The following is a 72,089-nucleotide window of genomic DNA, read 5'->3' as shown; positions in this document are numbered from 1 at the left end:
AATCTCTCATAGAATCAGTCTTCTGACACCAACAATTAGTTCCAAAATAACCAAACTTGACGATTTGATTGGCCAAAACTATGCACATTATTTTAGATATAATCTGACCAAAATACTGCCCAATTTAACCAAATCAGCCCATGCATGTGGTCGTTTATACAGATTTCCTTATCAATATCAAAACATGCAAAAGTGCCTCTTTCTGCTACTGCAAATCTTTCCAGATATCCTACTCTGTGCATTGTTCATTCTTCCACGTTAACAAAAGTATGTTATGTGTTTCCTATCCCTCTGCATTACTGTTGAGGCAGGGTCTTCACTTTTGTTTTCTGGAATTCTTGGGCAAATTATTCCAATTTTTAACAGACTCCTCTTCAAAGTCTGCCTATCTCATTGACTACCAATCCTAACATATTTCCCCTTCATCTTGAAGCTGCAGAAATTATTGTTGCTCAATTTCTCCTTTTGCATCCTGTCAGACATTCCAATGAATTATTAAGAATTTAATGATTATTACGTATCTTTGCTCGCATTCAAACCTCAAAGGTATTTTCAGATGATACAGTTTCTGATGTTTTGATGCTTTGACAGTGTACTAAGTCTAGAGGGCACTGCATTTCTTAGTTAAGCAAATGCAATGTGAATCCCTGAAAATAAGAAAGGGAATTTTAAAATGGCAGTTCAATGTCTATACAGTCATAGAGTCACACAACAAAGAAACAGACTTGTCCGTCCAACCAGACCATGCTGAACATAATCCCAAACTAATCTTGTCCCACCAACCTGCTCCTGGTCCATATCCCTCAAGACCTTTAATATCCATGTACTTATCCAAAAATCTTTTAAACATTATAATTGTATCCACATCCACCACTTCCTCAAGATGGTCAGTTCACATGTGAACCATCCTGTGTGTAAAAAACTTGTCCCTCATGTCTTTCTTAAACCGTGCAGAAAATAAAAGTGCCGATCTTGAGATCCGAAAAATTGCTTCCAGAAATAAATTGCACCCTTTCGAATTGAGATTACTGTTCTGATCAACCCATTTTCCCTTCCTGTACCACAAACAGAATTTGGGATTGAACAGGATGTTAGTTAATGTACTGACCTCCAAAAACCCAAGGCTTTTTGTCTGGAAGAATTAACATTACATGAAGTCTAAAATACGCCCAGCCAGTGGCCTAGCAAAACCTATTAGCTGCCTAAAGGTCAAAAGGTCAGATAAAAGCCAGATGCAGTAAAAGCGAGATTCACACTGATACTGCAGTGACACGTGGCCTATCAAGAGTTTTGTTGAACCAAACATTCCATCAGATTTACTGCAGAGTGAGAATATAAAAAATGCAGCACTTGTAGGCTTAGAAATTACTGAATGTCAGCAGGAGTGAGTGTACCTGTTGTATTTGCTGCAGCTGAAATATTTTGCATCAGAATTAACAATGGAAAAGGATATGGAAGATATAGACTGTAGGGAAATAGATGGTGACATCTTGCAAAATGTCCATATTACAGAGAAGGAAGTGCTGGATGTCTTGAAATGCATTAAAGTGGATAAATCCCCAGGACATGACCAACTGTACCCTAGAACTCTGTGGGAAGCTAGGGAAGTGATTGCTGGGCCTCTTGCTGAGATATTTATATCATCGATAGCCACAGGTGAGGTGTCGAAAGACTGGAGGTTGGCTAACGTGGTGCCACTGTTTAAGAAGGGTGGTAAGGACAAGCTAGGGAACTATAAACCAGTGAACCTGATGTCGGTGGTGGGCAGGTTGTTGGAGGGAATCCTGTACATGTATTTGGAAAGGCAAGGACAGATTAGGGATAGTCAACATGGCTTTGTGCATAGGAAATCATGTCTCACAAACTTGATTGAGATGTTTGAGGAAGTAACAAAGCGGATTGATGAGGGCAGAGGGGTAAACGTGATCTATGTGGACTTCAGTAAGGCGTTCGACAAGGTTCCCCATGGGAGGCTGATTAACAAGGTTAGATTTGACGGAATACAGGGAGAACTAGCCATTTGGATACAGAACTGGCTTAAAGGTAGAAGACAGAGGATGGTGGTGGAGGTTGTTTTTCAGACTAGAGGCCTGTGACCAGTGGAGTGCCACAAGGAACGGTGCTGGACTACTTTTTGTCATTTACATAAATGATTTGAATGCGAGCATAAGAGGTACAGTTAGTAAGTTTGCAGATACAACAAAATTGGAGGTGTAGTGGACAGCGAAGAGGGTTACCTCAGATTACAATGGGATTTTGACCAAATGGGTCATTGGGCTGAGAAGTGGCAGATGGAGTTTAATTCAGATAAATGTGAGGTGCTGCATTTTGGGAAAGCAATTCTTAGCAGGACTTATACACTTAATGGTAAGGTCCTAGGGAGTTCTGCTAAACAAAGAGACCTTGGAGTGCAGGTTCATAGCACCTAGAAAGTGGAGTCGAAAGTAGATAGGATAGTGAAGAAGGCATTTGGTATGCTTTCCTTTATTGATCAGAATATTGAGTACAGGAGTTGGGAGGTCATGTTGCAGCTGTACAGGACATTGGTTAGGCCACTGTTGGAATATTGCATGCAATTCCGGTCTCCTTCCTATTGGAAAGATGGTGTGAAACTTGAAAGGATTCAGAAGAGATTTACAAGGTTGTTGCCAGGGTTAGAGCATTTGAGCTATAGGGAGAGGCTGAACAGGCTGGGGCTGTTTTCCTGGAGTGTTGGAGGCTGAGGGGTGACCTTATAGAGGTTTGCAAAATTATGAGGGGCATGGATAGGGTAAATAGGCAAAGTCTTTTCCCTGGGGTCGGGGAGTCCAGAATAGAGGGCATAGGTTTAGGGTGAGAGGGGAAAGATATAAAAGAGACCTACGGGGCAATTTTTTCACACACAGGGTGGTACATGTATGGAATGAGCTGCCAGAGGAAGTGGTGGAAGCTAGTAGAATTGCAACATTTAAGAGGTATTTGGATGGTTAAATGAATAGGAAGGGTTTGGAGGGATATGGTCCGGGTGCTGGCAGGTGGGACTAGATTGGGTTGGGATATCTGGTCGACATGGACGGTTTGGACTGAAGGGTCTGTTTCCATGCTGTACATCTCTATGACTCTATGACTCTATTACCTGAAGCATCACATTCTTGCTATATTGATCTTAACTCCTTTCCATAAAACTAGGACACATGACACTTTCTACTTTTGTTGGCTTTTTTGATTACTGGAGCATATTATTTCTAACCAAATAGAATTGCATGCCTTAAATATGAAGACAAAAGTAGATTTCATTGAGAATATAACCTCAAAAAGTCATATGAAATATACGATTTAGGAACAAGAGCGGGCCACTTGGTTTCTCCCTCTGCCATTCAGTAAGATCATGATTACTCTACATTCCCATCTACTTTCAAAGACCTTTCACAACACCTTTTGCTTATCAGGTATTATCTACGTTTTTGTTTTCACATTTTCAGGAAGAAAGTTCTAAAAATTTTCAATGCTCTTGAGAGAGAAAAAAATCCCTTTCTCTTCTCAAACAGGTGACTCTGAATTTTGAAACTGTGACCCCTAGTTCTAGATTCTCACAGAAAACAAAAACATCCATTCCACACGCACCCTGCCCAAACTTCAGGATCTTTTATCAAGTTGCCTCTTACAATTCTAATCTCTGGTGGATACAAACCTAGACTGGGAAAATTATTCCCATAAAACAACTCAGCCATTTCAGATATTAGTCTAGTGGACCTCTGAACTGTTCAAAGCATTTACATCCTTCTGCAAATAAGGAAGTCAATGCTGTACACAGTACATCAGATCTGGTCTCACCAAGGCTTTGTATGACTGAAGCATAACCTCTACCTTTATATTCAATTACCTTCACAATAAACATAATATTCTACTAACTTTCCTAATTACTTGCTACATCTGAGTAAAAGCCCTTTGCAAAGGCATCCAGATACCTCTGCAATTCCTAACCATTTATATAATATGCTTCAAACCTGCCAAAACGAACAATATCACATTTTGCCACAATGTTCCATTTTCCAGATTTTTGCCCATTCATTTGGCCTATCTCTATCCCTTTGTAGCTGCTTATGCCCCGTTCAGAACTCACTATTGTACCAACTATTGTGTCATCAGCAAATTTAGAAACCATACCATTGGTGCTTTTGTCCAATGGATTTATATGAATTGTAAATGTGAGATCCCAGCACTGACCCTGTGGCACACCACTTGTTACATCTTGCCAGCCAGAGAATAACCCATCCATGCCTCCTCTCTGTTTCCTGTTGACCAATCTTCTTCCATGCCAAAATGTTACCCCTCTGATTTTCCACAATAAACTCAAGTCATATTAATTTGTTAATGGTAACTGCTCCCCAAAAATTGGAGCTCAGGTCTTGGCTTCATTAAAGCCATGGCCTAAACCTGGAGAAAAGAGCTGAATGTGAGGTGAATTGAGATAGACTGCCATTGACTCAAGGTACAAGTGAGACATCACGATTCTCTGGTGAAAAGTCATTAGGAATCAGAGGGAAGAATCTCCACTGGTTAGAGATATACCAATCACAAAGCAAAATGGAAAGGGTTATTGGAGGCCAATCATCTCATCACTGTAAGAATTCCTCATGGTACAGACCTAGGCCCAACCACCATCAGACTTTTCATCAGTGATTTTCCTTCCATCATAAGGTCAGAAGTGAAATGTTTGCTGATGATTGCACAATGTGCAGGATCATTTGTATCTGCTTGATACTAGTCTCCAAGTGCACATGCTGAATAATATTCAAGATAGGACTGTCAATGTCAAACAGTATTCAGAGCACACAACTGTCAGGCAATGACCATCTTCATAAAGAGAACCTAACTACTACTTCTTAACATCCAATGACACTACCAATAACTACAATCAACATCCTAAGTTTACCATTGGCCAGAAAGTGATATGGACCAGTCATATAAATATTGTGGCCACAAGTAAAGTCAGAGACTTGGAATTCTGAGAGAAGTAATGCCTGAGTCCACAAAGCATGTCCATCATATATGTGTTATAAGTCAGGAGTATGACTGAGTATTCCCCATTGGACTAGATGTGAGTGGCTCATACTTAATAAGTACATCAACATCAAGGACAAGACACCCCACTTATCCTTGCCATTCATCAAAATGAACATTTATTTTGTCCAATATAAGTGAACAGTGGCAGCAGTGTGTAACATCTGCAAGATGCACTGCAGCAATTCAGCAAGGTTCATTGTCAGCACCTTCCAAATCCGTGATGTCTGCCATCCAGAACAACAAGGGTACCAGACACATAGGAACTCCACCACTTCAGAGATCTCCACTAAGCCACTCACCAACTTAACTTGAAACTATATCAGTGATCCTTCACTACTGTTGGCTCAAATTCCTGACATTCACTGATTAACCACATTGTGGGTGTACCTGCATGAGAGGGACCATAAAAATTCAAGAAGATGGATCTTGAGCACTTTATGACAATTAGAGATTGGCAATAAATGCTAGTCTTTCCATTACACACACATCTCAAAAATGCCTTAAAGTACCAAAAATAATCTCAATCCACAATTAATTCTATGCTCACAGAAACAAATTAATTCACTTTCGTTTTTCTTTGTTGAGAGGAAGGCAGATGAGCTGCACAGTAAATTACATGAGTGTTGATTGATTTAACTACAGTATTTGCATTTTTTAATCATCTCATTTTGGGATAAAGGTAAACCAATATTATCGAAACAAATTCCAAATAAATTCTGATGAATATTCTACAACTGCATTTAAATAACACCTTTAATGTAGTGGAATATCCAAGAGCATTCGCAAGAGTGTAATCAGACAAAATTAACATCAGATCAAAGAAGGAGAAATTAGGACATACTTTCAAAAGTTTGGTCAAAGAAATAGGTCCTAAGAAAAACCTTCAAGGGGGAGAGATGAAGAGATTGAAAGGACTGGGGAGGAAATTCAAACCTTACAGTTTAGATAGCTAAATCACAGCCACCAATAGTGGAAAGGAGAAAATGGGAATGCACAAGAGTATTGAGTTGGAAGAACACAATTTTGGATGATAGCTTTTCATTTTTAAGGAAGGTGAGAGAGGGATGGATAGTCAAATGAACATTTGAATAGTTGCATGTAGAAGTGGGTATAGCATCAATAAATGTTTCAGAGGCTGAAGGGCTAAGGTAAGGACAGAAAAGGGAGTTACTACAGAGAGGTGATGGGATCGAAATCTCAGTTCAGGGTCAAAGAAGAGCCAAGATTGCAAACATTTGGTTCAGCTTGAGACCCCCCCTGGTCAGAGATGGAGATATGTTTGGGAAATAGAATTTATGGTTCAGGTGAAGACAATGGCTTCAGTTTTCCTAATGTTTGGCTCACCTCAGATTTGATGTGGTACGAACAGTTTGTCAACATAAAGACACTGTTGAAATTGAGAGAGATGAATTGATGAGGCATAGCTCAGTGACATTAGTATACATGTGGGACCTGAAGTGTTATTAGATGATGTCAGCAAAACATTAACTTATCTCTTCCGCTTTTAGATGATGATTAACCTTTTCATTTCAAGTATTTTCTATTTTTAAAACCTTAAAGCACATGGGGTTTGCTATTTACGAGGGCTATTATAGTGCAGGAATACTTTACATATTTTTATGATATTCCTCTATGCAAAGTTGCAACAATGATGTTAACCTGCTAAAATAATCATGGAAGCACACTAGTCATTCAACGGCTATTATCAGTAACTGTGATAGTGATCCTATCATGCACTTCTGTCCTGAAATAGAGGAAATTTTTGAACCATTTAAAAGAGTTATAAAACACTAGATGTGTTTTATAGAAAGTCACCAACTCTCAGGAGAATCTGACTGATTTTCAATTCATACTAATTGTTCACAAGGCCTATTACATTTCCTCACATCGACTCTAATACAGATGAATTTGATCTTTCTTTTCCCAGTTATTTCTCTGTAACAAAGGATGTACCTCCACTCATGACTGTTTCATGCAATCATGGCATTCAATCTAAGCATTTTAGAGTGAACATTTGATTCAATTATCAGACTTTCAATGACAACGTATTTCAATTAATCATCAAATATAACAGAAAGAAAAAATTGTATTCGTTTAGCACCCTTCAAGGCCACAAAATGTCCCAAAGCACCCAGTGCTGCAATGCAGGATATGTGGCAGCTATGATGTGCTTTCAAACACATCAAGATGATAACAACCAAGTAAAAATGAAATTTGGCCAAGACGCCAGGAAGAATTCCCCTGCTTTTCTTCTACATAGTGCAATGGAATCTTTTACAGCCACTCAGAGAACACAAGGAACTTTATGTCTCATTTTAAAGATGGCACTTCTGACAGTGTAGCACCCATTCAATGTTGCACTGCAGTGTCCGTTCTGGTTTGTGTGTTTGAGTCCATGAATATATAAAAAAGCCATTAAAGTCATCAAGTCTGTGTCAGTACCTTTCTCTACATAAATACCTAGTTTAATGTTTCTTCTCTGCTTGATCCCCATAGTCTTTGATATTACACTATTTTACATATCCTGTAATTTTATTGTGAAATAATTTAATGACTTTGCCTAACTAGTCATTTGTAACAAATAGTAAATTCTCATCATTCTCTACATAAAAAATATTTTTCTTTGTTTCTTTACTTCCCTTCTATTTTGTCTTCATTATCTTAGATTAGTGGATTCTTGTCACTACGGAGCGTTGGAGGCTTAGGGTGATAGGTATCGAGTGAACAGACAAGGTCTTTTTCCCAGGGTAAAGGAGTTCAAAACTAGAAGGCATAGGTTTAAGGTGAGAGGGTGGTGGAGCTGACAGTGGAAGTGGTGGAGATTGGTACAATTACAACATTTAAAAGGCATCTGGATGAATATAAGGATAGGAAGGGTTTAGAGGGATATGGACGAAATGCTAACAAATTGGACAAGATTTATTTAGGATATCTGGTTGGCATGGACAAGTTGGACTGAAGGGCCTCTTTCTGTGCTGTACATTTCTATGACTTTATGGCTATCTTTTATGAGAAAAAAAAGTCTGCCACTATAAACATGGCAAAATCAGGAGACCCCCTCAATCTACCCTTTATCTTTCTCGGTGCTCATAAAAATAGCCCTAATTTCCCGTCACTTATGATCATAATCACTTGCTCATGCTGGGATCTTTGTGCACCTATATAGCCTTTTTTTATGATGCTTTTACATCTTCCCTATAATTAAGTGTCCACAACAGGAAACAGTATTCCAACTGCAGATTAACTAAAGGATTATTCAACATATTGTCTTGATTTGTTACAAATTCGTCAATGTATTGATAGGAATTTCCCATGCATTGGCAAATTACTCAGTTTTTGCCTTAAGAGCATAATGATCCAGGTTTTGTGGTAAGAACAGTGGTGAGGCAATCAGTGCTCATATTAATATGGCATAATTCAGACAGAGAGTACTGGCATTTATACACGTGCACATAATTGTGGGAATCAGGAAATTGCTGTCAGATTTGTCTAGCCCCAATTAACTACGCCAGTCCATTTTCAATGGATTTGGATGGAAATTACATGGAATGGTGTGTAATTGTAATATTTTCTACTTTGCACATTAGCATTTTGTGAATTTTTCAATGGTGTTTTAAATCTTAATTACCGCCAAACAGCACCTCTGACTTTGTGATGTAATATGTGATTTATATATAAATATAACTTATTTTTCAGTTTGGATTTATGATTTTGAACTAGTGGCATATGGATTTTCTGTGTGCCAGAAGGAGTTTAATGATTAACTCATATTTCTGTAGTCATGATGATTTACTTTAAACCCACCTGAGAGAAAGACTTTCTGAAGATCAATGGGCTTTTGTTTACATCGAGAAATTTTGAAGCAAACCAAGGAAATTGCTGTGTCCCAGTCTAGAAGATCTGTGGTTTTTTAATTAGGGAAACACCCTAACTTGGGCAAAAAAGTTCTTTGTTAGTTTCAGTTCTGCAGATTTCCTAGTTTACATTGGAAATGTAAAGTGATGGCTGCTGAGAAAGGTAGAAGATAGTTTAGAATTATTAACAATAGGTTACTTTAGTGTAGGAACAAGAGTGTTAAAATCCTGAGGGGTTATTTGAAGCTTAAAAAGTTTACCCTCAGCTGTACGAAGGTTCCAGGAAGAGGCTTTCAGATTCTTAATTCTGGGATTTGAAACCACAGTAAAATCAAGCTTTATAGGTAATAAAAGAAGGCAATTTTCTCTGACATGAATAAAGACATGATTTGAAAAAGTTGGTATTGGACTGGGGTAGACAAAGTTAAAATTCACACAACACCATGTTATAGTCCAACAGGTTTATTTGGAGGCACTAGCTTTCAGAGCACTGCTTCTTCATTAGGTAGTTATCAAGCAGGACCATAAGACACAGACTTTATAGCAAAAGATAACAGTGTCATGCAGCTGAAATGATATATTGAACAAACCTAGATTGTTAAGTCTTTCATCTTTGAGAATGGGTTTGCTGGTTTCGTTTCTTTCATATGTAAATCTCAGAACTTCTTTGAAGTCACATTCTCAGGATAACTGAGGGTTTTATAACAAAAGATGACATCTCAGCTCAAACAATGCCTTAAAGGAGTGAGGTTAGAGTCTGTCTGTATCCCAATCTTGAGTCAGAATGGTTCTATTTCCAAAGCAGAATTTACAAAATATTACATGGATTGACTGCCTGCGTTGACTGCCTATAGGTTCTGCATTTTTTGAGCAAAATGGACTGTATATGCAAATATAATTCTGCAAATACAAGTTCACGCCATAAATGTATAGGTGTGTGCTTGTGCAGGCGAGAGTGTGTGAGAGAGAGAGAGTGAGTTTGTGCATGTGAGTGCGCGAATGAATGCATGTACATGTTAGAGAGTGTGTGTTTGTGTGTGTGAGTGTGATGGAGCATAAGCCTATGAGAAGATGCTTGCATGGGTGTGAGTGTGGGAGATATATATGTATGCATATGAGAGAGAACTTGTGTGAGAGAGGGTCTGCATGAGTGTATGAGTATGAAAGAGTGTGTTTGTGCGTGTCTGTGTGTGAGAAAGAGTGTGTGTGAGAGAGAGAGTGTGTGTATAGTGCAGTGGGGTTGCTTGTAATGTGACATGAACCCAAGGTCCTGGTTGAGGCCATCCTCATGGGTACTCAACTTGGCTATCAGCCACTGCTCGGCCACTTTGTGTTGTTGCCTGCCCCGAAGTCCACCTTAGAGGATGGCCACCTGAAGGCCTGAGGCCAAATGCCCCTGACTGCTGAAGTGTTCTCCGACTGGGAGGGAACGTCCCTCCCTGTTGATTGTTGTGTGGTGTCCATTCATCTGTTGTCATAGAGTCTGCTTGGTCTCACTGACGTACTATTCCTCAGGGCATCCTTGCTGCAGCTTATGAAATAGACAACATTGCCCAAGTTACATAAGTACCTGCCACGTACATGGTGGATGGTGTCCCTACACAGATGGTTGTATCCATGTCGACGCTCTGACACATCTTGCAGTGACTGCCATGACAGGGTTGTAAGTGTTGTGGTCGATGTTGTCCTGAAGACTGGACAGTTTGCTATTGAAGATGGAGATGGCAGAGTGCAGGGTGACACTAGGCACATGGACACACAAGATTGCCGCTGAGCCATCAGTTGGCCAATTGACACACAAAATGGCCGCTGCATCACAATATGGAGAGAAATAGCAGAGCAGATACAGACACTGCCTGAGCCACCAGAATGCCAGCACAATGCACTCACAACTCAGTTAATATTTTAAGACAGGTGGGAGTGAGAATACACATGAGTAATGAACACTGCCCACTGAAATGTCTAGGTCCAGCCAACACCTCTTATAGAAATGTGAACATCTTGATACAAACTCAATATGAAATGCTAATAGCCAGGAATGCAGTAATCATCCTTTTCAGGAAGGGTGACTAGCACCCATTAATACAACAATGCATTTCCATATGGACATTGAAACCGACAATGTCTACATTGAAACTGACAATGACACGCGGAAATTAACAAAGACTGCGCTGGAAATGACAAAGACTGTATCGAATCTATCAACAATTCTGCAATGATTACCATAAACAAACCATGCTACAAAGACAATAATCTCATCACTGACTTATTGTATCACAAGAGGTATAAACGTTTCTTGATGTGTGCTCCAGGTCAAGAGGAGACTTGCAGCTAACCTCAGTGCTGTTGGTGTCTTTCTCTCCCCAGAGCTCCGGTATTTCCTTGTGCAATAAACTCTGTCATTGAACCCTGATTCTGACTCTGAGACTGGTGTTTTTCCCCACAACACTATGAACAATGATCCATTTAATGATTGGCGGTTGTTTAAAGGTGAGAAGTGGAGGCGTAGGGAAGGTCTTGGCAATGTGCTCATTCTCATCGATAATGTGTTGCAGGCAGCAAAGAACATGGCCTACTTTTTCAGCTCCCAGGAAGTACTGGACAATGAAGGGTACCCTATTGGTTGCAACCACAGTCTGCCTCCTGAGGAGGTCATTACAGTTTCTCATTATAGCACTTCGAAACTGGTGATCAATGAATTGAGCATTGTACCCTGTTCTTATGAAGGCATCCTTGAGCATCTTCGGGTGTACATCACGTTCCTCCTCATCTGAACAGACCCTGTGTATGTGTAGTATCTGTGCAAAGAGTAGTATCTGTCTCATTCTTGGACGAATGCATTTCCATCAAGGAGAGGCACCTCAGCACCTCACTCTACTGGATACCCATGGATAACCTCACAATGCTGCATTTCTCTAGCTTTCACCCTCAACATGCTAAAACAGCCATCTCCAATGGACAAGCCCTATGCATACACAGGATCTGTTCAGATGAGGACGATCGTGACAGGCACCTGAAGGTGCTCATAAGAACAGGGTACAATGTTCAATTCATTGATTGTCACTTCCAATGTGCCCCAGCAAGAAACTATAATGATCTCCTCAGGAGACATACACAGATTGCAAACGATAGAGTACCCTTCATGGTCCAGCACTTCCCGGGAGCAGAAAAACAATGCCATGTTCTTCTCAGTCTGCAATATATTATTGATGAGGATGAACATCTTCCCTACACCTCCACTTCTTACCTTTAAACAACCACCAAACATTAAACAGATCATTGTTTGCAGCAAACTACCCAGCCTTCAGGACAACATTGACCATAACACTGTACAACCCTGTCATGGCAACCACTGCAAGACATGTCACAGTGTCGATTATGGATACCACCATTACACATGGGGACATCACCCACTATGTACGCGGCAGGTACTCATGTGACTCGGCCAACGTTGTCTATCTGATTCGCTACAGGCAAAGATGCCCCAAGGAATAGTACATTGGCAAGACTAAGCACACGTTACGACAATAGATGAGTGGATATCACACACAACAATCACCAGACAGGGATGTTCCCTCCCAGTCGGGGAACACTTCAATGGTCAGGGACTTTAAGCCTTGGACCTTTGGGTGACCGTCCTCCAAGGTGGACTTTGGGACAGGCAACAATGCAAAGTTGCCAAGCAGAGGCTGATAGCCAAGTTTGGTACCCATTGGGATGGCCTCAGCAGGGACCTTGGGTTCATGTCACACTACAGGTGACTACCATTGCACTATAAACTCTCTCTCTCTCACACACACACACTCTTACATACTCACACACTCATGCAGGCCATCTCTCATATACACACTTTCTCTCATACAGACACATATATACCACCCACACTTATACCCATGCATGCACCCACTCACAGGCTTATACCCCATCACACTCACACACACACTTTACCAAGTTTGCACACATGCAAACACTTACATTCACATGCACATCCTCACATTCTTTCTCTCTCTTTCTCGCTGGGTCTCTGTCCCGCACATGCACATACATATAAGTCTATGGGGTGAATTAGTACTTGCAGAATTATATTTGCATAAATATTCTGCTCAAAAAATGTCCAATCTGCAGGCAGTCAATCCATGTAATATTTTGTAAATTCCACTTTGGAAATAGAACCAGCTTGACTCAAAATTGGGATACAGATAGACTCTGACCTCACACCTTTAAGGCACTGTCTGAGCTGAGATGGCACCTTTTGTTATAAAACCTTAGGTTATCTTGAGAATGTGATTTAAAAGTAATTCTGGGACTTACATATTAAAAAAACCGAAACCAGTAAACCCATTCTGAAAGATGAAAGACTTAATTTAGGTTTGAAAATGTGTTGCTGGAAAAATGCAGCAGGTCAGGCAGCATCCAAGGAGCAGGAGAGTCGATGTTTCGGGCATGAGCCCTTTTTCAGGAATGAGGTAAGTGTGTCCAGCAGGCTAAGATATAAGGTAGGGAGGAGGGACTTGGGGGAGGGGCGTTGAAAATGCGATAGGTGGAAGGAAGTCAAGGTGAGGGTGATAGGCCAGAGTGGGGGTGGGGGCGAAGAGGTCAGGAAGAAGATTGCAGATTAGGAAGGTGGTGCTGAGTTCAAGGGTTGGGACTGAGACAAAGTGGAGGAGGGGAAATGAGGAAACTGGAGAAATCTAGGTTCACCCCCTGTGGTTGGAGGGTTCCTAGGCGAAAGATGAGGCGCTCTTCCTCCAGGCATCGTGTTGCTATGGTCTGACGATGGAGGAGTCCAAGGACCTGCAATTTCAGCTACGTGACACTAATCTTTTGCTTTAAATTCTGTATCTTATGGTCCTGCCTCAAAACACCTGATGAAGAAGAAGCACTTTGAAAACTGGTGTCTCCAAATAAACCTGTTGTGTTATAACCTGGTGTTGTGTGATGTCTAACTATGAATAAAGATGTACTTTTAGGATTCATGGGATGATTTTATTTTACTGTGTTTTTATAAATCAGTTACACGTAAATAAGTTGGTTTCTTCAATGTTTTATTTCATTTGCATAAGAAACATGTGTTTTATTGCTAATCCCATATCTGCAGCTTTATGTTCTGATACGAAAATTATTTTTGAGGTATCCTACTCCTCTACAGGTTCTTTTACATTAGCACTTTGTTAATAGATTAGGCATTACAACACCATTAAGGAAATGAATTTGAAATGCTCATTATCTGCTAATACACACCAGAAAAGTTAAGGCTATTTTAACAAAGTAATGACTAATTGTCTGGTAGCACAGAACTTGAGTATAGCTGAAAAACAACACTGCTTATTAAGCCCTTTCATTTTTCAATGTTTAGGACAATTCACAAGAATAATAGTTTAAAAGGGAGCATGGATATACTATGTGAGAAAAGAGTTCTGATTGGTTCACAGTAGATTCTTAAAACACAGAGATATTGCCATGGAGAAATATCAAATGAGGTGATGACTGACAGCTAACTGGAATGTTTTGTTCAGAGTCACAGAGATGTACAGCATGGAAACAGACCCTTTCGGCTGACTCATCCATGCCAACCAGGTTTCCTAAATAAATCAAGTCCCATTTGCCAGCATTTAGATTAGATTACTTACAATGTGGAAACAGGCCCTTCAGCCCAACAAGTCCACACCGACCCACTGAAGAGCAACCCACCCAGACCCTACATTTACTCCTTCACCTAACATTACGGGCAATTTAACATGGCCAATTCACCTAACCTGCACGTTTTTTGGACTGTGGGAGAAAACCAGAGCACCAGGAGGAAACCCACGCAGACGCAGGGAGAATGTGCAAACTCCACACAGACAGTTGCCTAGCGCCGTGAGGCAGCAGTGCTAGCCCCACTGTGCCACCCACTGTGCCACCATTTGACCCACATCCCTTCAAATTGTTCTTAATCATGTCCCCATCCAGCTGCCTTTTAAATGTTGCAATTGTGTCAATCACCACCACTTCGTCTGGCAGTTCATTCCATAGACACACCACCCTCTGCAAGAAAAGGTTGCCCCTGAGGTCCCTTTTAAATCTTTCCCCTGTCACCTTAAACCACCTGGCCTCGAGTTCTGGAGTCCTTCACTCCACTGAAAAGGCCTTGTCTCTTTACCCTATCCATGTCTCTCATGATTTTATCAACCTCTAAAAGGTCACCCCTCAGCCTTAGCCACCGACCCTCCAGGCAAAACAACCCCAGCCTAATCAGCCCCTCCCTATAGCTCAAACCTTCCAAACTTGGCAACATACTTGTAAATCTTTTCTGAACCGTTTCAGGTTTCACAACATGCTTGCTAAGGCAGGGAGACCAGAACCAGATTATTCCAAACCCAGCATCTGAGGAGCAGCAAAATCGACGTTTCAGGCAAAAGCCCTTCATCAGGAATAAAGGCAGCGAGCCTGAAGAGTGGAGAGATAAGCTAGAGGAGGGTGGGGGTGGGGAGAATGTAGCATAGAGTACAATGGGTGAGTGGGGGAGGGGATGAAGGTGATAGGTTGGGGGCAAGGATGGAGTGGATAGGTGGAAAAGGAGCTAGGCAGGTAGGACACATCATGGGGAACAGTGCTGAGCTGGAAGTTTGGAACTAGGGTGAGGTGGGGAAAGGGGAAATGAGGAAACTGTTGAAGTCCACATTGATGCCCTGGGGTTGAAGTGTTCCGAGGCGGAAGGTGAGACATTCTTCCTCCAGGCGTCTGGTGGTGAGGGAGCGGCGGTGAAGGAGGCCCAGGACCCCCATGTCCTCGGCAGAGTGGGAGGGGGAGTTGAAATGTTGAGTCACAGGGCGGTGTGGTTGATTGGTGCGGGTGTCCCGGAGATGTTCCCTAAAGCGCTCTGCTAGGAGGTGTACAATCTCCCCAATGTAGAGGAGACTGCATCGGGAGCAACGGATGCAATAAATGATATTAGTGGATGTGCAGGTAAAACTTTGATGAATGTGGAAGGCTTCTTTAGGGTCTTGGACGGAGGTGAGGGTGGAGGTGTGGGCGCAGGTTTTGCAGTTCCTGCGGTGGCAGGGGAAGGTGCCAGGAGGGGAGGGTGGGTTGTAGGGGGTGCGTGGACCTGACCAGGTAGTCACGGAGGGAACGGTCTTTGCGGAAGGCGGAAAGGGGTGGGGAGGGAAATATATCCCTGGTGGTGGGAAATATATCCCTGGCACTGACCAATAAAGTCAGGCATACCAAATACCTTCTTCACTATCCTGTCGACCTGTGACTCCACTTTCAAGGAGCTATGAACCTGCACTCCAAGGTCTCTTTGTTCAGAAACACTGTCCAGAACCTTACCATTCAGTGTATAAGTCCTGTCCTGGTTTGCCTTTCCAAAATGCAGCACCTCACATTTATCTAAATGAAACTCCATCTGCCACTCCTTGGCCCATTGGACCATCTGATCTAGATCCCATTGTACTCTGAGGTAACCTCCTTTGCTGTCCACTACATCTCCAATTTTGGTGTCATCTGCAAACTTACTAACCATACCTCCTATGTTCACATCCAAATCTTTTATATAATTTTAATTTTCAACCAAGCAGGTTGACTTTGCTCAGTCAAGGCACTGGCTTGAATAATTAACCAGAAAATTGCTGCCACCTATTCTGTTCAATTGAAACAGTGCAATGAGTATATGATCTTTGTGTTTCATATATAGCAATCAGTTGGTTGGCACGGTGGCACAGTGGTTAGCACTGCTGCCTCACAGTGCCAGAGACCTGGGTTCAATTCCCACCTCAGGCGACTGCCTCTGTGGAGTTCTCCCAGTGTCTGTGTGGGTTTGCTCTGGTTTCCTCCCACAGTCCAAAAATGTGCGGGTCAGGTAAGTTGTCTGTAGCAATAGGGGAATGGGTCTGGTTGGGTTGCACTTCGGCTGGTCGGTGTGGACATGTTGGGCCGAAGGGCCTGTTTCCACGCTGTAAGTAATCTAAACAACTGCATCGCACTGTGAGTCTGACTGCCTTGAATAAATTGGTTGTCAATGTAGTTCTTAGCACACTCAAGATTATTTAACAAAGTTATCCAATCACAGAATCACATGTTATGTTGGACACTATGTTGTGTTTTATGCTGTTTGGACATGGTCAGTTCGTTGCAGACAGCCCAAGGGACGTGCTATTTGATACAATCTGGTAGCATTTGGGACAAATGACATATATACCTGGTTTCAAACTAGCAAATGTCCGGTCACCATAGTCCCACTCTCTCATTAGAGGGGGATGACTGATGTTGAGTTAAACCTGAGGCTCACCACGCCTCAGTCGAGGGGCAATGTTGAGAGGTTGGGATCCTTATGGTGATCTCAGCCTGAGGGATTGAAATTGAACCTGTGATGTCAGCATCAGTCAGACTCCCAAAAGAACCTTCCAGCCACCTGAGATATCTCACCCCCAAAATTAGTACTGAGATTCAAAGTCCACACCACTCATGTGTGTGATTCATAGAACGTCATTTTGGCTAGATGGTAGAACACTTCTGGAGGTGAACGCTACTTGGTTAGCTCTATTGGATGGATAGTTTGCAATGGGAGAAAGTGAGGACTGCAGATGTTGGAGATCAGAGTTGAGAGTGTGGTGCTGTAAAAGCACAGCAGATCAGGCATCATCCAAAGAACAGGAGAATTGACATTTGGGGCAATTGTTTGCAATGCAGAGTGACACCAGCGGCATGGGTTCAATTTCCACACCAGCTGAGGTTACCATGAAGGTCTTCCCTTCTCAAATCTGCCCCTCACCTGAGGCATAATAACCCTCAATCTAAACTCACCACTAGCCATCTCTTTCAGATCAAAGAGCAGTCCTTTGGTCTGATAGGACTATTGCGACCTTACCCTGACTGTAAAGTCAAAAAGTGTGGAGCTGGAAAAGCACAGCCGGTCAGGCAGCATCCAAGAAGCGGGAGAGTCGCTAATTCAAGCATAAGCTCTTCATCAGGAATGTGAGGGAGGCCCAAGGGGGATGAGAGATAAATAGGAGGAGGTATGGAGCTGGGGGAAAGATAGCCGGGAAGACAAAGGTGGTGGTGGTGGTTTGGGGGGGGGGATGGATGATGGGTGATAGGTCGGAATCAGGATGGAGTGGATAGGTGGGAAGGAATATGGACAGGTAGGACAGTTCAAAAGGATGGTGCTGAGTTGGAGGGTTGCATCTGGGATAAGGTGGGGGGAGTGGAGATGAGGAAACTGGTGAAATCAATATTGATTCCATGTGGTTGGAGGGTCCCAACGTGGAAGATGAGGTGTTCTTCCTCCAGGCATCGGGTGGCTAGAATCTGGTGGTGGAGGAGGCCCTGGACTTGCATGTCCTTGGTGGAGTGGGAGGGAGTGTTGAAGTATTCAGCCACAGGTCGGTGGGGTTGTTTAATGCGTATGTCCCAGAGATGTTTTTCTGAAATGTTTCTCAAGTTGGTGACCTGTCTTCCCAATGTAGAGGAGACCACTTTGGGAGCAATGGACTTAGTAGATGACGTGTGTGAAGGTGCAGGAAAATCTCCGGCAGATGTGGAAGGATCCTTTGGGGCCTTTGATCATGGTGAGGGGGGGAGGTGTGGGAGCATCCTTACTATATCAACATTCAAAAAATGTCAAGAGGGATACAGCTACAAAATATGTCACTTCTGACCTTGATTAGGGCCAGTTCATTTTAACTCTTCAACCTCTTTGGAGAGAATCAACATGTAGCAGTGGGAAAGATGAGCAAGCATTTGAGAAGCTATCATATGCTTTTGAATTTAGGGAAGCTAGAGGTGGAACATTACAACAGAGGAGTCAGGAGTGATATTTTGAGGAATGGGTGATGATGCTGATTTTGAAAGTTTGATAATGAGTAGCAAAGGAGAGAGAACCATTTACAAAACAATCTACATTAGCAGAGTAAATGTCTCCTTCATTGTGTAGGCTAGAATTCTCCTCAAGAATACAATTATTTTCATTAAAGAAATCAAAGAACTGCAGATATTGAAAATCTGAATTCCTGGAATTTGAGTGGAAGTCTGCTTTCTCTCCGCAGATGCTGCCAGAGCTGCGGAGTTTCTCCAGCAATTGCTGTTTTTGTTTCAAACTATTTCCGTATCCTATTGGTTACTGTAATTTTGTTTCAAAGTAAAATAAAGCTTTTGACATTACAGCGAAAGTTTTATTTCTCAACAGTCAAACACAGGAATGATAATGGGGAAAAGACAACACAGTAATGTTCCCTCACAACTAAATCAAAGCGAGTTTTAAATAGCTGCTTTCCACATAGGGATTGCTATACAAACATACCTTACTTTGCAACGTTTTATTTTCAGCAGCTTTGCCTACGGTTAATCTGGTAGGAACAAATACCCGGTATTGTGAGTATGCGTTAGATGCTGGGAATGTGCTATCTGCCCCCTTTTTAAAACGATGATTGCGCGCCGCTGTTTGTTTCATCTCTCTGCCATTCTCATGCTAATTCTAAGTTTGACACAAACCTTCATTTCAAAAACAGTTCAAAGGCTCGGCAGATGGGAGCAGATCGCTGCACCGATTCTTCAAAGTGAAATCTTCCAAATGTCTGGCCCTGTGTGCACTCCGGAGCATTGATGGGAGGCAGATATAAAAGTTCCGCATTCCCGTTAATTAGCTTATACAATGTCGCGACTGATGGCTCTTCGCCAAATTAGTCAGGCCAACTGAACTATATATATCCCCTCGCTAACCTCACAAAATGGATACAGGGCAACCCAACAAGAATTTACAGCTCCAACAGGAGCTATTAATAGAGGGATTAATAACTAATCGATGGAGCTCCTCTTTTTGAGGACAAGATAGTTATGGTGCTGAGTGTGTGGTCAAGCGTGTACTGTATATTGGGATTGATATCATTTCCCTTCTTGTCTGTCACCCAACGAGGAGATTACTTCAACATGGGAAACTGTAAAGCCGTGCATATTGAAGACATAACATTTGACAAAACTAGTTGGTATCTGGAGCGATGGGATCATGAGGAAATTAAATTATTCGTTGGACTGTAAACGAGAGGCGATGGGGAAAGGGGGTGGGGTGGGGTGGAGGTGATCAGTGCCTATCTGGACAGCGGCTGGACGTATTAAACCCGTCTGGTTGGTTTTAAAAAAAATGGACCCGGTTGTGTTCAGGAATGTTGTTTGACTGTGGGGTTTGAAGTAGAAACCAAAAGAGAAAATGCTGGAATATCTCAAGGAGAGAAAAGAGCTGACGTTTCGAGTCTAACTGACCCTTTGTCAAAGTTGCCCAGACCTACTGAGATTTTCCAGCATTTTCTGTTCTGGTTCCAGATTCCAGCCTCCGCAGTAATTCGCTTGTATCTTGGCTTTAAAGAACCGAGTCCATGGTCAGTGCTTTTTCTGCAAACCGTGCTTGAATATCAACGTCGGATCCAGTTTCTCGGCTACAATAATGGGTGTTTGTTTTGCCGACCTGCCCTGGGGGGCAAATCCCATGGGGAGGGGGGTTGGCAGGAGCTGGATTTATGTGTATTTGCCCAGCCGCGAGATTAACATGAATAGGAATCCGTGTCTGCAGCCGCTTTGATGTCCCCGCAGCTGCCGTCAGCTCCACTCGCTGCACCTGAAGCCCACATCGCTGGGCTGGAATGGAGACAGCTCGCGTCATCCAGACCTATAAAAGCTGGCGTTTTCCGGGCCTCCCCCCCTCACAAACTTCACCGAGACACAGAGGTGGCTCCTTAACCCAGCAAACCGGAGCCCTGACACCCCGACCTCAGCTCCCGCCTGCAATCAACCCAGAGCGGAGTTCATCTCAGCGACTGGAGGAGAAATGTTTACGATATAAAGAGGGAACCTCAAATCCGAGGTGGAAGGCAAGAGTCACGTTTCCCACTGGCCAAGTCGTCCCTTTGCAGTGAATCCGGCAGTAGTGTGAGTGCGGACTGAGTCGATTGGAAGTATAGCTGGTACTGTCCTGGTCCCACTTCGCTTTCTTTGCTTCCCGAAGCCCACATGCATCATAGAATATTTCGGCCAGGAAGGATCAAAGTTTTTCCACTGGCGACTTTGCCCAGGCCGATTCAGAGGTCAATGCAAGTGTCAGAGAGGCAGCTGCTCGGTTTATTTACAAATATCTCTTATCTTCCAGGTGTCGCCTCAGAGACAGAACTCTTGTCTGGAGCGAGCCCCCCCTCGCCTGTTTATTTGACCAACTTGAAAATGGAGATTCGAATAGGTTACCTTTTGTTGCTGGTTGTTCAGTGGCAGCTGTGTGGCGCTATACAGTGGCTGTGAGTACCACTTTCTGTCCCTGAAAGGGTTTAATTATGTGGTCTGAGATGGAACAGATTTCAAAATAAAACAATTTGGATTTTCACATTCTATATGTTTCTATAATGAGGAAATTGAAATAGAATGGAAATCGAAAATTCGTGGGTCACTTGTCCCAGAGTTATTTATTGGGATTTGGCTTTGCATGTATAAGTTGTGTAAATCTTTGTTGGATATGTATTTGTTTGAGTGTTGCAAACGGAGCTCGGACCTGGACATCGAACAAGTCTCTTTATGTCTCGGACAGCGCCATCGCAGTCAGCGGGACCGCTGTGGGTTGGAACCATACCCAGCATTGTAAACGGCCTGGGTTAGTCCCAGACCAGCAGCAGCTCTGCCGGAGGAACCTGGACCTCATGCCCAGTATGGTGTTCGCGGCGCAGCAGACGCGTCTGGTTTGTCAGAAAGCCATGGCAGACATGAGGTGGAACTGCTCCTCCATCCAGTTAGCCCCCCGCTTCAATCCAGACTTAAACAGAGGTAAATACAGCGCGTTTCTGTTTCCTGCAGATTTAACATACAGTCCGTTTAAAAGTCCCATAGAGTCCCGTGGGAAAAAAAAACCTTCGGCCCAACTTGTCCATGCCGGCCAGATATTCTAAATTAATCCAGTCCCAATGGCCAGCACTTGGCCCATATCCCTCTCAAACTTTCTTATTCATATACCCATCCAGATGCCTTTTAAATGTTGTAATTGTATCAGACTCTACCACTTCCTCGTTCCATACAAATGCCATCCTCTGTGAAATGTTGCCCCCAGGTCCCTTTTAAATCTTTCCCCTCTCACCTTAAACCTATGTTCTCTAGTTTTGGATCCCCTACCCTGGGAAAAAGGCTTTGATATATAGGAGTTGGGAGGTCATGTTGTGGCTGTACATGACACCAGCTAGACCACTTTGGGAATACTGCGTTCAGTCCCGGTCTCCTTCCTATAAAAGGGATGTTGTAAAACTTGAAGGGGTTCAGAAAAGATTTATTAGTATGTTGCCAGGAGAGTTTGAGCTTTAGGAAAAGGCTAAATAGGCTGGGGCTGTTTTCTCTGGATCGTTTATAGAGATTTATAGAGATTTATAAGATCATGAAGGGCATGGACAGGGTGAGCAGCCCTGTCAGGATGTTGAAGCAATGTTGCATGTTGACTCTTCAATGCAGGATTAAGTCGGTGTGCTATCAGAAGTCATGATTTGGAGATGCTGGTGTTGGACTGGAGTGTACAAAGTTAAAAATCACACAACACCAGGCACCTGAAGAAGGAGCAGCGCTCCGAAAGCTAATGCTTCTAATTAAACCTGTTGGACTATAACCTGGAGTTGTGTGATTTTTAACTATTAGAAGTGTTATCCTCTTGATTTAGGAAAATTTATGACATGTGTTTAAAGAGTGCCATTCGCTCCCCAAAAGGTTTTCAGCTAAAGTCTAGTCTTATCAAAATGTAGCTGCCAATTTTCACACAGTAAACTCCCTCAACAATGAGAGAATCTTGTTTCATTAGTGTTAGTTGAGGGACAAATATTGGAGTGACCCCTCCATTCAAATAGTGGCAAGGGATCCACCAGAAGGGGCATGAGAGGTCTCAGTTTAAAATCCTATCCAACTGATAAGCATGTTTGACTGTACAGCAGCCCCTCGTGGTGCACCAGCTTGCCAGCCTAGGATTAACAACACTTCACTCTGCAAGGAACTTAAAATTCAATACGTGCTCAGGATTTCAAATAAGTTCAATTAATATTTACTATTACAAGCAATAAATTTTGAAAGGCAATCACACACAGCATGTTGTGAAATACAGCAGTTGAAAAGGTAATAATTGTGTGTGGGAAAAGTGGGCAGGATATTGGGAAATTTGGTGCTCTTCAGATACTGTCATCTCAAATACTTCAACATCTTGAACTGATTACATTACTTACAGTGTGGAAACTGGCCCTTCGGCCCAACAAGTCCACACCGACCCGCAACCCACCCATACCCCTTACCTAACACTACGGGCAATTTAGCATGGCCAATTCACCTGAATCACACATCTTTGGAATGTGGGAGGAAACCGGAGCACCCGGAGGAAACCCACGCAGACACAGGGAGAACGTGCAAACTCCACACAGTCAGTTGCCTGAGGCGGGAATTGAACCTGGGCCTGTGGCACTGTGAGGCAGCAGTGCTAACCACTGTGCCACCGTGCCACCTACAGCAGTGATAAGAACCTTGTATTTCAACACCATTTACCCCAAAGGACAGCAGGTTCTGTGGTTTGGTTGTTGGCAGTATTGTAACTGATCTTCAAGGCCCAGGGGTTAGCTCCCACCCCAAGACTGAAGCACAAAAGTCAAAGATAGTACTTAGGCAGAGCTGCACTGTTCGAAATGCAATCTTTTGGAAGAAACATCAAACCCCAAGACCTTGTCTGTCCCTGGAATGGATGCAATAGATCCCTTGACATTATTTTGGAAGAGAAAGACATTTTTCTCTGGTGTCCTAGCCAATGTTTATCCGTCAAGTCGCATAACAAAACAGAATATTCTATCATTGCAGTTTGCTCTGTGTGTGAGATTGTGAAACGTAGTAAACAGTGAAGAAGACAGACAGGCTGCTGAAATTAGTGCACAAATGTGCAAGGTGATATGTTTTGCGAAATAATTGAATGAGACCAAAATATAAAATGGAAATACACGACACTGTCATAACAGAGGAGCAGAAGAGGACGCTATAAACCGAGAAGATGGGAAAGCTGAGCAGGTCTGGCAGCATCTGTGGAGAGAGACAGAATTAACATTCAGAGTCCAATATGACTTTTTTTAAAGAACTTAGGTTCTGAAAAAGATTCATACCAGGCTGTTTCTCTCTCCACAGATGCTGCCAGACCCACTGAGTTTCCCCAGCATTTTGTGTGTTTTTTTTATCTTCTAGTTATTGATGCTTCAGGCATTGGGAACAGTTGCCTTTATCGTCCTTTAACTAAACCATCTAGATTTTAAATGTATCTACTAAATCTCCCTGTTAGCCTGCCATGAAGGAGAAAGATCCTAGGTTCTCCATTCTGCTCATATAGCCATAATGATTCATCCCTGGAACCAATCTAGTAAATCTCTTTGTGCCCTTTACAAAGCCTTCACTTCCTTCCCAAACAGTGGTGCCCAGAGAAAATGATCTAGCAGCATTGAACATATGTTTAGCTTAATTTCCTGTTTTTTTTTGCAATTGAAACCTCGGGTCCGATTTTTTTTTACACACTGTTTTAACCTGTCCTGCTATCTTTATCTTTAAAAAAAATGTACATGTAAGTTTCTCTGCTAATATTCCCCTTTTTGAAGTTGTGCTAGTATTTTAAATGTTGAATTCAATTGAATTTAATTGAATTCTTCTTACAATTGAAGTGAAATGTTTCTAACTAGACATAGATTACTAATAACTATCTGTGCCTGAGATAGAATCACACTGAGGTGCCTCATGATATTTTTCTGAATAATGTCTTTCTTTGTATTTTGTGCCATTGAATAGATTTAAAAAAACACAGAACTGTTGTAACCTTTTACACCCTGCAAAGCTGGAATAAGACATGACACATAAAACAAAGGGTGCATGAGTAAAGTGGTCTTACTCATGCATGAGTGAGATGGAAATGTGCTCAACTGTGCCAATGCACAGGATTTTATAAAGGATAACAATCAAAGAACAGACTTTTGTTCTTGCTGTCTGGTTTTATCAAAATCACTGTGCAGTTGACCCAGAATTTGCTTGTGCGATTCAATTGAGCAATCTAAACAGATGTCAAAATATCTTGTGAATGTCTTGTCAAGAGTTTTGATAGTAGGAAATTTCTTCTCTTACACTTGTAAATGGATGTCTCTTGGTGGTGAATACTCAAAATATTATGTTCCAACTTCGGGAAGCTTGCATTACTGTCCCTGCTTTTTATTCACTTTTAAAGTCAGAGCCTCATCTTAAAACGCCTCTACACCATTGTTGCACTGTGCAGTCATCTTCAGTCCTACAGCTTTAATTGTAGGACCCAGTTTTATTTAGCATACCAGTTCTCTTTGAACCACCAGCCACAATAGAGTTCCTCTGTCATCATAGTTCTGTTATTTGGAGTTTGGAGTGAGATCTTAGCATTTGTAGGTGGTTTTACTGACAGGCGGTGTCAGCGAGGTATTGATGAAGAGTAGGTTCAGACTATCAGAAAGATTACATTTTTCAATCTGTTGACCCTTGGAGACTTAATGTGGACAAAAATCTTGACAGTGCTTCACCAATATCAGCTATCCCTTAAAAAGCATGACAACTGAAAATCCATTACATGGAGGTCAGTGAAAATCTGGTTTCTTTTTTCAATCGGGTTGGTATGTATAACTAATCGCTGTGCAGATAGATGCATAATATTGATCAGAACCATTACTGATACAACATACAATTAGAAGGGCCTATTTTGAGGTGAGAAAGTTCTAAGTTAAAAAGTGGACAGATTTTCTTTACTGATGTAACAAAGCAGAAACTGGTAGACGTTAATAAAATAAAAGTTTGAAGATCTTTTAAAAGTGATTGCATTTATTTAGCATCTTTCACAGCCGCAGGATATCCCGTGGTTTTGAAGTGCAATCTTTCAAAAAGCAATGTGATAAGAGCCAGTTGATCTGTGTTACTGCTGTAGGCGGTTGAGGGATAAATATTCACCAGGATCCTGGGAGAACTAGTCTCACTTTAAAATCATGCAATGTCAATTCTTACATCTACTTGAGAGGGCAGGTTAAACATATCATCCGAAGAGTAAATGTGCGTATACATAAAAATCACATGAGTTAGTAACTGTGAAATTTGACTGGTCTTCATACCTCTTCTCTTTACATGTATTTCAGGAACACGAGAATCATCCTTCGTGTATGCACTGTCTTCTGCTGCACTCAGTCATTCCATAGCTCGATTCTGTGCTTCTGGCGAGTTGCCAACTTGTTCCTGTGGTCTCAGCCCAGCTGAGGTTCCTGGGCCTGACTTCAGGTGGGGTGGTTGCGGGGACAACCTCCGCTATGGGCTGCAGCTTGGCTCTGTTTTTGCAGATGCACCAATGAAAGGCAACAGAGCTGGAACACAGGCGAACAGACTGATGAATAAACACAACAATGATGTTGGCAGACAGGTAAATGGCTAATAAGGCTAAAACAATATTATTTTTCTGCCTCCTATTGCTCGGCTATATTGCACCCCAAAAAATATTGTGCCAACATCCAGAAAGTTATCTCTTCTAACTGAGAGCCAGTATAAACATGCATAACTTCAGCAGCTTGTTTCAATTTTCTCTTACCAGGCATTGATTGATTCCTTGGAAACCAAGTGCAAATGTCATGGTGTTTCTGGTTCATGTTCTGTAAAGACCTGCTGGAAGGGATTACAGGAACTAAACAAGATTGCTGTTAATCTTAAGTCAAAATATCTGGCAGCCACCAGAGTGATTCACCGTTATGTTGGCACAAGAAAACAACTTGTGCCTAAAGAGCTTGATATCCGACCAGTTCGGGAGAATGAACTGATTTATCTAGTGGGATCACCTGACTACTGCACAGCAAGTGAAAAACAAGGCTCCTATGGTACTCATGAGAGGTAAAGCCTGAACCAACTGTGATTCTAATGCTATCTTCATTTTCTATCTTTATTTATTAACATGGATATGATAGATTTATTTATCTCCTGGCAAAAATGGGATACATTTGGCTGATATTCCATTCTAAAGGTACTGCCCACCTGCCAGGTTCTTGTCCAATGATATTTCTTATGATGAATTTAATCATGGAACCCCTACAGTGTGGAAAGAGACCATTTTGGCCCAACAAGTTCACACCAACCCTCAAGAGTAACCCACCCAGACCCATTCCCCTACTACGCGACATTTATCCCTGACTAATGTACCTAACCCACACATCCCTGAACGCTACAGGCAATTTAGCATGGGCAATTCACCTAACATGCACATCTTATAATTGTGGGAGGAAACTCACACAAGGCACCGGGAGAATATGCAAAGTCCACGCAGGCACCTGAGGCTGGAGTTGAACCCAGGTCCCTGGCACTGTGAGGCAGCAGCATTATCAACTGAGCCACCATGAATTTGAATGGGGCTAATAAATATTTTATCAGATGAGCCACTTTGGGGAGAAATTTCACTATATCTTGTCTCCATTCTGACTTTCACAATCTTTTATCAAATGCACTGCATCAGTAATTTTGAGTGTTACTCATTTCTGCAGTTAGAATAGAACCGGGAATCTCTACTGATGTGAGACCCTAACAGCCCTCACAAGGGCCATAAAACATTTATAGAAAATCATTCTTTTAGGAACAAGATTACACAAGGACATTGAATGGTAGGACAATAGGCAGCTATCTCTTGTCTCTTCCTTTCATGAAACCTTAATAATGCTCTCAAATCTCTTAACCATGGGAATCACAAAGAAAAGCAAAGAGAAACAGAGTGAGAGAAAACAGTGGGGGAGGAAGGGAAGCAAACTAATGTTACTAAAACCATCCCCTGATACCATGGGAGAAATGTGGATTTTTGGCAGTGTTCCTGTAAAACAGATTAGATTAGATTCCCTACAGTGTTGAAACAGGCCCTTCGGCCCAACCAGTGCACAACCCGAGCCTCTGAAGATTAACCCACCCAAACCCATTTTCCTCTGACTAATGCACCTAACACTATGGGCAATTTAGCTTGGCCAATCCACCTGACCTGCACATCTTTGGACTGTGGAAGGAAACCCACGCAGACATGGGGAGAACATGCAAACTCCACACAGACAGTTGCCCAAGGCTGGAATTGAACCGGGTGCTGTGAGGCAGTAGTGTTAACCACTGAGCCACCGTGAATGAACATTTGTCCAATGGGGACTGTATGTGTCAAAGCTGAGTCTGCATGTTTGGATCACCAGGAACAGAAAACCACGCCCACCCTCTGCCATGATAGGTAAAGGTCACAGTGACTAATTGCAGTGTTTCGTCCAAATTTTGGTAAGAGAACAGATCCAGTATTTGTCTGGTGATATGCCTTTTTTATGAGGTTTTTGGTACTCGTTAGCTTAAGATCACCCATACACCTGAGACTATAATACACGAGGCAGATCTATTTCTATCCAGTAGATGTATTCAGTCATTTACAGGTCTAGTTTCATGTAAATACAGTAGTTTTTTGTTGTTTTGACATTTTTAACCGATCTTCCTTCATTTGCTTCATCTGCAGACAATGCAACAAGACTTCTGTGCGCAGCGACAGCTGTAACCTGATGTGCTGTGGTCGGGGATACAATGCATACACAGAAACAATTATAGAACGATGTAGTTGCAAGTATCATTGGTGTTGTTACGTAACCTGCAAAAAATGTGAAAGGACAGCGGAACGGTATGTTTGTAAATAATTGCTAAGGACCTTGCTCTATAAAATAGTAGTAGACTAAATTAAGCAGTGTCTGGGAACATAAACCATGGGGAGGGTTAAAAACCTGGAGACGGTTGCCAAGATAAAGACCAAAAATTCCTTGGACACTACTGGCAAAATGAGTGCAGCGAACCTCAATATTGAGAGAAAAACAACAGATAAAAGGCAAAATTGAAAAACCAAGAGAATGGACAAGTTTTATTCAAACGAATGGCAAGTGGACACATTTTCATTTATCAGAATGATTCTTTTGTTCCTTTGCTGTGTTCAGTGGCCTGAAGGATAGTTGACATGTTCAGCAGGAAGAATGCCAGTGATTTGAGTGAAGAGAATGGAGTTGAAATAGAGGAGAGAGCTGTGATCAACACTAATCAATTGTTGAAGAGAAAGATGGTGAAGGACAAAATGAAAAGAAAGCGCTGCTCAATCTGGGAAGAATTAAACGGGGTACACTTTCCAGTGTTGAGGGAACAAATATGACCTTGGACGATCATCTGTTCTGATTCCTTAACATTGAAATGCTGTAAGTACAGTGCAGCAGAACATGTTATCGAGCATTACAACAGAGGCATTCCACCTAGTTTGGAGTGTAACCTTAAACCCTAAGTATGATGACAAATTCCAATGCGCTGGAACTTATTACAATGTGCAATAAATGTGCCACCCTACCACTGACAGATATAATTTCGTTAGGAAAAGGACTCCTAGTAAAAGTTTCAGTGTTGCCAAATACGTGGCAGTTCTTATTTATGGACGATTTTGGGGGAGGTTGGGGAAGGAGAGAGCTGGCTAGATGTGTTTTTCACAGAGGCTGGCATATCAAGCTTGGTAAGCACAGGTTCTATTTACATGAAAGGGGAACGCTGGTTTCTGTCACATTCATAATTTTGTAGCAGTCAGCTGGTACTTCAATTTGTGTGCTTTTGTTATGTAGTGTTTTGTTTAATGTCTGCTTATTATTTATTTTCCTAAATAAAACACTTCTTCTGGTCTGAAGTTTGTGCCAAATCATTCTGGAGGAGACAGGAGTGAAATTATACATTGTTTATATATAAAAGGCCTTTTTTCCCCTGGTTACCATTGCTAACTGTTAAAGCTATCACCAATTATGAAACTTCACATTCACAGTTTCAGTTTTTCTGGGTAACTTCTCTATTCTGCATCTGTCCTGAAGCAGAAGGGCAGAATTTAATCCAACCTGTGTGGGTGCAGTCCAGAGGTTGGGGCATGAGGGTAGAGGTCTGGTGTGGGAGATCCATAGAAGCATGACTGAAGGTAAAGGATAGCCAGCTCATCACCTTCTCAACCTGCCCTCACTGTTCAATTAAATCAGGGCAGGCAAGTCCAAAGGTAGGCCTTCTATCCTAGAAGTCAACTGAGTCTCTCAAGTGGCCGGAAGAATGCCATTGGTGGGGAGGCTGCAATCTTCCAAATGTACACTTTGTTCCTACAGTGCCCCACCAACAGGAAGAGCTGTCTCCTTGCAAAGACTTCCTCCCTTCAATAATGTCGGCTGACCTCAGGCAAATCTCCACCCCCCCCCCAATTGCATCCCATAACTCTCAACACCTCCGTCCCTGTCAAGCCTTCACCATTCCCTTGCTGGGCCTGGCAAGCTAACCCACTTCTTACCTGAGTTCCATGGCTACCTTTGGTTTCTGCCCTTGGCAAGGTGCATTATCAACAGTAATCACCACTCCCGTTGGTACAGCTGGTAGTGTCGAGCTGTAGTCCTCTGGCTATGAGCTCTTGGATCTGAGACCTTTATCCTTAACGGGACAGCAATCACCATCCCATGCGGCTGTTAATTCCTGGCTGTCTATTCAATTACATAAAAATTCAATTACATCAGACTTCCAGGAATGGCCATGGATTGAGTTCCCTCAGCTTTCCAGCCCACTGTCAGAACCACTGCCACTACCATTAAATTGCAGGTGTCAGTGCCTGTTATAAATTACCAGGGATCTTTTCAGAATAACTCTCATTTGTACTGTCTGCATCTTCAGTGACTTTGGTAGGATAAGTCATCAGCCATGGTAGTGCTCCTGTCTCTGGGTCAGGGGCTCTGGCTTCAATGTCAATGTGATATGGGTGTGAAGGAATCTGGCAAATTAGCTTTGTCTCCTACATTATAACAGTGGGTAAACATTAATTGATTTGTTATTTAAACCCAGGTACCAGCATCCTTTGTAAGATCTGTTAACTGAATGCTGTATTCTGAATCTTCGCCTTTATTTTCTTTAAAGGATTATTTCAAGAGTGCGTTGGGAAAAATTGATTGACCCCCTTGTGCATTGCAATCTATAAAGCCAACAGCAGAAGTTACTGGTAAAATAGTGCAATTCTTCAGATGACCTAGCAACCTCTGCCTTAAAAATATTCAAGGCTTCAACTTCTACCACATTTTCCGGAAAAAAGTTTCAAAGATTCACGACTCTGTGAGAAAAGGAAATTGCCTAATGTGTCATCCCAGATTTTTAAACATCGGCCTCCCAATTTTAGATTCACCCGTAAAAAGAGACATATTCTCCATGTATGCTCTGGCGTGATCCTCCAGGATTGTATGTTTTAAACAAGTCATCTCTTACTCTTGTAAACTCCACTGATTCAAGCCTAGTCTGTCCCGCCCTTCTACGTGAGACAACCTGCCCATTCCAAGCATTAGTCTGGTAATACTGTCTCTGGACTACTTCCAATGCAATTACATCCTTCCAGAAACAAGGTGACCATATTATGCTATGCACACTACGCTCACCAGTGTACTGAATAACTTTTATCTCCTTTCTCTTATATTCAATTCCTTCTCAGATAAATGATTAAATGATAACATTCTAAACGCTTCCCTAATTGCTTGCTGCAACTGCATATTAACCTATGATTCTTACATGAGGATACCCAGATCCCTCTGGATATCAGAGCTCTGCAATCTCCCACCATTTTGATTCTATGTTTATTCCTTATTCTTTCCAAATGGACACTTTCTCACACTGTACTCCTTTTGATACATCATTGATCACTCACCCTGTCAATATTTTTGTAACCTCTGTCCTCATCAGTAACTTTGGCGACAGTACCATCCATCCCTTCATTTAAGCGATTTATAAAAGTTATAAACAATTGAGATCCCAGCACCAATCCTTGTGATATATCACTCATGACATCTTGCCAACCTAAAATAGATCTATTTACACCAAATCTGTGCTTCCAGGGAGCCAATTTTCTATCTACGTCAATGTGCTCCCCTCAACACCATTGATAATCTTTGACTTGGCACCTTATAAATGCCTTGTGGAAATCTGAGGTGCAGTATAACTCCCAGCTCCCCTTTATGCACAATAAGTGTTACCACATCAGTGAACTCTTTAATAGACTCGTCAAACATGATTTTCTTTCACAAAACCATGTTGACTCTACCTGATTACCTTAAGCTTATCTAAGTGTCCTGTTATAACGGCTTTAATAATAGTTTCAAATATTTTCCCAGTAAAGGTTGTGAAGCTAACTGGCCTGTAATTTTCTGCTTTCTCTGTCTTTGAATAAATGAGTTATATCTGCTAGCTTACAATCTAATGGGGCTGCCTCTGATCAAGGGAGTTTTGGAAAATTAAAACCAATTCATCAAATTATATCACTAGCCACTTCTTCAGGACCCTACAATGACAAAGACTCTCAGGACTCAGGCACTTGTACTGACTGAACCTATTGACTGACCTTAACATATAAACATTACTCCAAACAAATAAGTATTTAACAGCCTGAAGTGAGTTTTTAGTAGTGTGATTTTTAAGTGGACAAACAATTAAGTCTTCCTCAATCTTTCGTATGCTGCAGTGATTGAATGTATTTACAGTGTATTGTGCAATATTTGGAATTCATGCAAATCAGGAAGGTGAGGAAGCATACGTGCTCAGTCCATGCTGATCGAGCTGATTTTCATCTAGATTCTGTAGTCTCAACGTTATTGAGATAAGAAATGGAGAAATCAGGCAGGGTTTCTGTTGTTGAAAACTCTGCAGTGACTCCTGCTGGATGATACAAAGCAGTGGAGTTTGACAAGGATTTGAATGCAACCAATTGAGTATGTTGATACTCAATAGCACTAACAACTTTTATAAAAACAGACTTGCATTTGCAATCACTGTTCCTAACTACCAGACATCTCAAAGCAGCTTCAATGCTGATAAGTATTTTGCTGCAATGTAGCCACTGTTGTAATGCAGAAGTACAATTAAAGTAATTGTTTTGGGGCAGCATGGTGGCTCAGTGGTGAGCCCTGCTCTCTCACAGCATGATGGGCCTAGGTTCAATTCCCACCTTCGATGACTGTGGAATTTTCACATTCTCCCTTTGTCTGTGTGGGTTCCCTCCCACAATCCAAAGAGGTACAGTCCAGGTGAATTGATAATGCTAAAAGTACCCATAGTGTTAGGTGCCTTAGAGTTAAACATAGGGTAGGGGAATGGGTCAGTGTGGACTTGTTGGGCCAAAGGGCCTGTTTCCATACTGTAGGGAATCTAATCTAATTTACTTTACACATAGTAAGTAACCTCCCGTGAGCAGCATTGTGATGAGGGTGATCAAATTTTGTGATTTTTTGATGGATAAATACTGACCACGATACAGAATAAATCCCATGCTGCTCTTCAGATTAGTACCAGGTCAGCCTTAACATCCCCCTAAGAGGGCAGACTCAGTTTGACATTTCATCTGAGAGACAGCACATCTGAGAGTGCAGCATTCCCTCAGTAGTGCAATAGAATATCAGCCTAGATTTTTATGCTTAAGTCCCAGAGACCTTAAAATCCTGCAAAACATCTTCAGACATAGTAAAACATACCTAGAGTCTTCAGTGGAGCACAATTAAAAACAAAATTTGACACCAAGGCCCATAAAAAGATATTAGTACAAAATATATCCTCAAGATACCAGAAAGAAATCACTTTAATGATTCATTGACTTGGGGGGGTGGGGGAGGGCTTGGGGGGAGATGTCAGTGAAACCTCAGTGTGGGAAAGAAACAGAAAATGTAACAAATGACTTATTCATTAATGACAAATATAACAGCGCATAATTGAGAGATTTAAATTCTTGTTGCAGCACCACCAAGTGGAGAATTGAAGAGTTACAATTCTTAACGTTCAAATTTTTTGCTTTCTGTGCAGACCTTTTATTTCAAAACACTTCCGTTTCATTCAATCTATTGCCCTTACCTCCTGAGGCACTGATCAGACTTGCTTTGATTCTATGGATAATTAATAACCTTTCGAGCCTTGGGCAGGCTGCCCATTTCCAATTTCTTCATTGGGTCATGAGTGGTGGAATGGGAATGGAGGTGGTGTGGCAGAGGGCTCTCCGGATGATGGAGGGAGGAATGTCTCCTCATCCGAGCAGATGCGGCATTCCACCCAGCCCTCAAATTCACTTGGTCCATCTCGGACTCCTGCCGCCCCTTTCTTGACCTTTCCATTTCCATCTCTGGTGACAATCTCCAGTTGGACATTACTATAAACCCACAGTCTCTCACACTACCTGGACTACACCCCATCCTCCCAGTATCCTGTAAGGACTCCATCCCATTCTCCCAATTCTTCCACCTCTGCCGCTTCTGCTTGGTGGAGGAGACGCTCCACTCGCAAGCATCCCAGATGTCCACCTATTTTGAACAATGTGCTTTTCCTCCCTCTGTAATCCAGACAATCCTTTGCTGCACTACCTCCATTCCCCATTCCACTGCTCTAAACACCTCCCCTCCCAACACAATAAAGTCCTCACCTACCACCCCACCAGTCTCCGCATCCAATGCATCATCCTCAAACACGTTCCACAACTCCAATTAGACCCCACCACCAAGAACATCTTCCCCTCCCCAGTCCTCTCTGTCTTCCATAAGGACCTTTCCCTCTGAGAGCCCTTGGTTCATGCCATCCCTGCCACCGAACTCCCAGGTACCTTCCCCTGCAACCAGAAAGGATGCAAAACCTGCAGGTACACCCTCCCCTTCCCTCCATCCAGAACCCCAGACAGCCCTTCCAGGTGAGATAGAGATTCACCTGCCTCTCTTCCAACCTAATCTACTGCATCAGGTACTTCCAAAGTGGTCTTCTCTATGTCGGGCAGACCGAACGTAAACTTAGGGAACGGTTCACCGAGCATCGCAACCGGGTCTGCAGGGGCTGACCAGAACTCCCAGTCACGGCCCTAAGTTCCCCAAACCACTCCCCTTCTGGCATGACCATCCTTGGCTTCCTCCATTGCCAGAAACCACAGCTCCTACTGGAGGAACAACACCTTATCTTCCACTGGGCAGCCTACAGCATGGAGAACTCAATACTGAGTTCTCCATTTTCAAATAACCTCCCTCCCCATCCCCTGACTTCCTTCCCTGTCCCTCCTCCTCACTTCCACCAACCAGATTCATTCCCATTGCTCAACCATGTTGTACCCCCTACCTGTCTTCACCAATCCCCACTTCACCAGCCTGCCCCCACCTCCCCCTTTATCTGCAGCTCCCCCTACATCCACCCCCAGTCCTAAAGAAGGGTCACAATCGAAACGTCAACTTCTGCACCCTCCTGATGCTGCCTGGCTTGCTGTGTTCTTCCAGCTTTCTGTCTGTCTACTTTGGATTCCAGCATCTGCAGTTTTTTTTTGGTCTCTAATACAGTCAAAGGAGCAGTGTAGAGCCCAGCACCCGTTCCTGCCAACATCTATATCTCTTTGTGGGACATTGACAGGGGCAGTTCAGTCAGTTAGAAATTAGAATCCCTACAGTGTGGAAACAGGCCCTTCGGCTCAACAAGTCCACACCGACCATCTGAAGAGTATTCCCCCCCTCCCCCAGACCCATTATCCTATATTTACCCCTGACTAATGCACCTCACCTACACATCCCTGAACACTATTGGCAGTTTAACATGGTCAATTCACCTAATCTGCACGTCTTTGGATTGTGGGAGGAAACCAGAGCACCTGGAGGAAACTGACACAGAGACACAGAGAGAACATGCAAACTCCACACAGTCACCCGAGGCCGGACTCAAACCCAGGTCCCTCTGGCTGTGAGGCAACATTGTTAATCACTGAGCCACCAGGCGGTTGTTGGTGACAGGTTACAGTGTCATTAGCCCAAGCAAATTGAGGACCTGTTATATCAATAGGAGCCCACCATGATTTTGAAGTAGGTGAAGTAGAGACTTACTGTTCTTCCTATGCTCTTTGACATGGAATGACCTCTCCAACTGCTTGTTCAAGGGACCACCACAGGCTTTCTCAGAATATTGGATATTGGGAGCAGCATGGGATGAAAGCCTTTGTCAGTTGTTTGGAAAAAGAGGCTCAGAGAACCATAATGGAGTTTAAGAATTCATAATCTGAGCCAGTTATATTTTTCACTACAATGAATGTTTCAAATGCCACACTGATGAAACTAAAAGTGATAGATTCAACAAGTTTATCATCAAATTATAAAAGACTGTGCTCAAGGAATCAATGAACTAATTCAACTTGTGATGCCCCACCCACATGAACAAATGAAAAAAGCCTTTCTTTGTAAACACTAGTCAAAAGGGCTGCTTTGTTCTGGATGGTGTCAAGTGAGAGTGTTTGGCAAATATAACCTGCTCTTATAACTATGAGCGTTTATGTGAGCAGTCCAGTTTCTCATCTATCATAATCCCCAAGATATTGATGGTGTGGAATTCCACAGTGGTACTGTCATTGAGTGTCAAGGGAAACAGAACACTGCAATCAAGCACTGAATGGCATAATATGATTTATTGGCTTCTAAATGAATCATATATTCTTTGGAGAACGTTGCGTCATGAACACAGTCTCATAACATGTCATGGTCAATATGTTGACTCACCTGTAGCTCTGTCGTGGTATCCTGTAATGAAATTACTTGGTTACTGTCTTGATTGCTAAATGCCATCTCAGTCAATGTTATTTGCTTCCTGACAGTGTTTGTGCACAGTACCTACATCTTGAATTGTGATTGTGAGATCAACATTAGTATGGACAACTGGCGAAAGATAAGCTGACAATGGGGTAGGCTGTCAAATCAAGAGATATCACAACCCCAATAACACTCCATTGATTCTCTAATGGGAAGGGTGTGCTTGGATCAAACTGGATTTTAACATCCTAATAATCTAAGCTGCCTACACTTCTGTGTGTTCACGTGACCACTCGGGTGAGATTCTGGACTCACGAACATCTGTAGAAATATATTAACTTAGGCAGTGAAATAATATAGGAGAAAGTGAGGACTGCAGATGCTGGAGATAAGAGCTGAAAAATGTGTTGCTGGAAAAGCGCAGCAGGTCAGGCAGCATCCAAGGAGCAGGAGAATTGACGTTTCGGGCATAAGCCCTTCTTCAGGAGAAGAAGGGCTTATGCCTGAAACGTCGATTCTCCTGCTCCTTGGATGCTGCCTGACTAGTCAAATAATATAGAAAATAAGTAATCAGCAAGCAAGTGAATTAGATTTGTAAACACATTTGCTTCCCCCACTCAAATGCAACTTGTTCTTCCCTATCCTGATGGCCCTGATTCTAAATGGAGTGTGGTTCCCTAGCTGCTTACTGCCTTCCACGAACTCACCCAGGAAACAATCTACATTCCTTTATACCATTCTAGGTGGTGTATTCACCTACTGAGATCATCGAGGTACTTGCTCAGTGTTTTTAGAAGAGTGACAGTCTTTTTGTCAAAGTAAGGGCAAAATTAATGAAAGTGTGCATGTTTTCAATGTGAATGGATGTGCTTTTTAGAAACAAAGATATGTAGGAAATAGGAGCAGGAGTAGGTCATTCAAGCCTTCAAGACTGCTCTGACAGTTGTCATGATCATGGCTGATCCTTCAACTCGATAGCCTGTTCCTGATTCTCTCCCATATTATGATGCCTTTAGCTTCCAGTGATGCATCCAACTCCTTCTTGAAATAATACACAGTTTTGGCTTCGACTACCTTCTCCTTATCTCAGTCCTAAATGGTTTACCCTGTATTCTGAGACTGTAACCTCTGGTTCTAAATGCTCCATCATTGGAAACATCCTTCCTGCATCCACTGTGTTAGTCCTGTTAGAACGTTATCAGTTTCTATGAGATCTTCAATCAGTTTTTGGAACTCTGGTGAATGTAATCCCTGTTAGTCCTGCAATCTCAGGAATCAACCTGTTAGTCCTGCAATCTCAGGAATCAGTCTAGTAAACCTTTGGTGCACTCCCTCGACAGCAAGAACATCCTTCCTCACATAAGGAGACCAAAACAGCGCACAATATTCCAGGTGTAGTCTCTCCAGTTCTAGCATAATATCCCTGCTCCTGTGTTTGAGTCTTCTTGTGATGAAGACCAGCATGCTATGTGCCTTCTTGATCACTTACTGTAAGAATCATATAGTACAGAACTTTCTCTGACCCCATGACCTGGCTGAGGGAAAAAATGGGCAAATCTTGTTTCTAATTCTTGTGTTCTTGAGGACCATATACAAATGATAGAATGAGACAGGAGGTGGAGAAGTCAACTTTTCAGGTATAACCCTTCTTCAGGTTATACCTGAAACATCGACTGTCCCACCTCCTGGTGCTGTCTGGTTTGCTGTGATCTTCCAACATCCTGCTTGTCTACTTTGGATTCCAGTGTCTGCAGTTTTTTTGTCTCTAACGTAACTGCTGAGGTCCCTGGCAGATTTATCTTATTCCTGTTTATGTTGCTTCTGAAGTTTGCTATCAGTAAATAGGTATCATTCTCTGCAAAGTAGTAAATAATTTCCAGAAGGTCCCAGTGGAGATACTGGTAGAGGGCCTAGTAGCACTCTTCCTTCCATGTATTACATCTCTATCACTTGTCAGTGTAGGCCCTGTTCTATCCTGAGTGTATAAGACCACAACTCCTGCTGTCATCAGGCATTTCTTCCCCATTAATTTTGTCTCCACTTTCACAAGCCCTTGGCTCCAACATTCCTGCTACACTACTGCCAGAATTTCGCTTGGAGGCTGAAGGTGGCCTTGCTATTTCAGTGACAGTCCTGCCAAGAACCTCTGATCTATCAATAGGAAGCCTTAACTTAGAAAGGGGATTGAGTTGGAGACAAGATCAAAGTGGCGTGTGGAGATTTTGCTGTGTCAGAAATTTATTCCAAAGAGAATGGGATAAAAAATTATTGCTGTTGGATTAGTATTAACAGCAGGTAAAGGCAACAACAAGGGCCAGTTTTCGGATCAGTGCTGTTCTTAATTGATAACAGTTACAGTCACTGCCGCTTTGGCATAGACAGCTGCCCAAGGTGCCAACCTGAGACAAACATTAAGCCACCTACATATGCGCCTAAGGAGAATAATAAGGAACCTGCGGGACCCCTGCACTAAACTGGCCAGTGATATGTAGAGTAGGCCACAGGACTATTCAATAGCATCACCAAATGTGTGGTGCCAGTTCCACAGCACATCTCAGGGATGTGACTCATCCATAATCAGCCCCTCAATTCCAGAACTTGCCTGAGGGCCATTGATTTAGTTGAGAAGCAGTAACAGATGTCACCAAAATTATCATGGTCTGGTTTGAGTCTCAAGTTTAGATCATTCTCAAACCTCTGTTGAGGGGTATACCTTCCATCAATCACCCAAAACTAGCCAGAATCAACGTTTACCCAAGTATTCTTAGGTAACGTGCTGACAAATTACAGTATATTTTTACACTGTCTTTACAATCCTTGCAAAAGTAAGGTTATTTATACAAGGAGGAACATTATAAAAGAAAACTGGAGCTGAGGGAGATGATTAAAAAATTAGGTTTACAGAAATTCTGATTGCAACCAATTTATCATCCCGTATCCATTAATGAGAGAAACTATTCTTTGAGTCACTCACTTTTATTTTAACAGAGGCAACAGATGCTATTTTGGAACTGTACCTTGTTGTTTGCGGAGATTGGCTGAAGTTGTTTATTACCACAGTTGTGAGCATTTGAAATGAAATCTGTTCCACGTTTGCAAAAATAAAAATTCATTACAACAATAAAACACAAGAAATTGTACCTGATTGCAGCAACACAAGAAACGTATTCGAATAAAATTTGTAGATGGAGAAAAGGAAGGACATTTAATAATATAACAAAGACAGCTTGTGCCTATAACGTAACAAAAGTGTCCTGAGATACTTCACAGCAGCCTAAGTTTTAAAAATGTCAAATCAAAGGACAAGATTTCAGGTCATTAGAAAGATCAGGGTTGATTAAAAATATCTATAAATGAAGCATCACCAGTTGCATGAAGAAGGCTGATACCAGTGCACACCAGTAAATGATCAACACCTTCAGCAGAATGAAATGTCTGTGGAACTGACCCAAGTATTTGATTATATCAATTAACCATTTAATAGACCAGAATGAAAAAGGCCAAAAATTTCCAGACTTGGTTTTCAGAAAAGAGGAGCTTGAAAGCCTCTTAAAATTATTTATCTTCCCCCCGCCCCCCACTTACAGTATAGTCCTAAAACAAAAATAGAGTAAACTATCTCAAGGAACTTGCAACCTTAACAACAGAGCATGTCACTGCAGCAACAGTAAATGGATCCCCCAGGAAAACACAAGTATGCTAACCTCCTTAACCCTGGCCAGCTGCCAAAATGCTAATTTTCCTTAAATGGGGCTCTCAGTCAACAAGGTCATTCCACAGCAGGTAGCTTGGAGGACCAATGCTAGAACTGAAACCTAGCAGCCACAGAGGTGTTAGAAATATGCCATGTCATAGTTTCAATAGGCATTTACAGTACAGAAAACATATACTTTAAAGCCCAAGGTCATATCTGGCCAGTCAATTGTGGATGAGAAAATTGCACTTTGTAGCAATCAAATTTGTTAAAAATAAAGTGAAATAGTTGTAAAGAACTGCATTATGTTATATTGTCTAGGGATACAAAGCGATAATACAGTGGGGTCAGAACAACACTATAACTGCAGGGACGTAGATTAGATTACAAGTCCTGTAAGGGCTTTCAGCTACATAATTAAACACCCTCAATACAATTGCTTATGGGAAGATTTTCACTTTATGTAATTTCTCATATGTCAGCACTGATTACACTACATTATTTAAAGTTCATTCAGTAAGGTTGAAATGTTAAGAAGATGGTTGATATTTACTTTTGTTTGGACAATTTGAAATTAGAAAAAGGAATTTAAGTTTTGTTGACAAATCTGAAGTGATTTCCTTAAAAGAAGTAATTCAAAGTTCACAGTGAACATTGGAGATTTTGTTTAACAAAGCTTGCTAGAAATCATTGTTTGGTTTCTGGCTAGTGACTGGCAAGGAGACGGTCTTGTTTTATTTGGTTCAGTTGGAGGGAAGTTTGCTAAGGGCAAAGTGAGCTAAAGGAAAGTTTGCTATGAACAAGCTGTCCAGGTATTGTCTCTCATTTCTGAAAATATTATACATTAGTTTACAGTGAAACCTAACAGTTCTTTTGAAAGTGTAGTTGGTAGAACATCTCATGATTGTTTTTTCTGAGAAAGCTATGTCTACAAGATTGTAGAAGCAAAGTTAAAAATCACACAACACCAGGTTATAGTCCAACAGGTTTAATTGGAAGCACACTAGCTTTCGGAGCAACGCTCCTTCATCAGGTGATTGTGGAGGGCTCGATTGTAACACAGAATTTATAGCAAAAATTTGCAGTGTGATGCAACTGAAATTATACATTGAAAAATTGATTGTCTGTTAAGCCTTTCATCTGTTAGAATACAGTGATAGTTTCACTTCTTTCATGTGTAAATCACAAAACCTTTTTTTTAAAAAGTTGCATTCTCGGGTTAGCTGCTAACAATGGTGATAGCTAGACAATATGTTGCAGGTGTTGGCCCCCTGTGTTCTCTGTCTATGCCATGAAGTTTAGATTGATTCTAATACCATGTATTATTAGTGATTTGACCACATACACCAGAACAGCAGAGGACCAGACTCTGGAACATTCTATGTTTTATCCTTTTGCTTTCAAGAATAACCCGTTTGGTCAAAGTGTTGTTTATTCTCAGAAAGCTAATCTCACAGATAATTTTTTTTTCTCTTTTCACAGGAAGAGTGAATATGTTGGGGATATTTATGGAAATAAGCTTTTATACTTCTACATTACTGACTGTGTATATTAAACAATTATTGCATCCTCACTGACACTGAATCTTATGCGTTTTTTGCGAAGTCTGCATTGCGTTGGGAGGGATTTTGGACAGAAACTCGCCACAAGACAAGTGAGTTTTTAATTACCTACCATGCCCCATGACATCTCTGATGTCCAATTTTTGCCATATCTTACCACCGCCTTTCCCAGACCAGCTGGCCACACAATGGATATCTGGCAAAACAATGGGATTCCATGAACCCACACCATCTTTAAAATGCATCCAGATGAACACCGACAATGTGAAGGTGCCCTTGGTCACTGTCAGAGTTGGAACATGATGGAGAAGGGAAAGATGTGATTGTCCAATTGGGAATTGGAGATCTTGGTCAAGGGACTGTTGCAAAACTGAGGAGACCCCTTCCCAGGGGATCTGCAGAGGAAGGTGCATCATCAGTCCCTGGCAACCCGGTCTAAGTCATTGTCCAGGTCAGTGTCATCTTCAGGATGCACAGGAATGGCCAACAGTGTAGAATGAAGGTGAATGCCCTTACTCACTTAGCCACAGTATATGCCAGGCTCTTCTCTCTGTCACCTCATACTCACTCTATCTCTGCTTCCGTACTGGGTGAGAATTGTCATCAGAGAGGGTGTGGGTCCATGGTGAGCACCTCACAGCAATAGCTCCACAACTAATGCTAATTGGTATGGCAAAGCAAGGCAAGGCAAGGAGGCTGTGAGCAACCAGGTAACCTTTAAGCTAGTGAATATTAAAAGAGCAATCGAACAACCCTAGTGTGCAGCCTAGTTAAATCCACAGGCTTGGTGCCTGTCCCAGTCCTTGTTGCAATGCTAGTTGCTGGTGTGCCATGTAAGTCTGTGCTTCCACAGCACACTGCCAGTGCATAGTAAAAATGCCAGGATGGTTGTAATGGGTTGGCAGATGGCAGATGCAAATGTCCATGGGCGAGGAGTGCATTTGGCTGGTGCCCCTGGATTGTGCCCTGAGATGTTGTTGACCATTGACCCAACTTAGCGGTGGTTTGGAAGAAGTAGTGAGTTGAATCTGCCAACACACTTTGGTTTTCTTGTTGAATTTTCCTGATGTCAAGCTTACTTGGTGAATTGGGAGTCAGACTATTAATGAAATTAGTTGTGGTGTTAACAAGGGGCTTAACAATCATAAATGAGCATCTATTGGTATCTAACTGCTGCCTAGTGAGAATCCTACCATGCCGTTTGCAAAAAAATCATAAAAGATGGAGCAAGATGATCTCAATACTAAGATGGACCTCACCATACTTGTCATCCAATTCTACTGATTCTATAAAATTCTGACCTAACTTAAGTTCTTAAAACTCTTAAGTTGATTAAAAAAAACTATTTATTAAGAAATCTAATTGATCTTTTTGTTTAAAATTTGATATAGGTAAGGTCATGATGGCAATGGGAAAGGTTATTCTTATCTTACATTGTGACCTGTGATACAGTGAGACTAGAGCAATGGCTATAACAGAAGGATGATAGCATGGGAAATACATTCTTCTGAGAATGAGGAGGTTGAAGTTAGAGCAGAATGGAGGGAACTTTCCTTTGCATCTAGATCACAAAGTTTGGGAAAACTTTTAATAAATTTAAGGTTAATGGCGGGTGTCTTTTCCCTAGGATTGGGGGATTCAAGACTAGGGGGCATATTGTTAAGGTAAATGGAGAGAGGTTTAAAAAAGACATGAGGGGAAAATGTTTTACACAGAGGGTGCTTTGCATGTGGAGTGAACTCCCTGAGGAAGTGGTGGATGTGGACACAACTATAATGTTTAAAATACACTTGGATAAGTACATGAATAGGAAAGGTTTGGAGGGATATGACCCTAATGCAGGTAAGAGGGACTCATTTAGTTCAGTAACATAGTTAGACAAAAGGGTCTGTTTCTGTGCTGTATGACTATGAGTAGAAATAATTAGGTTTGCCAAGATTTACCTGAGTTTCCCCACAGTGAGGTGAAGCTTTCAGATGACAAATTATTCCAGATTTAATCTTACTGTTCCATAATGGCCAGTCCGCAATGGCAGAGGAGGAGATTCAGAGAAATCAGACCTGGGGAAATGTGAGCGACACGGTGTAGGAAAACATCTTAGAACAGATTTTGAAAAACTAGCTGTGGAAAGATGGGAATATAAGTATGCTGATGAAAATGTAGCAATGGTATTGAAATGCTTTTTTTTCCACATAGGAAGGTTAGAAGAAGAGATCTTGGGGCACAGTGCACATTATAATGTTGGTACCTTCTAAGATGACCATTCCTGATATCTACTGATGTTTGCCATTTTTGCCAGTTTGTTTACTGATGATTGTGCATTGTGATATCTCAGACACTGAAGCAGTTCATGTTCAAAAAGATCAGACTGGGACAATATCTTAGAAAAGTGTTTCCACTCTGTAGGGAATCTAATCTAATCTAATATTGAAGCTTGGACTGAAAAGTGGCGAATAACATTCGTGTAATTCAAATGCCAGGCAATGACCATCTCCAATCTAACCATTGTCTCTTGATATTCAGTGGGTTAATACCACTGAATACTTCACTTTCAACCACCTGGGAAATATCAGAAACTCAACTGGCATCACCACTTACATACAATGGCTACAAGAACAGGCCAAAGAGTAGGAATACTGCAGCAATTCCCAAAAGCGTGTCCACCATCCAAAAGGCATAAGTCAGGAATGTGTTGGGATATTCCCCACTTGTCTGGAGTAATGAAGCTCCAACAACACTCATGAAGCTTGACATAATCCAGGACAAGGCAGTTCACTTTATTGGCACCACGAGCATCCGTTCCCTCTTTCATCGACACTCAGTAGCAGCAGGGTGTCCTGTCTACAAGATGCACCACAGAATTTCAACAAAGATCCTGAGATTGCACCTTCTGAACGCTCAACCACTTCCATTCAGAAAAACAAAGGGAATAGATTCATGAGGATAACATCATCTGCATGTTCCACTCCAAGCCAATCACCATCCCAACCTGGAAATATATCACCGTTGCTTCACAATTGCTGGATCACAATCCTGGCATTCCCTCCCTCTGGGCATTGTGGATCTACCTGCAGCATATTGAAAGCAGTGGTTTAGGAAGGCAGCTCACTACCACCTTCTGACATACAAGCAAGAAATACTGGCCCAACCAGTGATACCTGTGGCCAAGGAGTGAATAAAACATTGTCTTTGCTTCAACTTGGGCCTATCAAGTGATTAGTTATAATAGAGGGTACACCATTCGTAGAGTATTAACATAAGAGTCACTGTCCTTTGATAACAAAATATTTTATTGCAAGATAGCAATAAATATTTACATTTTGTTAGGTATTGTTATTAGGACTTTAGGAGGCTAGTATCTCTCCTGTCTTCCAATCACATTCTGTGTGACATCAGTAGATGAGTGGAGCCAATGTATTATGAACATTAATCCCTTCAGAAGCATTAACTTATACAACAATAACATTTTGTTTATTTTGACTGTGACATTAACATTTTTCAATGTTATTCATTCCTCAGTGTAGTTCCTAAGCTGGGGAAAGAGATCAGCGGTTCAGTGTAAGCCAGGTCACTGAGGATTTGTCCTTCTGCAATTGTTCTAGGATTTCCATCACTCTTAAGAAAAACACATAGAAAGTCAATTATGTTTCCATCTTGAATCTAAGCCAGCAACATTTTCAGGAAAAGTAATTCTTAATGTTTATAAAACAAAAAGGTGAATAGCCAGGATTAAAAAAAAGTATTATTCAGATGTCAGCATTTTGCAAACTTTCCTATTTATTATCATGAAAATAAAAGTGCAGCTTTTTTCTTTCTGAAGTTACTGTATAGATCTAAAGTTGCTATCCATACAAAAAAAACCTAAAAGGAGCACTGGTCGGAATAATGAGGCAGATTAATGATTAATAACTCAGGCTTTGACTAAATCTCATAGCCTATGATACTTGGATTCCATGTAGAATTTTACCATTGAGAAATTGGAATTTAAAAAATTGTCAAAAGCAGTTAGGTCATTTATCAACATAGACCCAATTTAATTGATATAGAGTAAAATGTGCTTATTAAAATCACCATTGGGAATGACCATGGGTGGTCCTTCTAACAGATGGTTTCTCTAACAGTGTGCAGGTTGCAAGTAAGCAGCCTGTATACTACAGCACACATTTTTCAGTTACGGCATACAGGTAGCCATAGTTCTAGTTAGGGTTACAAATAACTAATTGGCATACTTTCAAGATGTTTAAACAGGCAGTGACCAAGGGGCGGGGAATTCTAACTTGATGGTCAAATATCAACTCTTATCCTTCTGTTACTGATGGTTCTAACTCAAAAGTTACTTGACTCCCTTGAGTGCACAGACTCATGTCTATGGGTTGTTAGATTTTTCAGACATAGAGAACATTGCAATTAGGCCTAATCCTTTTCTTTAGTAAAAAACAACAAACACACATAGGCTTCTAACATATTTAGAAAACTGTAGTGGAAGCTATAATTTAACAAAAAACGTTGATAACCCTTAGGATTTTCCAAGTCCATAAAGTTTAATTAATCTTTGCATCAACATACAAAGTCATCAATCACTATTGAGCAACTGTTAAAAATCCAATTGAAAGGGAGAGTAAAAAATGTCAGGTCAAAGTTTGGAACGTTATGTCAACAATGGGTCATTGGCTTCAAGCCATCTGTGATGATATTAGTCAGGTATCACAATATGTGACCAGAGAAGAAAAAAAAACACTCTATCAATATTCCTCTTCTAATTGTGATCCAGTCACATCTCTACTTGTTTGTTACTGATGTTACACCATTTCTTAGCTACTCACTTCAAACCGTCCATAATCTCAACATCATATTCAACCTTGAACTGAGTTGAATTTCAGATGTATATTTTCACCACCCTGACCGCCAATTTCAATGCTGAACATCTCTTTCCATATCTGACAAATGAACTACAGTGCATTGACTACATCATCCTTACCTATCCTTTCTGTTACTTTTTAGGAGAAAGTGAGGACTGCAGATGCTGGAGATCAGAGTTGAAAATGTGTTGCTGGAAAAGCGCAGCAGGACAGGCAGCATCCAAGAAGCAGGAGAATCGACGTTTCGAGCATAAGCCCTTCTTCAGGAGTGAGGATTCCTGAAGAAGGGCTTATGCCAGAAACATTGATTCTCCTGCTCCTTGGATGCTGCCTGATCTGCTGTGCTTTTCCAGCAACACATTTTTCATTTCTGTTACTTTTTCACAACATTCAATACGGTTGGACAAGCCTGGACCTTTCTTTTGAAATCTATGATGATTATCTTTCATATTTTCAGTTTCTACATGTTTTTCTACTACATCTGTGAGGAAAAATACCATTATCTTTTCCAACACCGAAGTTGTACTAATTGGTCTGTTGTTTACTGGAATTAGTCTTGTTCTCTTATTAAACATAGGAATCGCATCAACTACCCATCAATCCTTTTGTTCTGTTCCCCTTTTCTAATAACTTTTACATTATATATTATGGTGCCTCTGCTCTTTCTTTCCTTATGTATTTCAATAAGAAGAGCTGCAGAGTCCATCCAGACCAGGGAGTTTTATTATGATCTAATTTGATCAGAGATACGTAGAAACAGAAAGCAGGAATCTTCCATTTGGCACTTTGAGCCTGCTCTGCCCTTTAATATGCCCATGGTTGGTCATCCAGCTGAATTCTTTGTTCCCATTTATTCCCCTATACCTTTTAACCTTAAGAAATATACCTACCTCCTTCTTGAAAACATTGACTGGTTTGGCCTCAACCACTATTTGTGGCAGAAAATTCCACAGGCTCACATCTCTGGGTGAAGACATTTCTCTAACTCATAGTCCTAAATGACCTATCCTGTTTTCTTCAACTGTGCCCTCTGATTTGGACTCCCTGAACATCCTTCCTACATTTACCCCATCTAGCCCTGTTAAAATGTTAATGGTTTCTTTGAGATGCCCCCTCACTGTTCTAAACTCCAGTGAGTATACTCTGAACTGAAACAAAAACAGAAATAGCTGAAGAAACACAGCAGGTGTGGCAGAATCAGTGGAGAGAAAAGATCAGGTCCAGTGACCCTTTTCCAGGGCCCTTCATATTCCTATCTGATCTGTTCTCCCTCTATGTTCAGTCCTTTGATCTGAGCAATCAGTCTGGTAACTTTTTGTTACACTCCTTCCATAGCTAAAACAATATTCCTCAGATGAGAAAACCAAAACTGTGCACAATACTCCAGGTGTGGTCTCACCAAGGTCTTGCACAGTTGCAGCAAAATACCTCTGTTCCTATAGTCAAATTCTCGCACTGTAAAGGCCACCAACCATTTACCTTCTTCACCATTTGCTGCACCTGCATACTTACTTTAAGTGATGGGTGTACAAGGACATCCAGCTCTCACTGTACCTCCCCCTTTCCCAATCCATCACTGTTCAGTGAATAATTTGCCTTCTTGTTCTTGGTCCTAATGTGGATACACTTGTATCTTCCTACATTATAGTTCATCTGCCATGCATTTGCTCAACTTGTCCAAGTCACACTGAAGCAACTTTGCACCCTCCATACAGTTCATTATCACACTCAGCTTTGAATTGTCTGCAAAATTAGAAATATTACATTTAGTTCCCTCACCTAAAGCACATTATATATTATATATAATATGAATTATAGAAATATATATATAATATGAATTATTTATATATATTGTGAATAGCTAGGGCCCAAGCACTGATCCACTGGTCACCACCTGTCATTTGGAAAAAGACCTGTTTATTCCTACTCTTCATTCCCTGTTTGCCAACCAGTGCTCTATCCATATCACTACTCTACCCTCATGAACCCCTCCTTTAAATTTTAAATATCTTTCTACTTTTAAAAGTTTATTATCCTAATGTCTTGCCTACCATATTAGTCTCCGAGTAAATACTGATACTTGTTAGGATTCTTTGGGAAGAAACATTGTGATCCTTGACAGGATTAACCACAATGACATTCCAAATTGCCTTAATGTTGTAAATCCTATTGATGATTGCATATACAAGCCGACTGAAGAGGTTTCTCTGATTGTGAATTAGAATAGAGAAAAACCTGCCAGGACTGAGCTGGCCAGATTGCTTAAGTGTCTCACCAACTTTCAAGTATTAGTGTAAATCAACACTCAAAACAACTTCATTTGTGGTGACCCAAAGTCTGACAGCTTTAAAGAAATAAACTTGAACTTGCAGTTAATAGTTGAAGGATGTCATAACAAGAGTTCTGAAACTTTTACAGATTAAAGGCAGTATTGATGAGGGATTATTGTCGCCAGACAATTTTAACCTCAAACCATGAAACTTTTTGCTTTTAACACAACCAAAAAACTCACTTTATAATTTATTTTACAATGATCTCTTTTCATAATCCCAGTCCTAAGTGATTTTTAGCTCACAAGGGTTTATTTGTATGTCTTCCCTTTCCCAGCCAGGTAACTTTCACAGGTATTTTAATGATTTGGAGATGCCAGTATTGGACTGGGGTGTACAAAGTTAAAAATCACACAACACCAGGTTATAGTCCAACAGGTTTCTTTGGAAGCACTAGCTTTCGGAGCACTGCTCCTTCATCAGGTGGTTGTGGAGTATAAGATCGTAAGATACAGAATTTAGTGTGATACCTGTAAAGTTTTGCTATAAATTCTGTGTCTTGTGATGTTATACTGCACAACCACCTGATGAAGGAGCAGCGCTCTGAAATCTAGTGCTCCCAAAGAAACTTGTTAGACTATAACCTGTTGTTGTCTGATTTTTAGCATTTTAATGGTAATTCTTATTCTAATGAAAGGTGTGCAAGTTTTAACAGCCTCATATCTATTCGTTTCAACTCAGCTGTGAGCTTCCCAACTGCATATTTGGGTCCCTAGTTGCTCTCTCTCTGTCTCCTGGATCCTGCAAAATGCCTGTATCTGTGAAATTCAGGGATATCATAGAAATACTTCCCCTGACCATTTTCAGACAACATGCATCACATGGTCATTGTATCCAGGTAGAAATGCTCATTATAATCCTGTCTATCTTGGAAGTAAATGTTCGTTTAAACCATAACTGTTCACAACTTAACATTCTCAACACTTTCCTTGGACTTTAGAGATCAGCAATGTAACCATAGATGCTGCTGTCATTATTTTTAAGTGCAAGCAACTGACACTTTCTTTCCTGCAAAACAAGTTGGTTCCCCACTAATGTTTCACATCCACATCACTCAAGCATGTGGTTATGCAAACAAATGATCTCAACGATTTTACCTTAAATTAGAAACAAAATATAATAATCTTATAAACTTCAATTATAACACATTACACCAAGTAGGGAATATCTCATGTTCTCGTGCCTAAATCTTTCTTGAATGAGATACATTTCGGTAATGCATTATTTCCAAATTATTGCAAGTCTTCTTATCAGGGAAGAATGTAAGGCACAACTGACAAATGGAAAGAATGGCATGGAGAGCAATGACAATAAATACACAATACCTGAGATAAAAAGGAGTTCTTCACAGGGTCAGCACATCGACAATTGGAACAAAATAAAGGGGCAGAGTAACCGAGGGTTCAGCTATCACTACTATGGCATGGGAATGTTACTTTAGAGGAATTGGGGATGTTACTGTAGAGGCATGGGGATGTTACTGTAGAGGCATGGGGATGTTCACGAAGAAGCATGGGGTTGTTCATGTAGAGGCAGGGGGATGTTCATGGAGAGGCATGAGGATGTTTATGTAGAGGCATGGGGATGTTACTTTCGAGTCATGGGGATGTTACTTTAGAAGCATGGGATGTTCATGTAGAGACATGGGGATGCTCATGTAGAGGCATGGGGATGTTACTTTAGAAGCATGGGGATTTTCATGCAGAGGCATGGGAATGTTACTTTAGAGGCATGGGGATGTTCATGTAGAGGCATGGGGATGTTACTTTAGAGGCATGGGGATGCTCATTTAGAGGTATGGGGATGTTACTTTAGAGGCAAGGGGATGTTCATGTAGAGGCATTGGGGATGTTATTTTAGAGGCATGGGGATGTTACTTTAGAGGCATTGGGGATGTTACTGTAGAGGCATAGGGATGTTAATGTAGAGGCATGGGGATGTTCATGTAGAAGAATGGAGATGTTCATGTAGAGGAATGGGGATGTCATGAAGAGGCATGGGGATGTTAATGTAGAGGCATGGGGACTTTCATGCAGAGGCATGGGGATGTTACTTTAGAGGCATGGGGATGTTCATGTAGTGGCATGGGGATGTTACTTTAGAGGCATGGGAATGTTAATTTAGAGGCATTGGGATGTTCATGTAGAGGCATGGGGTGTTACTTTAGAGGCATGGGGATGTTACTTTAGAGGCAAGGGGATGTTAATGTAGAGGCATTGGGATGTTCGTGTAGAGGCATGGGGATGTTACTTTAGAGGCATGGGGATGTTCATTTACAGGCATGGGGATGTTACTTTAGAGGCAAGGGGATGTTAATGTAGAGGCATGGGGATGTTAATGTAGAGGCATGGGGATGTTCATGTAGATGAATGGAGATGTTCATGTAGAGGCATGGGGATGTTACATTAGAGCCAGGGGGATGTTCATGTAGAGGAATGGGGATTTTATGAAGAGGCATGGAGATGTTAATGTAGAGGCATGGGGACTTTCATGCAGAGGCATGGGAATGTTACTTTAGAGGCATGGGGATGTTCATGTAGTGGCATGGGCATGTTCCTTTAGAGGCATGCGGATGTTAATGTAGAGGCATGGAGATATTCATGCAGAAGCATGGGGATGTTACTTTAGAGGCATGGGAATGTTAATGTAGAGGCATGGGGATGTTCATGTAGAAGAATGGGGATGTTCATGTAGAAGCATGGGGATGTTCATGCTGAGGCATGGGCATGTTACTTTAGAGGCATGGGGATATTCATGTGGAGGCATGGGGATGTTCATGAATAGGCATGGGGATGTTACTTTAGAGGCAGGGGGATGTTAATGTAGCGGCATGGGGATATTCATGTAGCGGCATGGGGATGTTCATGTAGAAGCATGGGGATGTTCGTGTAGGAGCATGGGGATGTTCGTGTAGGAGCATGGGGATGTTCAGCTAGAGGCATGGGGATGTTCATGCAGAGGCATGGGCATGTTCATGTAGAGGCATCGGGATGTTAATGTAGAGGCATGGGGAGTTCATGTAGAGGCATGGGGATGTTCATGAAGAGGCATAGGGATGTTACTTTAGAGGCATGGGGATGTTAATGTAGCGACATGGGGATGTTCATGAAGAGCCTTGGGGATGTTCATGAAGAGGCATGGGGATGTTCATGCAGAGGCATTGGGATGTTACTTTAGAGGCATGGGGATGTTCATGCAGAGGCATTGGGATGTTACTTTAGAGGCATGGGGATGTTCATGTAGAGGCATGGGGATGTTCATGCAGAGGCATTGGGATATTACTTTAGAGGCATGGGCATGTTCATGTAGAGGCATCGGGATGTTAATGTAGAGGCATGGGGAGGTTCATGTAGAGGCATGGGGATGTTACTTTAGAGACATGGGGATGTTCATGAAGATGCATGGGTATGTTCATGTAGAGGCATGGGGATGTTACTTTAGAGGCATGGGGCTGTTAATGTAGCGGCATGGGAATATTCATGCTGAGGCATGGGGATGTTCATGGAGATGCATGGGGATGTTCATGTAGAGCCATGGGGATGTTCATGTAGGAGCATGGGGATGTTCATGAAGGGGCATGGAGGTGTTAATGTAGAGGCATGGGGATGTTCATGTCGAGGCATGAGGATGTTTATGTAGAGGCATGGGGCTGTTACTTTATAGGCATGAGGATGTTACTTTAGAGGCATGGGGATGTTAATGTAGAGCCATGGGAATATTCATGAAGAGGCATGGGGATGTTACTTTAGAGGCACGGGGATGTTCATTTAGAGGCATGGGGATGTTACTTTAGAATCATGGGATGTTCATGTAGAGGCATGGGGATGTTCATGTAGAGGCATGGGGATTTTCATGCAGAGGCATGGGAATGATACTTTAGAGGCATGGGGATGTTTATGTAGAGGCATGGGGGTGTTACTTTAGAGGCACGGTAATGTTCATGTAGAGGCATGGGCATGTTCATATAGAGGCATGGGGATTTTCATGCAGAGGCATGGGAATGATACTTTAAAGGCATGGGGATGTTCATGTAGAGGCATGGGGGTGTTACTTTAGAGGCATGGGGATGTTCATGTAGAGGCATGGTGATGTCCATGTAGAGGCATGAGGATGTTACTTTAGAGGCATGGGGATGTTAATGTAGAGGCATGGGGATGTTACTTTAGAGGCATGGGGATGTTAATGTAGAGGCAGTGGGATGTTCATGTAGAGGCACGGGGATGTTCATGTAGAGGCATGGGGATGTCCATGCAGAGGAATGGGGATGTTCATACAGAGGAATGGGGATGTTCATGTAGAGGCATGGGGATGTTCAGGCAGATGCATGGGGATGTTCATGTAGAGGCATGGGGATGTTCATGTAGAGGCACTGGGATGTTCATGTCGAGGCATGGTGATGTTCATGTAGGAGCATGGGGATGTTCAGGTAGAGGAATGGGGATGTTCATGTCGAAACATGGGGATGTTCATGTAGAAGCATTTGAATGTTCATGAAGAGGCATAGGGATGTTCATGTAGGAGCATGGGGATGTTCAGCTAGAAGCATGGGGATGTTCAAGTAGAAGCATGGGCATGTTCATGTAGAGGCATCGGGATGTTAATGTAGAGGCATGGGGATGTTCATGTAGAGGCATGGGGATGTTCATATAAAAGCATGGGGATGTTCATGAAGATGCATGGGGATGTTCATGTAGAGGCATGGGGATGTTACTTTAGAGGCATGGGGCTGTTAATGTAGCGGCATGGGTATATTCATGCTGAGGCATGGGGATGTTCATGGAGATGCATGGGGATGTTCATGTAGTGCCATGGGGATGTTCATGTAGGAGCATGGGGATGTTCATGAAGGGGCATGGAGGTGTTAATGTAGAGGCATGGGGATGTTCATGTCGAGGCATGGGGATGTTTATGTAGAGGCATGGGGCTGTTACTTTATAGGCATGAGGATGTTACTTTAGAGGCATGGGGATGTTAATTTAGAGCCATGGGGATATTCATGAAGAGGCATGGGGATGTTACTTTAAAGGCACGGGGATGTTCATTTAGAGGCATGGGGGTGTTACTTTAGAGGCATGGGGATGTTCATGTAGAGGCATGGGGATGTTACTTTAGAGGCATGGGGATGTTAATGTAGAGGCAGTGGGATGTTCATGTAGAGGCACGGGGATGTTCATGTAGAGGCATGGGGATGTCCATGCAGAGGAATGGGGATGTTCATGCAGAGGAATGGGGATGTTACTTTAGAGGCAGGGGGATGTTCATGTAGAGGCATGGGGATGTTCATGTAGAGGCACTGGGATTTTCATGTCGAGGCATGGTGATGTTCATGTAGGAGCATGGGGATGTTCAGGTAGAGGAATGGGGATGTTCATGTCGAAACATGGGGATGTTCATGTAGAAGCATTTGAATGTTCATGAAGAGGCATAGGGATGTTCATGTAGGAGCATGGGGATGTTCAGCTAGAGGCATGGGGATGTTCAAGTAGAAGCATGGGCATGTTCATGTAGAGGCATCGGGATGTTAATGTAGAGGCATGGGGATGTTCATGTAGAGGCATGGGGATGTTCATATAAAAGCATGGGGATGTTCATGAAGATGCATGGGGATGTTCATGTAGAGGCTTTGGGATGTTACTTTAGAGACATGGGGCTGTTAATGTTGTGGCATGGGGATATTCATGTAGCGGCATGGGGATGTTCATGCAGAGGCATTAGGATGTTACTTCAGAGGCATGGGGATGTTCATGTAGAGGCATCGGGATGTTCATGTAGAGACATGGGGATGTTCACGTAGAGGCATGGGAATGTTCATGTAGAAACATGGGGATGTTCATGAAGAGGCATGGGGATGTTCATGTAGAGGCATGGGAATGTTCATGTAGAAGCATGGGGATGTTCATGTAGCGGCATGGGGATGTTCATGCAGAGGCATTAGGATGTTACTTCAGAGGCATGGGGATGTTCATGTAGAGGCATCGGGATGTTCATGTAGAGGCATGGGGATGTTCATGTAGAGGCATGGGAATGTTCATGTAGAAGCATGGGGATGTTCATGAAGAGGCATGGGGATGTTCATGAAGAGGCATGGGGATGTTACTTTAAAGGCATGAGGATGTTACTTTAGAGGCATGGGGATGTTAATGTAGAGCCATGGGGATATTCATGAAGAGGCATGGTGATGTTACTGTAGAATCATGGGATGTTCATGTAGAGGCATGGGGATATTCATGAAGAGGCATGGGGATGTTCATGAAGAGACATAGGGATGTTACTTTAGAGGCATGGGGATGTTAATATAGAGGCATTGGAATGTTCATGTAGAGGCATGGGGATGTTCATGTAGAAGAATGGGGATGTTCATGTAGAAGCATGGGGATGTTCATGCTGAGGCATGGGCATGTTACTTTAGAGGCATGGGGATGTTACTTTAGAGGCATGGGGATATTCATGTGGAGGCAAGGGGATGTTCATGTAGAGGCATGGGGATGTTCATGAATAGGCATGGGGATGTTACTTTAGAGGCAGGCGGATGTTAATGTAGTGGCATGGGGATATTCATGTAGCGGCATGGGGATGTTCATGTAGAAGCATGGGGATGTTCGTGTAGGAGCATGGGGATGTTCAGCTAGAGGCATGGGGATGTTCATGCAGAGGCATGGGCATGTTCATGTAGAGGCATCGGGATGTTAATGTAGAGGCATGGGGAGTTCATGTAGAGGCATGGGGATGTTCATGAAGAGGCATAGGGATGTTACTTTAGAGGCATGGGGATGTTAATGTAGCGACATGGGGATGTTCATGAAGAGCCTTGGGGATGTTCATGAAGAGGCATGGGGATGTTCATGCAGAGGCATTGGGATGTTACTTTAGAGGCATGGGGATGTTCATGCAGAGGCATTGGGATGTTACTTTAGAGGCATGGGGATGTTCATGTAGAGGCATGGGGATGTTCATGTAGAGGCATTGGGATATTACTTTAGAGGCATGGGGAGGTTCATGTAGAGGCATCGGGATGTTACTTTAGAGACATGGGGATGTTCATGAAGATGCATGGGTATGTTCATGTAGAGGCATGGGGATGTTACTTTAGAGGCATGGGGCTGTTAATGTAGCGGCATGGGAATATTCATGCTGAGGCATGGGGATGTTCATGGAGATGCATGGGGATGTTCATGTAGAGCCATGGGGATGTTCATGTAGGAGCATGGGGATGTTCATGAAGGGGCATGGAGGTGTTAATGTAGAGGCATGGGGATGTTCATGTCGAGGCATGGGGATGTTTATGTAGAGGCATGGGGATGTTACTTTATAGGCATGAGGATGTTACTTTAGAGGCATGGGGATGTTAATGTAGAGCCATGGGGATATTCATGAAGAGGCATGGGGATGTTACTTTAGAGGCACGGGGATGTTCATTTAGAGGCATGGGGATGTTACTTTAGAATCATGGGATGTTCATGTAGAGGCATGGGGATGTTCATGTAGAGGCATGGGGATTTTCATGCAGAGGCATGGGAATGATACTTTAGAGGCATGGGGATGTTTATGTAGAGGCATGGGGGTGTTACTTTAGAGGCACGGTAATGTTCATGTAGAGGCATGGGGATGTTCATATAGAGGCATGGGGATTTTCATGCAGAGGCATGGGAATGATACTTTAAAGGCATGGGGATGTTCATGTAGAGGCATGGGGGTGTTACTTTAGAGGCATGGGGATGTTCATGTAGAGGCATGGTGATGTCCATGTCGAGGCATGAGGATGTTACTTTAGAGGCATGGGGATGTTAATGTAGAGCCATGGGGATATTCATGAAGAGGCATGGGGATGTTACTTTAGAGGCACGGGGATGTTCATTTAGAGGCATGGGGATGTTACTTTAGAATCATGGGATGTTCATGTAGAGGCATGGGGATGTTCATGTAGAGGCATGGGGATTTTCATGCAGAGGCATGGGAATGATACTTTAGAGGCATGGGGATGTTCATGTAGAGACATGAGGGTGTTACTTTAGAGGCATCGGGAAGTTCATGTAGAGGCATGGAGATGTCCATGTAGAGGCATGGGGATTTTCATGCAGAGGCATGGGAATGATACTTTAGAGGCATGGGGATGTTACTTTAGAGGCATTGGGATTTTCATGTAGAGGCATGGAGATGTCCATGTAGAGGCATGGGGATTTTCATGCAGAGGCATGGGAATGATACTTTAGAGGCATGGGGGTGTTACTTTAGAGGCATTGGGATGTTAATGCAGAGGCATGGAGATGTTCATGCAGAGGCATGGGGATGTTACTTTCGAGGCATGGGGATGTTACTTTAGAGGCATGGGGATGTTAATGTAGAGTCAGTGGGATGTTCATGTAGAGGCATGGGGATGTTCTTGTAGAAGCATGGGGATGTTCATGCTGAGGCATGGGCATGTTACTTTAGAGGCATGGGGATGTTCATGTAGAGGCATAGGTATATTCATGTAGAGGCATGGGAATGTTCATGTAGAGGCATGGGGATGTTCATGCAGAGGAATGGGGTTGTTACTTTAGAGGCATGGGGATGTTCATGTAGAGGCATTGGGATGTTACTTTAGAGGCATGGTGATATTCATGTAGAGGCATCAGGATGTTTATTGTAGAGGCATGGGGATGTTCATGTAGAGGCATGGTGATGTTCATGTAGGAGCATGGGGATGTTCAGGTAGAGGAATGGGGATGTTCATGTAGAAGCATTTCAATGTTCATGAAGTGGCATGGGGATGTTCATGTAGGAGCATGGGGATGTTCATGAAGAGGCATGGGGATGTTCATGAAGAGGCATGGGGATGTTCATGTACAGGCATGGGGATGTTCATATAGAGGCATGGGGATGTTCATGCAGAGGCATTGGGATGTTACTTTAAAGGCATGGGCATGTTCATGTAGAAGCATCAGGATGTTTATTGGAGAGGCATGGAGATGTTAATGTAGAGGCATGGGGATGTTACTTTAGAGACATGGGGATGTTCACGAAGACGCATGGGGAAGTTCATGTGGAGGCATGGGGATGTTACTTAAGGCATGGGGATGTTACTTTAGCGGCATGGGGATGTTCCTGTACAGGCATGGTGGTGTTCATGTAGAGGCATGGGGATATTCATGCAGAGGCATGGGGATGTTCATGCAGAGGCATGGGGATGTTCATGTCGAGGCATGGGGATGTTCATGAAGAGGCATGGTGGTGTTCATGTAGAGGTATGGGGATGTTCATGCAGAAGCATGGGGATGTTCATGCAGGGGCATGGGGATGTTCATGTAGAGGCACTGGGATGTTCATGTAGAGGCATGGTGATGTTCATGTACAGGCATGGTGGTGTTCATGTAGAGGCATGGGGATATTCATGCAGAGGTATGGGGATGTTCATGTAGAGGCATTGGGATGTTAATGCAGAGGCATGGGGATGTTCATGTAGAGGCATGGGGATATTCATGCAGAGGCATGGGGATGTTCATGCAGAGGCATGGGGATGTTCATGTCGAGGCATGGGGATGTTCATGCAGAGGAATGGTGGTGTTCATGTAGCGGCATGGGGATGTTAATGTAGAGGTATGGGATGTTAATGTAGAGGCATTGGGATGTTAATGCAGAGGCATGGTATGTTCATATAGAGGCATGGGGATGTTCATGCAGGGGCATGGGGATGTTCATGTAGGGGCATGGGAATGATACTTTAGAGGCATGGGGGTGTTACTTTAGAGGCATGGGGATGTTACTTTAGAGGTATGGGGATGTAAATGTAGAGCCATGGGAATATTCATGAAGAGGCATGGGGCTGTTACTTTAGAGGCATGGTGATATTCATGTAGAGGCATCAGGATGTTTATTGTAGAGGCATGGGGATGTTCATGTAGAGGCATGGTGATGTTCATGTAGGAGCATGGGGATGTTAAGGTAGAGGAATGGGGATGTTCATGTTGAAGCATGGGGATGTTCATGGAGAGGCATGGGGATGTTACTTTAGAGGCATGGGGATGTTCATGTGGAGGCATGGGGATGTTACTTTAGAGGCATTGGGAATGTTACTGTAGAGGCATGGGGATGTTCATGCAGTGGCATGGGGATGTCAATGCAGATGCATGGGGATGTTCATGCAAAGGCATGGGGATGTTCATGTAGAGGCATGGGGATGTTCATGTTGAGGCACTGCGATGTTCATGTATATGCATGGGGATGTTCATGTAGAGGCATGGGAATGTTCATGTAGAGGCATGGGGATTTTCATGTAGAGGCATGAGGATGTTCATGCAGAGGCATGGAGATATTCATGCAGAGGCATTGGGATGTTACATTAGAGGCATGTGGATATTCCTGCAGCGGCTTGGGGATGTTACTTTAGAGACATGGGGATGTTCATGTAGAGGCGTGGGGATGTTCATATAGAGGCATGGGGATGTTCATGCAGAGGCATGGGGATGTCCTTGTAGAGGCATGGGGATGTTCATTCAGAGGCATGGGGATGTTCATGTAGAGGCATGAGGATGTTCATATAGAGGCATCGGGATGTTCTTGCTGCGGCATTGGGATGCCACTTTAGAGGCATGGGGATGTTAATGTAGAATCATGGGGATGTTCATGTAGAGGCATGGGGATGTTCATGCAGAAGCATGGGGATGTTCATGCAGGGGCATGGTGATGTTCATGTAGAGGCATGGGGATATTCATGCAGAGGCATGGGGATGTTCATGTAGAGGCATGGGGATATTCATGCAGAGGCATGGGGATGTTCATGCAGAGGCATGGGGATGTTCATGTCGAGGCATGGGGATGTTCATGCAGAGGAATGGTGGTGTTCATGTAGAGGCATGGGGATGTTAATGTAGAGGTATGGGATGTTAATGTAGAGGCATTGGGATGTTAATGCAGAGGCATGGTATGTTCATATAGAGGCATGGGGATGTTTATGTAGAGGCATGTGGAAGTTCATGCAGAGGAATGGGGATGTTCTTTCAGAGCCATGGGAATATTCATGCAGAGGCATGGGGATGTTCTAGCCGAGGCATTGGGATGTCACTTTAGAGGCATGGGAATGTTAATGTAGAGGCATGGGGATCTTCGTGCAGAGGCATGGGGATGTCAATGTAGAGGCATGGGGATGTTCATGCAAAGGCATGGGGATGTTCATGTAAAGGCATGGGGATGTTCATGCAGAGGCATGGGGATGTTCATGTAGAGGCATAGGGATGCTCATACAGAGGCATGGGAATGTTCATGCAGAGGCATGGGGATGTTCATTTAGAGGCATTGGGATGTCACTTTAGAGGTATGGGGATGTTCATGTTGCGGCATGGAGATGTTCATGCAGAGGCATGGGGATGTCAATGTAGAGGCATGGGGATGTCAATGCAGAGGCATGGGGATGTCAATGTAGAGGCATGGGGAAGTTCATGTGGAGGCATGGGGATGTTACTTAAGGCATGGGGATGTTACTTTAGCGGCATGGGGATGTTCCTGTACAGGCATGGTGGTGTTCATGTAGAGGCATGGGGATATTCATGCAGAGGCATGGGGATGTTCATGAAGAGGCATGGTGGTGTTCATGTAGAGGTATGGGGATGTTCATGCAGAAGCATGGGGATGTTCATGCAGGGGCATGGGGATGTTCATGTAGAGGCACTGGGATGTTCATGTAGAGGCATGGTGATGTTCATGTACAGGCATGGTGGTGTTCATGTAGAGGCATGGGGATATTCATGCAGAGGTATGGGGATGTTCATGTAGAGGCATGGGGATATCAATGCAGAGGCATGGGGATGTTCATGTAGAGGCATGGGGATATTCATGTCGAGGCATGGGGATGTTCATGCAGAGGAATGGTGGTGTTCATGTAGCGGCATGGGGATGTTAATGTAGAGGTATGGGATGTTAATGTAGAGGCATTGGGATGTTAATGCAGAGGCATGGTATGTTCATATAGAGGCATGGGGATGTCAATGCAGAGGCATGGGGATGTTCATGTAGAGGCATGGGGATATTCATGTCGAGGCATGGGGATGTTCATGCAGAGGAATGGTGGTGTTCATGTAGCGGCATGGGGATGTTAATGTAGAGGTATGGGATGTTAATGTAGAGGCATTGGGATGTTAATGCAGAGGCATGGTATGTTCATATAGAGGCATGGGGATGTTCATGCAGGGGCATGGGGATGTTCATGTAGGGGCATGGGAATGATACTTTAGAGGCATGGGGGTGTTACTTTAGAGGCATGGGGATGTTACTTTAGAGGTATGGGGATGTAAATGTAGAGCCATGGGAATATTCATGAAGAGGCATGGGGCTGTTACTTTAGAGGCATGGTGATATTCATGTAGAGGCATCAGGATGTTTATTGTAGAGGCATGGGGATGTTCATGTAGAGGCATGGTGATGTTCATGTAGGAGCATGGGGATGTTAAGGTAGAGGAATGGGGATGTTCATGTTGAAGCATGGGGATGTTCATGGAGAGGCATGGGGATGTTACTTTAGAGGCATGGGGATGTTCATGTGGAGGCATGGGGATGTTACTTTAGAGGCATTGGGAATGTTACTGTAGAGGCATGGGGATGTTCATGCAGTGGCATGGGGATGTCAATGCAGATGCATGGGGATGTTCATGCAAAGGCATGGGGATGTTCATGTAGAGGCATGGGGATGTTCATGTTGAGGCACTGCGATGTTCATGTATATGCATGGGGATGTTCATGTAGAGGCATGGGAATGTTCATGTAGAGGCATGGGGATTTTCATGTAGAGGCATGAGGATGTTCATGCAGAGGCATGGAGATATTCATGCAGAGGCATTGGGATGTTACATTAGAGGCATGTGGATATTCCTGCAGCGGCTTGGGGATGTTACTTTAGAGACATGGGGATGTTCATGTAGAGGCGTGGGGATGTTCATATAGAGGCATGGGGATGTTCATGTAGAGGCATGGGGATGTTCATGCAGAGGCATGGGGATGTCCTTGTAGAGGCATGGGGATGTTCATTCAGAGGCATGGGGATGTTCATGTAGAGGCATGAGGATGTTCATATAGAGGCATCGGGATGTTCTTGCTGCGGCATTGGGATGCCACTTTAGAGGCATGGGGATGTTAATGTAGAATCATGGGGATGTTCATGTAGAGGCATGGGGATGTTCATGCAGAAGCATGGGGATGTTCATGCAGGGGCATGGGGATGTTTATGTAGAGGCATGTGGAAGTTCATGCAGAGGAATGGGGATGTTCTTTCAGAGCCATGGGAATATTCATGCAGAGGCATGGGGATGTTCTAGCCGAGGCATTGGGATGTCACTTTAGAGGCATGGGAATGTTAATGTAGAGGCATGGGGATCTTCGTGCAGAGGCATGGGGATGTCAATGTAGAGGCATGGGGATGTTCATGCAAAGGCATGGGGATGTTCATGTAAAGGCATGGGGATGTTCATGCAGAGGCATGGGGATGTTCATGTAGAGGCATAGGGATGCTCATACAGAGGCATGGGAATGTTCATGCAGAGGCATGGGGATGTTCATTTAGAGGCATTGGGATGTCACTTTAGAGGTATGGGGATGTTCATATTGCGGCATGGAGATGTTCATGCAGAGGCATGGGGATGTCAATGTAGAGGCATGGGGATGTCAATGCAGAGGCATGGGGATGTCAATGTAGAGGCATGGGGATGTTCATGCAAAGGCATGGGGATGTTCTTGCAGAGGCATGGGGATGTTCATGTGGAGGCACTGGGATGTTCATGTAGAGGCAAGGGGATGTTCTTGCAGAGTCATGGGCATATTCATGCAGAGGCATGGGGATGTTCTTGCCGAGGCATTGGGATGTCACTTTAGAGGCATGGGGATGTTAATGTAGAGGCATGGGAATATTCATGAAGAAGCATGGGGCTGTTACTTTAGAGGCATGGGGATGTTCATGTTGAGGCATGGGGATGTTACTTTAGAAGCATGGGGATGTTCATGTAGAGGCATGTGGATGTTCATGTAGAAGCATGGGGATTTTCATGCTGAGGCATGGGAATGTTACTTTAGATGTATGGGGATGTAAATGTAGAGCCATGGGAATATTCATGAAGAGGCATGGGGCTGTTACTTTAGAGGCATGGGATGTTCATGTTGAGGCATGGGGATGTTACTTTAGAAGCATGGGGATGTTCATGTAGAGGCATGTGGATGTTCATGTAGAAGCATGGGGATTTTCAGGCTGAGGCATGGGAATGTTCATGGAGAGGCATGGGGATATTCTTGTAGAGGCATGGGGATGTTCATTTAGAGGCCTGGGGATGTAACTTTAGAGGCACGGGGATGTTCATGTGGAGGCATGGGGATGTTACTTAGAGGCATTGGGGATGTTACTGTAGAGGCATGGGGATGTTCATGCAGTGGCATGGGGATGTCAATGCAGATGCATGGGGATGTTCATGCAAAGGCATGGGGATGTTCATGTAGAGGCATGGGGATGTTCATGTTGAGGCACTGCGATGTTCATGTATATGCATGGGGATGTTCATGTAGAGGCATGGGAATGTTCATGTAGAGGCATGGGGATTTTCATGTAGAGGCATGAGGATGTTCATGCAGAGGCATGGAGATATTCATGCAGAGGCATTGGGATGTTACATTAGAGGCATGTGGATATTCCTGCAGCGGCTTGGGGATGTTACTTTAGAGACATGGGGATGTTCATGTAGAGGCGTGGGGATGTTCATATAGAGGCATGGGGATGTTCATGTAGAGGCATGGGGATGTTCATGCAGAGGCATGGGGATGTCCTTGTAGAGGCATGGGGATGTTCATTCAGAGGCATGGGGATGTTCATGTAGAGGCATGAGGATGTTCATATAGAGGCATCGGGATGTTCTTGCTGCGGCATTGGGATGCCACTTTAGAGGCATGGGGATGTTAATGTAGAATCATGGGGATGTTCATGTAGAGGCATGGGGATGTTCATGCAGAAGCATGGGGATGTTCATGCAGGGGCATGGGGATGTTTATGTAGAGGCATGTGGAAGTTCATGCAGAGGAATGGGGATGTTCTTTCAGAGCCATGGGAATATTCATGCAGAGGCATGGGGATGTTCTAGCCGAGGCATTGGGATGTCACTTTAGAGGCATGGGAATGTTAATGTAGAGGCATGGGGATCTTCGTGCAGAGGCATGGGGATGTCAATGTAGAGGCATGGGGATGTTCATGCAAAGGCATGGGGATGTTCATGTAAAGGCATGGGGATGTTCATGCAGAGGCATGGGGATGTTCATGTAGAGGCATAGGGATGCTCATACAGAGGCATGGGAATGTTCATGCAGAGGCATGGGGATGTTCATTTAGAGGCATTGGGATGTCACTTTAGAGGCATGGGGATGTTCATATTGCGGCATGGAGATGTTCATGCAGAGGCATGGGGATGTCAATGTAGAGGCATGGGGATGTCAATGCAGAGGCATGGGGATGTCAATGTAGAGGCATGGGGATGTTCATGCAAAGGCATGGGGATGTTCTTGCAGAGGCATGGGGATGTTCATGTGGAGGCACTGGGATGTTCATGTAGAGGCAAGGGGATGTTCTTGCAGAGTCATGGGCATATTCATGCAGAGGCATGGGGATGTTCTTGCCGAGGCATTGGGATGTCACTTTAGAGGCATGGGGATGTTAATGTAGAGGCATGGGAATATTCATGAAGAAGCATGGGGCTGTTACTTTAGAGGCATGGGGATGTTCATGTTGAGGCATGGGGATGTTACTTTAGAAGCATGGGGATGTTCATGTAGAGGCATATGGATGTTCATGTAGAAGCATGGGGATTTTCATGCTGAGGCATGGGAATGTTACTTTAGATGTATGGGGATGTAAATGTAGAGCCATGGGAATATTCATGAAGAGGCATGGGGCTGTTACTTTAGAGGCATGGGATGTTCATGTTGAGGCATGGGGATGTTACTTTAGAAGCATGGGGATGTTCATGTAGAGGCATGTGGATGTTCATGTAGAAGCATGGGGATTTTCAGGCTGAGGCATGGGAATGTTCATGGAGAGGCATGGGGATATTCTTGTAGAGGCATGGGGATGTTCATTTAGAGGCCTGGGGATGTAACTTTAGAGGCACGGGGATGTTCATGTGGAGGCATGGGGATGTTACTTAGAGGCATTGGGGATGTTACTGTAGAGGCATGGGGATGTTCATGCAGTGGCATGGGGATGTCAATGCAGAGGCATGGGGATGTTCTTGCTGAGGCATTGGGATGTCACTTTAGAGGCATGGGGATGTTACTTTAGAGGTATGGGGATGTAAATGTAGAGCCATGGGAATATTCATGAAGAGGCATGGGGCTGTTACTTTAGAGGCATGGGGATGTTCATGTTGAGGCATTGGGATGTTACTTTAGAAGCATGGGGATGTTCATGTAGAGGCATGTGGATGTTCATGTAGAAGCATGGGGATTTTCATGCTGAGGCATGGGAATGTTACTTTAGAGACATGGGAATGTTCATGCAGAGGCACGGGGATGTTACTTTAGAGGCATGGGGATGTTCATGTGGAGGCATGGGGATGTTACTTTAGAGGCATTGGGAATGTTACTGTAGAGGCATGGGGATGTTCATGCAGTGGCATGGGGATGTCAATGCAGAGGCATGGGGATGTTCTTGCTGAGGCATTGGGATGTCACTTTAGAGGCATGGGGATGTTACTTTAGAGGTATGGGGATGTAAATGTAGAGCCATGGGAATATTCATGAAGAGGCATGGGGCTGTTACTTTAGAGGCATGGGGATGTTCATGTTGAGGCATTGGGATGTTACTTTAGAAGCATGGAGATGTTCATGTAGAGGCATGTGGATGTTCATGTAGAAGCATGGGGATTTTCATGCTGAGGCATGGGAATGTTACTTTAGAGACATGGGAATGTTCATGCAGAGGCATGGGGATGTTACTTTAGAGGCATGGGGATGTTCATGTGGAGGCATGGGGATGTTACTTTAGAGGCATTGGGAATGTTACTGTAGAGGCATGGGGATGTTCATGCAGTGGCATGGGGATGTCAATGCAGATGCATGGTGATGTTCATGTTGAGGCACTGCGATGTTCATGTAGATGCATGGGGATGTTCATGCAGAGGCATGGGAATGTTCATGTAGAGGCATGGGGATTTTCATGCAGAGGCATGAGGATGTTCATGCAGAGGCATGGAGATATTCATGCAGAGGCATTGGGATGTTACATTAGAGGCATGTGGATATTCCTGCAGAGGCTTGGGGATGTTACTTTAGAGACATGGGGATGTTCATGTAGAGGCATGGGGATGTTCATATAGAGGCATGGGGATGTTCATGTAGAGGCATGGGGATGTTCTTGTAGCGGCATGGGGATGTTCATGTAGAGGCATGGGGATGTTCATATAGAGGCATGGGGATGTTCTTGCTGCGGCATTGATATGCCACTTTAGAGGCATGGGGATGTTAATGTAGAATCATGGGGATGTTCATGTAGAGGCACTGGGATGTTATTTTAGAGGCATGGGGATGTTTCTTTAGAGGCATTGGGGATGTTACGGAAGAGGCATGGGAATGTTAATGTAGAGGCATGGGGATGTTACTTTAGAGGTATGACGATTTAAATGTAGAGCCATGGGAATATTCATGAAGAGGCATGGGGCTGTTACTTTAGAGGCATGTGGATGTTCATGTAGAAGCATGGGGATTTTCATGCTGAGGCATGGAAATGTTACTTTAGAGGTATGGGAATGTTCATGGAGAGGCATGGGGATGTTTCTTTAGAGGCATGGGGATATTCTTGTAGAGGCATGGGGATGTTCATTTAGAGGCATGGGGATGTTACTTTAGAGGCATTGGGGATGTTACTGTAGAGGCATGGGGATGTTCATGCAGTGGCATGGGGATGTCAATGCAGAGGCTTGGGAATGTTCATGTAGTGCCATGGGGATTTTCATGTAGAGGCATGGGGATATTCATGTAGAGGCTTGAGGATGTTACTTTAGAGACATGGGGATGTTCATGTAGAGGCGTGGGGATGTTCATATAGAGGCATGGGGATGTTCATGTAGAGTCATGGGGATGTTCATGTAGAGGCATGGGGATGTTACTTTAGAGGCATGGGGATGTTACTTTAGAAGCATGGGGGATGTTACTGTAGAGGCATGGGAATGTTAATGTAGAGGCATGGGGATGTTCATGTAGAAGAATGGGGATGTTCATGTGGAGGCATTGGGATGTCACTTTAGAGGCATGGGGATGTTAATGTAGAGGCTGGGAATGTTCATATTAAGGCATGGGGATGTTTCTTTAGAAGCATGGGGATGTTCATGTAGAGGCATGTGGATGTTCATGTAGAAGCATGGGGATTTTCATGCTGAGGCATGGGAATGTTACTTTAGAGACATGGGAATGTTCATGGAGAGGCATGGGGATGTTACTTTAGAGGCATGGGATGTTCATGTGGAGGCATGGGGATGTTACTTTAGAGGCATTGGGGATGTTACTGTAGAGGCATGGGGATGTTCATGCAGTGGCATGGGGATGTCAATGTAGATGCATGGGGATGTTCATGCAAAGGCATGGAGATGTTCATGTAGAGGCATGGGGATGTTCATGTAGAGGCATGGGAATGTTCATGTAGAGGCATGGGGATTTTCATGTAGAGGCATGAGGATGTTCATGCAGAGGCATGGAGATATTCATGCAGAGGCATTGGGATGTTACATTAGAGGCATGTGGATATTCCTGCAGAGGCTTGGGCTTGTTTCTTTAGAGAAATGTGGATGTTCATGTAGAGGCATGGGGATGTTCATGTAGAGGCATGGGGATGTTCAGGCAGATGCATGGGGATGTTCATTCAGAGGCATGGGGATGTTCATGTAGAGGCATGGGGATGTTCATTCAGAGGCATGGGGATGTTCATGTAGAGGCGTGAGCATGTTCATATAGAGGCATAGGGATGTTCTTGCAGAGGCTGGGCATATTCCTGCAGTGGCATGGGGATGTTCTTGCTGAGGCATTGGGATGTCACTTTAGAGGCATGGGGATGTTAATGTAGAGGCATGGGGATGTTCATGTAGAGGCACTGGGATGTTACTTTAGAGGCATGGGGATGTTTCTTTAGAGGCATTGGGGATGTTACTGTAGAGGCATGGGAATGTTAATGTAGAGGCATGGGAATGTTAATGTAGAGGCATGGGGATGTTCATGTAGAAGAATGGGGATGTTCATGTGGAGGCATGGGGATGTTACTTTAGAGCCAGGGGGATGTTCATGTAGAGGCATGGGGGTGTTACTTTAGAGGAATGAGAATGTTACTTTAGAGGCCTGGTGGTGTTCATGTAGAGGCATGGGGGTGTTACTTTAGAGGCATGGGGATGTCATGTAGAGGCATGGGTATGTTCATGGAGAGGCATAGGGATGTTCTTGCAGAGTCATGGGCATATTCATGCGGAGGCATGGGGATGTTCTTGCTGAAGCATTGGGATGTCACTTTAGAGGCATGGGGATGTTAATGTAGAGGCTGGGAATGTTCATATTAAGGCATGGGGATGTTTCTTTAGAAGCATGGGGATGTTCATGTAGAGGCATGTGGATGTTCATGTAGAAGCATGGGGATTTTCATGCTGAGGCATGGGAATGTTACTTTAGAGACATGGGAATGTTCATGGAGAGGCATGGGGATGTTACTTTAGAGGCATGGAATGTTCATGTGGAGGCATGGGGATGTTACTTTAGAGGCATTGGGGATGTTACTGTAGAGGCATGGGGATGTTCATGCAGTGGCATGGGGATGTCAATGTAGATGCATGGGGATGTTCATGCAAAGGCATGGAGATGTTCATGTAGAGGCATGGGGATTTTCATGTAGAGGCATGAGGATGTTCATGCAGAGGCATGGAGATATTCATGCAGAGGCATTGGGATGTTACATTAGAGGCATGTGGATATTCCTGCAGAGGCTTGGGCTTGTTTCTTTAGAGAAATGTGGATGTTCATGTAGAGGCATGGGGATGTTCATGTAGAGGCATGGGGATGTTCATTCAGAGGCATGGGGATGTTCATGGGGATGTTCATTCAGAGGCATGGGGATGTTCATGTAGAGGCGTGAGCATGTTCATATAGAGGCATGGGGATGTTCTTGCAGAGGCTGGGCATATTCCTGCAGTGGCATGGGGATGTTCTTGCTGAGGCATTGGGATGTCACTTTAGAGGCATGGGGATGTTAATGTAGAGGCATGGGGATGTTCATGTAGAGGCACTGGGATGTTTCTTTAGAAGCATGGGGATGTTTCTTTAGAGGCATTGGGGATGTTACTGTAGAGGCATGGGAATGTTAATGTAGAGGCATGGGGATGTTCATGTAGAAGAATGGGGATGTTCATGTGGACGCATTGGGATGTTCATGCAGAGGCATGGGGATGTTCATGTAGAGGCATGGGAATGTTCATTCAGAGGCATGGGAATGTTCATGTAGAGGCGTGAGGATGTTCATATAGAGGCATGGGGATGTACTTGCAGAGGTATGGGCATATTCCTGCGGTGGGATGGGGATGTTCTTGCTGAGGCATTGGGATGTCACTTTAGAGGCATGGGGATGTTAATGTAGAGGCTGGGAATGTTCATATTAAGGCATGGGGATGTTTCTTTAGAAGCATGTGGATGTTCATGTAGAAGCATGGGGATTTTCATGCTGAGGCATGGGAATGTTACTTTAGAGACATGGGAATGTTCATGGAGAGGCATGGGGATGTTACTTTAGAGGCATTGGGGATGTTACTGTAGAGGCATGAGGATGTTCATGCAGTGGCATGGGGATGTCAATGTAGATGCATGGGGATGTTCATGCAAAGGCATGGAGATGTTCATGTAGAGGCATGGGGATGTTCATGTAGAGGCATGAGGATGTTCATGCAGAGGCATGGAGATATTCATGCAGAGGCATTGGGATGTTACATTAGAGGCATGTGGATATTCCTGCAGAGGCTTGGGCTTGTTTCTTCAGAGAAATGTGAATGTTCATGTAGAGGCATGAGGATGTTCATGTAGAGGCATGGGGATGTTCAGGCAGATGCATGGGGATGTTCATTCAGAGGCATGGGGATGTTCATGTAGAGGCATGGGGATGTTCATTCAGAGGCATGGGGATGTTCATTCAGAGGCATGGGGATGTTCATTCAGAGGCATGGGGATGTTCATGTAGAGGCGTGAGGATGTTCATATAGAGGCATGGGGATGTTCTTGCAGAGGCTGGGCATATTCCTGCAGTGGCATGGGGATATTCTTGCTGAGGCATTGTGATGTCACTCTAGATGCATGGGGATGTTAATGTAGAGGCATAGGGATGTTCATGTAGAGGCACTGGGATGTTACTTTAGAGGCATGGGGATGTTCATGCAAAGGCATGGAGATGTTCATGTAGATGCATGGGGATGTTCATGCAGAGGCATGGGGATGTTCATGTAGAGGCATGGAGATTTTCATGTAGAGGCATTAGGATGTTCATGCAGAGGCATGGAGATATTCATGCAGAGGCATTGGGATGTTACATTAGAGGCATATGGATATTCCTGCAGAGGCTTGGGGATGTTACTTTAGAGACATGGGGATGTTCATGTAGAGGCGTGGGGATGTTCATATAGAGGCATGGGGATGTTCATGTAGAGGCATGGGGGTGTTTCTTTAGAGGCATGAGAAGGTTACTTTAGAGGCCTGGTGGTGTTCATGTAGAGGCATTGGGGTGTTACTTTAGAGGCATGGGTATGTCATGTAGAGGCATGGGTATGTTCTTGCAGAGTCATGGGCATATTCATGCAGAGGCGTGGGGATGTTCTTGCCGAGGCATTGGGATGTCACTTCAGAGGCATGGGGATGTTAATGTAGAGGCATGGGGATTTTCATGCTGAGGCATGGGAGTGTTACTTTCGAGACATGGGAATGTTCATGGAGAGGCATGGGGATGTTTCTTTAGAGGCATGGGGATGTTACTTTAGAGGCATGGGGATGTTCATGTGGAGGCATGGGGATGTTACTTTAGAGGCATTAGGGATGTTACTGTAGAGGCATGGGGATGTTCATGCAATGGCATGGGGATGTCAATGCAAATGCATGGGGATGTTCATGCAAAGGCATGGAGATGTTCATGTAGATGCATGGGGATGTTCATGTAGAGGCACTGCGATGTTCATGTAGATGCATGGGGATGTTCATGCAGAGGCATGGGGATGTTCATGTAGAGGAATGGAGATTTTCATGCTGAGGCATGGGAATGGTACTTTCGAGACATGGGAATGTTCATGGAGAGGCATGGGGATGTTTCTTTAGAGGCATGGGGATGTTACTTTAGAGGCATGGGGATGTCATGTAGAGGCATGGGAATGTTCATGCAGAGGCATGGGGATGTTCATGTAGAGGCATGGAGATTTTCATGCAGAGGCATGGGGATGTTACATTAGAGGCATATGGATATTCCTGCAGAGGCTTGGGGATGTTACTTTAGAGACATGGGGATGTTCATGTAGAGGCGTGGGGATGTTCATATAGAGGCATGGGAATGTTCATGTAGAGGCATGGGGATGTTACTTTAGAGCCAGGGGGATGTTCATGTAGAGGCATGGGGGTGTTACTTTAGAGGCATGAGAATGTTACTTTAGAGGCCTGGTGGTGTTCATGTAGAGGCATGGGGATGTTACTTTAGAGGCATTGGGATGTCACTTCAGAGGCATGAGCATGTTCATGCAGAGGCATGGGGATGTTCATCTAGAGGCATGGGGATGTTACTTTAGAGGCATCGGGATGTTAATGTAGAGGCATGGGAATATTCATAAAGAAGCATGGGGCTGTTACTTTAGAGGCATGGGATGTTCATGTGGAGGCATGGGGATGTTACTTTAGAGCCAGGGGGTTGTTCATGTAGAGGCATGGGGGTGTTACGTTAGAGGCATGAGAATGTTACTTTAGAGGCTTGGTGGTGTTCATGTAGAGGCATTGGGGTGTTACTTTAGAGGCATGGGTATGTCATGTAGAAGCATGGGTATGTTGTTGCAGAGTCATGGGCATATTCATGCAGAGGCATGGGGATGTTCTTGCCGAGGCATTGGGATGTCACTTCAGAGGCATGGGGATGTTAATGTAGAGGCATGG

The 72,089-nt window shown here is 43.3% G+C and overlaps 1 protein-coding gene across 2 annotated transcripts; it reads left to right on the top strand.

Moving 5' to 3' along the window:
• Positions 1-20,524: 20,524 nt before the first annotated feature.
• LOC132820136 (protein Wnt-11b-like) lies at positions 20,525-29,563 on the top strand. Of its 2 annotated transcripts, none has more exons than XM_060832077.1 (6): positions 20,525-20,801; positions 21,019-21,160; positions 21,448-21,680; positions 26,048-26,325; positions 26,494-26,786; positions 28,420-29,563. In XM_060832077.1, the coding sequence occupies exons 2-6, from the start codon at positions 21,090-21,092 to the stop codon at positions 28,592-28,594; spliced, it is 1,050 nt and encodes a 349-aa protein (XP_060688060.1). In that variant the 5' UTR covers positions 20,525-20,801; positions 21,019-21,089; the 3' UTR covers positions 28,595-29,563. The 2 variants fall into 2 exon arrangements, with proteins under 2 accessions (XP_060688060.1, XP_060688061.1); XM_060832078.1 differs by having other exon boundaries at positions 20,525-20,836.
• The last annotated feature ends 42,526 nt before the right edge of the window (positions 29,564-72,089 follow it).

This window comes from Hemiscyllium ocellatum, chromosome 11, assembly GCF_020745735.1.
Source record: "Hemiscyllium ocellatum isolate sHemOce1 chromosome 11, sHemOce1.pat.X.cur, whole genome shotgun sequence".
NCBI lineage: Eukaryota > Metazoa > Chordata > Chondrichthyes > Orectolobiformes > Hemiscylliidae > Hemiscyllium > Hemiscyllium ocellatum.
This window is presented reverse-complemented; position numbering and strand designations above follow the sequence as displayed.

Bases quoted from the DNA above. Each gene is read 5' to 3' on its own strand.
- LOC132820136 (XM_060832077.1), top strand. From the start codon at position 21,090: ATGGAGATTCGAATAGGTTACCTTTTGTTGCTGGTTGTTCAGTGGCAG. The intron at 21,681-26,047 runs GTAAATACAGCG...CATGTATTTCAG, and splicing joins CAATCCAGACTTAAACAGAG to GAACACGAGAATCATCCTTC. The intron at 26,787-28,419 runs GTAAAGCCTGAA...CTTCATCTGCAG, and splicing joins TCCTATGGTACTCATGAGAG to ACAATGCAACAAGACTTCTG.